General features: G+C 38.2%; 2 protein-coding genes, 2 non-coding genes and 1 pseudogene across 4 annotated transcripts; 1 reads left to right on the top strand and 4 right to left on the bottom strand.

Moving 5' to 3' along the window:
- The first annotated feature begins 12,604 nt into the window (after window positions 1–12,604).
- Window positions 12,605–12,675, top strand: TRNAG-GCC (transfer RNA glycine (anticodon GCC)). The gene has a single exon. It is a non-coding gene; the product is annotated as a tRNA-Gly (tRNA).
- A 133-nt stretch (window positions 12,676–12,808) lies between these two features.
- On the bottom strand, window positions 12,809–12,880 carry TRNAP-CGG (transfer RNA proline (anticodon CGG)). The gene has a single exon. It is a non-coding gene; the product is annotated as a tRNA-Pro (tRNA).
- Window positions 12,881–15,656: 2,776 nt separating this feature from the next.
- On the bottom strand, window positions 15,657–44,231 carry LOC104607537 (protein DETOXIFICATION 46, chloroplastic). Its single transcript, XM_010273199.3, has 14 exons — window positions 43,430–44,231; window positions 43,215–43,309; window positions 33,241–33,349; window positions 33,023–33,078; window positions 32,730–32,785; window positions 22,661–22,799; window positions 22,406–22,543; window positions 22,254–22,322; window positions 22,026–22,136; window positions 21,626–21,754; window positions 20,250–20,327; window positions 17,139–17,210; window positions 16,181–16,243; window positions 15,657–16,102 (listed from the first exon to the last, which is right to left on the bottom strand). Exons 1-14 carry the CDS (start codon window positions 43,902–43,904, stop codon window positions 16,001–16,003), a joined length of 1,692 nt encoding a protein of 563 aa, XP_010271501.1. The 5' UTR covers window positions 43,905–44,231; the 3' UTR covers window positions 15,657–16,000.
- LOC104607536 (SUMO-conjugating enzyme SCE1 pseudogene) lies at window positions 31,216–31,907 on the bottom strand (annotated as a pseudogene).
- A 4,821-nt stretch (window positions 44,232–49,052) lies between the features above and the next one.
- On the bottom strand, window positions 49,053–65,306 carry LOC104607535 (SH3 domain-containing protein 2-like). Its single transcript, XM_010273198.3, has 10 exons — window positions 64,924–65,306; window positions 63,170–63,292; window positions 63,023–63,092; window positions 62,782–62,933; window positions 56,633–56,734; window positions 56,069–56,269; window positions 55,888–55,950; window positions 55,522–55,674; window positions 55,331–55,405; window positions 49,053–49,509 (listed from the first exon to the last, which is right to left on the bottom strand). The coding sequence occupies exons 1-10, from the start codon at window positions 64,981–64,983 to the stop codon at window positions 49,393–49,395; spliced, it is 1,116 nt and encodes a 371-aa protein (XP_010271500.1). The 5' UTR covers window positions 64,984–65,306; the 3' UTR covers window positions 49,053–49,392.
- Between the last annotated feature and the right edge of the window lie 6,783 nt (window positions 65,307–72,089).

Below are 72,089 nucleotides of genomic sequence, written 5' to 3'. Positions count from 1 at the left end.
CAAAATTCATGGGTGGGTTTTGATTTGTCAAGACTCTTCCCATACCATATCTTTTCTGCATCATAGATTTTTCCTATTATTATATTGAAAAATAAATTTAAATTAATGTAATATTAATTTAATAACCAGTTTAAACTGTTACTAATAGGCATGAATCAGTTCAACCCCAATTAATAAGTGGTTAATTAAGGGGCTGTTTGGCAAGTCTTTTTTTTAGAAAATCTTCTAGTAGACACAATCAAAAGGCGATATGAGTTTTTTGCATTAAGATCTTAGCAGCTTGAAGACCATTTAGTTAAGGTGTGTCTTTACGCGTGAAGATGAATTGAAAAAAAAAGTGAAAATTCTATTTGGAGCTTCCCGAAAATAACCCAAAATGGGAAATGACAAAAACACGAGCTGCCAGGCTTCTAAAAAGTCAACAGCCCACGTGAAAAGATATGTCAAACGGGACCACAGTTCAATACCCTGCTTCCTGCTAATAGCATTTTTTCTCTCTTGAACCTTTTGACATTGTTGCATCTACATCCCTTCATTATCTTGAGCTGACGAAAGTGGCAAAATATCCAATGTTGATCATTTGAATGGTAAGTTGGCTTCAAAACTTGCCATTCCCTATTCCATTAATCATAAAGTTCATAAAACTTATGTTTTTTTTTTCTATAATTGCTGTATAGTTTATTGAAATTTATATATGATAATATCCGACAAGGTTTGGGCTTGAGCTAGGCTTATCTTGAAAGCCCGAGCCTGAGCATGTTGGCCTAAAATTTTGTCTAAGCCTGATAAAAAAATAGACCAGCTGGGCCAGCCCATCAGGCTACCAGCCAATTAACATATTACCGCCCAAGTTTCACAAACATATATTTCTTTGGCAAATAAAAATTCATTAAGACTGTTTGGTTTGAAGGAAAAAGTAGGGAAAGGAAGAAAAAGGTAGAAAAACCTTTACAAATCTTATATAGGTTTCCTTACCTTTCCCTTCCTTTCTCTACCTTTTCTTCAAACCAAACATAGCCTAAAGAGCAAAAAGTACAACAGCTAGTCATCTACCGATACATATTTACTCATAGCTCAAAAGTGCCCGTTAATATCTTTGATGCCTTACCTCATTCAAAAACGTGTTTTCGTGCATTAACTCTAATTTATGGCCAATTGATGGTTGGTCGATGTAAACCCAATGTCTTTTCTTCTTCACCCGACATCACATATGGGTTAACCCGAATACATTTAATTATTGTATTACCGGATGCTTCTGGATCAATCATAGCAAACATTAGCCATTTCATCAAATCAAAACTGAGTTTTTACCTCTTTAGACCAACTATTTCCCTAATTCAGGAGTAGCATCTCTTTAGACTTTAACAATCCTGCTTGGCACCGTTACTTCCAAATAAAACACAAACCCTTTTAAACATCAAAATGTAAGAAGAAAACCATTATGAAGTCTGAGAAACTCTATAAAATCAGTAGTATACCTGCAATGCAAAAAACTTTCTTTTGAGAGAAACTACGGGACTATACTCAAAATGACAACTTATCTACAAAAAAATGGAAACTTAAAACTTGAAGCAAAAGTTTCAAACTAATCTTTGTTTAAGGAAAAACTTAGAACTAACCTTAATGAATGGTTTACCCACAACATTCCTATGACCTTATGTGATGGATGATTTCTTTTGTACTTTCTATTGCATTAGTTTCAAGAGATGTTGCACTAAGTTTTTCTTTGTGGAATAATAGGGATGAAAAATACCAAAAGGGGCAAAAAGATGGAGGTTCATGAGTCTTTGTGGTGTTCTAAATTTTTAATCTGTTTAAGGCAAGAAAAACAAAAAGAAGAAGATCCGTCACATTTGTAAGCTGTGAATGAATAGAGAGGGGGGTTATTCTGTGGTGAGTATAATCTAGTAGAGAGAGAGAGAGAGAGAGATTGGTGCCTATAATCAAAGGGATTAGATTTCTTTTAAAAAAAGGGAAGAGGCTGTTTCACAACTGGATAGAGAAGGGGGAGGGGGTATGCTGACTTGGCTCAATAGGAGTGGTGGAAAGGGGGAGGGAGAGAGAATTAAGGAGAGAGCAGCATGGGGGTTTGGAGCAAGGAGAGGCCCTCTGACTTAGACCACCTTTCTTTCTTTATATATATATATATATATATATATTATAAAATTATCATGAGAAAAAATAACAACCTATTTATCGATGTAAGAGAAAAAATAGGTACACCAATATTCATATGTGTAAACTTTGGTTGTATTTGATATCATTATTGTTTTACCTAAGACAATTTAGGTTGATCAATATAAATTGGTATACAATTGTTATTTGAGTCTATTTTTTATTTAAATGGGCAATACCTTAAAAATGCATGTATGAGAAGTTGTTTTTATAAACATCAAATTGGTGTTTCTCTGGATTGGGTGAAGTCCTAATCATTCTAATTAAAGTAATTTTTAGATGTGACAAAACATTTCTCTCGCCAAATTTTTTATTGATCAACCCAAAACATTTTAAGTAAAAACAACAACGGTGTGCTGCTAATAAAACAAAAGAAAATAATGCTACCAAACACAACCTTAATCAGTTTAGGTATAGAGAACACAACCAAAAACGATTCTGACCCAATTATAATAAGTGGTATACATAACGCAAATCCAAATCCTATATACATTGGGTCACTTTGTTTTGAGCCTGTCCAAGCCATTGAAATCCCTACTTGAATGTTTTAAATAGATAGCAAGTATTTTATCTTTTCTTTATAGCAAATAAATAGTGTTCTTAATCCCTTTCTTCCTTGTTTTATTTATTTTATTCTTTGTCTATGGTTTTCATCTTTGGTCTCCTTTGTCTGCTGCCCCAACTCACGCCATATGGGATGGCAAGTTCATTTTGGGATTTAACACTTACCTATTACCAGGAAATGTTGCGGGAGCCCCAATAGCAAGCATCAAAAATTGCAATACATATTTTATTTATAGGGCAGTTTGTAGCCCAACTTGGGTGGGTCGGGTCGGGTTGAGGTTCAACCCATCCCAATCCTAAAATACGAACTTCAAGCTTGGGCCTGACCCAGCCTATGCTTAGCCCAATACAAGGTTGGGTTGGGCCAACCTCAGGATGGATTCAAGCTACCTAACGCCATAACCCAAGTCCAACCTGAGTTGAGTCAATCCCGATTTGCCTGGTCTTAGGCTTAGCCCAAAGCCTAAAAGTATAGACCCAACATATGGAAGAGCTTAGATTGGATCAGGTCGGACTTGGATTGGGCGCAACCAAATTGCACCCTTAGGTTGGGATTAAACACAAAGTCTAGTGGATTAAGGTCGCTAGACCCATCAACGTCCCTACATGTTACTAGGTGCATATAAGGTTTAAAATTTCAACACAATATGTCCGATAGGAGGTAGGGCAGATTATGGGCCAGGCCCAAGCCGGGTATAACACCAATTATAAGGACTTTAAGTTAAGCTCAGGCCCGGCCTGGCCCGCACCCTGGGCCTAGATTGTAAGCCCAAGCCCGGCCCTACATAGGCCCAGGCCAAGCTTACAGTCTTTTCAGGCCTAACAAGTAAAGACTTTAAGCCCATGAAATCAAATAATAAAATTTAATTTATTTAAAAGTTTAAATTAAATAATATGTAAATGTAATACTTACAAAAAGAAAAATTATACAAGCCAAAGTTAAATTGGGCTTGGTTAGGCTTTAGGCCTATGGCATAAAAAACAAGGCATGAGCCTCACTTAATTGTTAGACTTGAATTGGCTTGGGTTGCCTATCCTTATCCTTTTATAGAAAAAGGCAATGTAGGACTTGGAATAACACTAAATAATTAGTGCAATTTCAGCATGAAATTCATCTTCATCCACAGCCTTGTAACTAATCACACCAGCCTTCATTCTCTTGACTGTTATTTTTGTCCCATCATCTAGTTCCCCCTTATAACTGCCCCAAAACCACCACGTCCTAGCTCATTTTCTAGAGCAAAATTCCAGCCTCAATCACATGAGGTTCTACCATTCCACTATGTAAACTCTGAGAACTACTCTCTGTTAGATTAGATAATCTTGCATTGGTGTTATTAGAGACTACAATCTTAACCATGTTTTTTTGGATCAGATGGGTCTCTGGGGTGCACCGCAAAGGAATTTGGTGCTTGGAAGGCACGTTCCCAAAACCATAAAGGAACAACAAGAACAATCAAGAAGGCGAAAAATGCAAGCGGGGCTACACTAGTTCCAAGCCTTGGGAACCTCTAGTCTCGATTTCAAATTACCTTCACTTGGAGCACCTGAGTTAGATTCTGAGCCCTTGTTCGAGAAGAACTAGATGGAGAATTCGAAGTCCCTGATGAGGATGAATTATTAGTTTATTACTCTCTCTCTCTCCTTCTCTCCCTCTCTCATCTTTGTTTACAAAACGACACATTGCATTGGTATTTGGTAGGGTCGCTTTTACATTACAGAATCAGTTTATGGCAGCAATTGTAGTTTTTCGGCTTCATCTCTTTTTCTTCCCTCATGGCAGCAATTATTATTATTTAAACCATTCGACATCGTAGAAAAAATTAGACTTGTTTATACTTCTTCCCGCCCACTTGGTACCAAGGTTTGTTTCTTTTTTAACTTGATCAGATCTATGTGGACAGCTGGTTTGAAACAGTACAACCAGGAAGTAGAGTACTTTTTTGCTTTGATGCCAGGAGGCCTACGGCATCTAAAATTCTAAATATTAATTTAATGTAACAATACGGTTTGGGTCACACCATCCTCTTAGCTGTGCATTGGGAATATTTTCATATTTGTATCCTTTTATTAGAGAGATATTTTCGATACATGACTGCAAGGGATTGTGAGGACTGTTTTATGAACCAAATCCGATTTCGAGTTGGATGCTCTTAACTCAAGAATGGCAGTTGGGCACCTGAGATTTTCACAACAAAAACTGTTCCAGCATAATACCAACATGATTTGTGTCCTCATATCTCACCATGAGACCGAGACCTATCATATGACTAGGACCCATCATGCATCTTATGTGTAAACATAGATCATGTTGGAATAGAATCGGGATCACCTTTGAACAAATTAGATTCCAAAAATTTGCCAACATGATTTGGCACTGCACGTCTGATACATGATAGGTCCCACTTTTATAAGTCTCAATCTGATGGTGAGATGTGATGTTAAATCAAGTTGGTAGGGTGTTGGAACAAGTTTTATTGGCAAGAAATCCCAACGTGTTGGAACACATTTTTTCTCTTTTTTGAGCAGATCTGGACTGATGTTTTATATAATTTACATTTTTTAACCTATTTGACACCTAGAATACAGGTGTGAGGTGTCTCATCGAGGTTCAGGGTACTCATTTTTTTTGCCATTCAGACTTCAAAGGATTGTTAGGGAATTACTGTATGCCACTTACACTTAAGTTGTTTTTTAGGGTGTTTGGTTCTATGTGTGTTTATTGAAAAAACACCACCACATGAGCACCACATAGTCATTGGCGTTTATTGCATATGAAACCACTGTTTGGTTTCATCGTTTATCAAATAAACACTAAAAAACTGAAACACTTTGCTTTATGTGCATAGGGCATTTGAAGAAACATCAAGTTCTTGTTTCCCCCAATGCCCCAACATTTCTTAAAACAAAATGCTTATATGGCACACTTTTATGGGTTTTTATGGGGTGTTAATTTAAGATAAAAAGTAAAAAAACATTTAAAGTAATGTCCAACCAAACAACAAAACCAAGAAACTCGCTTAAAGTAAAATGTATTTTAATAAAAATATACAAATAAATATTAACATTTAAAGCAATAAATGGATCATCTATAAATGCCCACGGAACCAAATATATACTTAATGGTCTACATAGGGTTAATGTGCCTCCTCTGACTACACCCTTAGAACCCTTTGGGCGTTTAACCTTCAATATTTTAACCCACCTCGATTAATGCCTCAATAGTGCTTGATTAGCCCTTAAAAAAAAACACCTATTATAATGGTTATACCCGAGCCAACTCTTTTAATACATTATACATAATATATTATGTGTTATTTTATGAGAGTTTCATATATAATATATCATGCATTATAAAATAAAATATATAGCCTGCTTTAAAAGTAGTTTTATTTGTATTGGTGCAAATGTATGTGAGTGCAAATTTCTATTTACTTTTGTTCCATTTATTTATTTTGAAACGCAAAGTTGCATTGCTATTTTTTTTTGGCAAAAGTTGCATTGCTAATAAGAGGCAATTTCGGCCAGACATTTAGAGATTTTTACAGTGTATTCTAAAAAATTTGGGCAAGAGTCCCATGTATGAGATGTGTTTTGTGATTGGATTTGCTCCTCACAAAGCTCACCTTACAGCCATGCCATGAGAGCATCTTATGTATGTAGTTGATGTTATTAGGGAAAATTCCCAATTAGTACCCTGTACTTTTGGCCTAGTGCCATTTTGGTTCCCAAACTTTAAAACACGACAATTCAGTATTCAAACTTTCAAAACTTACCAATTTAATATCTATCGTTTATCAATCATTAAGTGGCATTTGAAAAGAGATGAATGTCCTTCGAGTATCATCTAATTTTCTTTATCAACCATCCAAATGTTGACAAAAAATGAACAGTTCCAAATCTTTGCCTCTTCTATTCAAGAAAGTTGGGGTCATCAAAATGCCCACTGAGACATGTCCCCAACTTTCTTGAATAGAAGAGGCAAGGATTTGGACTGTTCATTTTTTGTCAACATTTGGATGGTTGATAAAAAAATTAAATTACACTCAAAGGGCACTCATGTCTTTTCAAATGCCATTTAACGGTTGATTAATGCCAGGTATTGGATTTGCATGTTTTGACAGTTCCGGTACTAAATTATCGTGCTAGGCCTAAAGTATAGAGTACTAATCAAGAATTTTCACATGTTATTATTCATGGGTAGATGTTCCCAATACACAATTGCGATGTACTATGAATTTGATGTGAGGTACGCTCTTCAAGGAGCAAATTTGAATTTTGTATCTTCTAAGAGTGCATGTTTGGCTATAATATAGGCTGGCTGATTGGCTTCCCAATTTATATGATCAACAACTGAAAAAGACTCTGGGTGAGATAAAGAACTTCTCCAATCAGCGATAAGGAGGAAGGGTATCTTCCAACATAAGTTTAATTATGACAATTGCAGGGCCTTCTAAGGGAAGATTCCTGACTCCCAACTCAAGAATGAATTGAACCCTATAGAGAGAGGGAAGCAAGGTCTTTTACAATGGCTCCAATGGTGTACATGGCTCTCACATAGATAAAAATGTGCATGATGGTTGTTTTAGGTTTTTACTTTTTTTTTTTTTTGAAAATTCCCGAAGGATGATCCAATCAACAATCAGTTACATCAGATTCTAGAGAAGGAATTAAGAAAGTAAGTGTTACAGACCAAGTGAGAGATGAAGAATAAGACAAAGCATGTTTAGCAAGTCTATGGGCAGCCCAATTACAAACCTAGAGAGCAAATGTAATTGAGTAGTTTTGAAGGTGAGATAGGAACCTCTTGTAATCCATAAGAAGAGTGTAGATACTCCATGGTGGGGTAAGGGTATCCTCCAACAATATATTAATCAAAAGTTGTGCATCATCTTCAATTATGATAGCAGAAATACCAAGAAAATAGACAAATCGAAGGCTTTCCCAAAGAGTTAAGGCTTCAGTGAAGAGTGCATGTTGAGGTGTTTTGGAATAGCACGTGCAAAAAGAAATGAACCATTATTATCCCGAATAGCGATATCAATGTCAGGTTTATCAGTAGCAATGGCACCACCGAAATTGTTTTTCACACTACCTCTTGATGGTGGGATCCAATGGGTCATTGTAGTTGGGGCCAATGAATTGTTCTCATTAGATACCGCTAAAGGGTTATGAATAACATCAGAATGAAACTACCAGTCCACACAAGCCTTCTCTATGATGATCTCAGGGAATTGGTGTTGATTATTGACAATGAGGACATTTTGGGCAAGCCAAATGTGCCGAAGGATATTGAAGTATTGACTACAAATCAAACCAAAAGATTGACTATTACTCAAATCAAGAAAAATCCATTTTGATAGGCTTCACTCTAGGTATGAATTATGTCTAAAGCTCATAGATGAACCAAACCTCACCAATCTAGAAAATGGGCAGTATAGAAATAAATGGTCCACTCTCTCTGTAGCCGACTCACACAAAGGACATATGTTGTTATAGAAACGAAGAATTTTATGGAGTTTACTTCTAGTGGGTAAAGCATTTTGGAGCAACCTCCTAATGAAAATGAGCAATTTAGGACCAACATTCTCGAGACTCTAGAACTGACAACAAGTAATGTTAGAAGCCAAAAAGTTTTGTTTTGAAGTAGGCTGCATAGAAGTTAAAAGTTTGTAACCTGATGCTGTAGTATAGCATCCATGAGGAATCAGCTTCCAAACTAGTTTGTTTGGCATTGTGTTAGCCTATAAAGGAAGCCGAATGGAGATAATAGACTGAGTAGTAAGTGAATCAAAGGAAATTGCAATCTGATTGCTACGACAAGTCATAGAGGAGTGGTCAATAAACTCTGCAACTTTAATGTTGTGGTTTGGTGTGAGCCATAGTGGAGGGAATAATCCCATTCGGTAGCCAAGGGTCGTACATTGCATCAACAATCCATCCATCCCCAATAAGCCAATGGCAATCTTGATGCAAGGCATCTCTCATCTTTAAAATGCCTCGCCAAATGTACAATCCTGAGGGAGAGGACGGTACAAACTACAAATTTTTAATTCTGACATGTTTTGCCCTCAACCGGCCCTCTGTTCCTTCATGGAGTGAAGCACCTCCTGGGTGATGATAGAATTATCTGTAATATTGTGATCCGGTGTGAAAGCACTCTGACATGGGAATAAGTTGCAGCCTTCGAATGACCATTTTTGCAATTAATTTATATAACACATTGTATAATCCAATGGGCCAGAAATCTTAAGCAGTTTCGACATTGTCAGCTTTTGGTATCAGACATAAATTAGTAGAATTGATTGTAGCAATATCTTAGGGATGTTGAAAAATGTGTTGTACACAAGCTGTAACTTCTGCATTGAATAATGGCCAACCCCACTGTAAAAGCGCAACATGCATACCATCCGGACCTGGGGCTTTCCATGGGCCTATACTGAAAAAAGCATCATGGATTTCAGTTTTCATGGGCCCATACTTTGGCTTCTTTGTTTGTGATGTATATGAAATAAAATACACCCTTCAAACAAAATAAAGCAAAAATCTAATATAAACACTAAACAGAATTTGTACTTTTATTTGCTCTCCCATTATTGGTATTTATACAAATTAAATTGCGTTAAGATGGAAGAAAATAGATTAAACTCTTAGGCCCTGTTCGTTTTTCGGATAAATGAGGGGGACAGTTGGTCAATTCCTGTTGACCAGCAATCTTATGTTCTATTTTTGGTAAATTTTGGGTTCCACATAAATGACTTTTCCCCAGATATCCCAAGCAAGTAAACAGTAATTTTTTCACGTTAACACATGATAGGACAAAATTACCCGATTTTTTATAATAAAATGATGATTGTTTAACTTACCTGCAAAACAAAAAACATGGATAATGCATTTGCACAAATAAGTGTTTCCCACTTACCTAGATAAATGACCGAATGAAGAAAATGAATGGAGCCTTAACCCTTTGATACAACAAGAGAATCAAAGCCAATGAGGGACAATTATAAGTTTTAAATTATTACAAACAAATCACATGCACATAAGAAATACATGCCTTAATGTGAAGAATAAACTATCGGGATATAATTTGGGAAATATCAAAAGAAATTATGGAAGATCATATCTTAATTTTCATAAATTGATATAATCTTTGTTAATATTTATAAATATAAGAAATTTAGTAATCAATTTTAAATACTTATTACAAATGTCCACTAAAAAAAGAAAATTTAAAAGTAAAACTTAAGGTTCATATAACTATGACAAATAACTGGAGCATGGTGTAGTACATGATTTTTTTGTCTTTCGTACCAAAAAATTAATGGTTATAAAAATTGGAAAAGTTAATGCCTTTGATAAGGTCAATTACACAAATTTGAATTTGTCTAGTTACCTGAAATATAGGACATAAGGCTGCATTTGAAAATGATGCAAATGGAGTGTAAATCCCGGTTTAGGGTAAATTTGCACTCTGGTTCACTTTTGCCTGTGTTTGTAAACATTACATCTATGTATTGATAAATGACAGAAAATACATTTTCCAATGCATATTTACCTTGATAATAAGATGGAAAAGTATATCAATAAAAAAGAAGTAAATTTGCATTCAAGTGGACTTTTGATAAAAAAGGGAGAAAAATGGTCAGCCCAGGGTCAGAATTTATAGGCACAAAGTACTGTTGTAGTAGGTGTCAACTCGGAATTGATGCCAATTCACGGGCGGGCGTTGGTCCATAGAGTGTGGATCATTGCCATTTCGAATGTTTATAGCTCTGCAGTGGAAATCAGAAATCTGCATTAGGTTTGTCCGTACTTCTCCGGATAAAAGAAGACATGCTTTATTGGAATTTGTGTTTGCATTACAGCTAAAAGTCTGTTTGGTAAGAAGGTAAATTTGCCAGTGCAAAACTAACCCAACTTTATAATTTATATAGACTGTTTTTCATTTTACATATTTGCATTCACACTTATTTGCATCGTTTCCAAACTCAGCCTAATGTTCGAGAGTTAGATTTAATAATAGAGATTAAGTGTGTAAGACAAATTTAATAATTTTCTAGAGAGAGAGGCGTAATGATAGGAACTGCATAGAGAAATTGATGATAGAGGGTAATCATATGATATGCATGGATACTTTAAACCTTGGGTAAGATGGATTTTGCCTCATTACAAAACATGACTACCTTAGTTCCTTGGGGCAATTAGTTAGAATCTAACACCATTAATATTTCATGAAAAAGAGAAGAATGAACTTTTATTGACAAAGAGAAAAGAGATGGTTATCCGTTTAATAAAACCACGTTTGGAACATATATCTGAAAACAACAACAACAAAAAGCAATTTATCTCTATCGATTTGATCGTCAATAAATTAATTCAGAACGTAGAGACAGGGGTGTCTATTAGTATGTAGGTTTAGTGGTAAACTTGCACTAATCGAACCTTATTCGGGATGAGGTGAACTAGTGCTAAACCCGACAGTTGACATTTGCAACACGGATATAGTTTTTTTTCCCGGTATAATTGATATAATTGTATGCATGGATGGGAGCATCGATAGATTGGGTTTGGGTTGGACTCTATTCAAATCAAAATTATTTTGAACGGAATATTGGACAGTTAATAAGTCCAATAAGACATATTTAACTAGATCAGTCCACACTTAATGGTCCAATTGAATTTATATTGAACTGGGTCTGATTGAACCAATATCCGATTTATTGATAGAAATAAAGAGTAGAGATGTCAATTAGGTTTTGATTGAATCCAATCTGAATTAAAATCAATTTGAACAGGTTAGATGGTCCAATAATACATATTGAATTGGACTAATTAAAATATTTATTGGATTGGGTTGGATTAATATCTAATCCATTAACAATCCCATTCATAGACTTGGTTTAGTACAAGTATACTATATGTGGGATGGGTTTGATTTTCCCTTATTTATTGGTTGGGTTGAATATAGTTTTGTTCAACACAAATCATGTAGAATACCACTCCTAGGTTTTAAAAACCGATCCGGAAACAGAATCGTTCTAACTACCGGTTTCTGGGTCAGCAGTTGACCATCCGGATTGAATGGTTCAGACAATTTGCATTATTAGGGAAAATATTTTATATGAGAAAGGATATGGTTATTGGTTGAGAAAGAAGGAATAAAAGAAGGAAAGAAAGGAAGGAGAGAAAGGAAAAAACAGAAAATGAGAGAAAGGAAGGAGGGAAGGAGGGAAGAAGAAGGAAGAGGAAGAGGCGGATTCAATGCTCAATGGCGATGATAATGGCAATGGTGACGGCAAGGCGTCAGCAACAGAGGTATATCTCAAATCTGAGATTCGAGAACTGAGATCTTAGATCTGAGATTGATTTCTCTCCAACTTCTACAATCTTCTTCTTCTTCTTCTTCTTCTCTCTGTTGGATCATATATCTGAGTTCATGTCTCAGTTTCTCCCCTCTCTATCCTCTACAACTTTCTTAAACTACGAACCACTTTCTGGGTCAAACAAGTTGATGGTTCGACCACTTGGGTCAACGGTTCTTTGACCAAGTTAATGGTTTTTGACCTAGGAATGGGTTAAAGGTGAAACAGAACTGGTTGTCTGGACGGTTTTCGGGCCAAACGGTCCAACTGTCTAGATCAATGACGGTTCGAAAACATTACACATTTGCACCACCTTGTAGGATATAGTTCGTTCATACAATCAATAATAACATAATAGACAACAATCCTACTGTGTAATATGAGCATCTCCTATGAATAATGACATAATACACAAGATGTTACCGGCTGGTACATGCTGTGAGGTCGGTGTGGGGGATGATCGTTTTAAAATATTTAATATGGTTTCCTTAGATATCAACGCACCAGTGGTCTAGTGGTAGAATAGTACCCTGCCACGGTACAGACCCGGGTTCGATTCCCGGCTGGTGCATTGTCTATTTTGGTTTTTTGCAGAGCCTTGGGATGAAAAATTGAAAACAGATCTGCTGACCAAGTAACCAGTGACCACCACTACACAGTATACACGTTGACCTTTACTTGAAAATACATAAAATGCCCAACTTGGGGCGTTGCGAGAATCGAACTCGCGACCTCTCGCACCCGAAGCGAGAATCATACCACTAGACCAAACGCCCTTACATGGCACCAAGATGTAATCCATGATTATTTCATGCTTGGATTCAATCCCATTAAGGTTGATCCGAACCCCACCTGTTTCTATTTGTCAATGTTTATAGAGGAAAACCACTTCTTTTTTTTTTAAAAATAAATTTTATAGAGGAAAACCACCTCTATCCTATAAAATCCAATTTGATTTGATTTAAATATAATGCTTAAAATTGATATTGTTTGAAAATGTTCTAGCGAAACCATGGGTGTAGGGCAAAAGAGTACTTGCATTAATATTCATTTGACCAGAAAAGACAAGCAGGGATGTTCTGTGTGGCATATGCCCAAAAACAGTCCCAACGGCCCAAGCTGATGGTCCTGAGTTCAGATTGGCTCCTCAGAATGTGCCCCACAACACCTCTGAGCATGCATTTAGAACATCTCCCATACTTGTTACGAGGAAATATTGTCAATGCACAGTTGCGATGTTCTGTGTGGCGTGTTCTGTCGGGGAGCCAATGGATATTTGTTAGCTCCTAATAGCCAAAGTTTTCTTCAATTATCCTGTTTTGGTAAGACTTCTATTTGAGTTCACATCTGTGCCCCACAAAGTGGGCACCCCATAATGCCCCACAGCACATCTCCACCTTATATTGGGAACATTTCCCAATGATGTCTCATCATCTTCTGTACTTGTTATCGGGAGATGTTCCCAGTAGAAGGTGGGAATGTGCTGTGGGGCGCCCTCTAGTGGGGCATAGATGTGAACTCTTCAAATTCTTTCTGGTTCCACTTTTGTTGCCCTTAAAATCAGAGAACCTTGCATGATGCTTCACCTCTGATCCTAAGATGAACTGAGATGCAAATTGGTATCTTTGCAAAAGAAAGAATGATGAAGGTTCTTCCACAATCCCTATTGTTAATATATTAACGCATAAAGAAGAAAAGATGGCAGTTGATAGTTGATTGAAAGTAATTGGGTTTATATCAGATAAGGGCAATTTTGGGGCCCTAATATCAATAAAAGTAATATTTTAATAAAATATCAAAAATAGATTAACTTTTTAAAAATAATATCAAATAAGGGCAAAGCAATTGTTCATCTTCTTCTCCTTGCAGAAGAGCCGCCGCCTTAGGCAACGCCTCTGCCTCTGCCCAACACCGCCACCTCCGCCTATTAGGCTATTACTGTAAGCGGTTGTAATTGGATCGCCATTAAAAGGCAAGTATTTCTTCATATGATGTGCATGAGCAAGACAAGACCGGCCGGGATGGAACAACAAGTTACAAGTTGAAGTGGTAGCGGCAATCAATAAATACCGTAAAGAGATTGTGTTCCTTCTATATCGTCTGGGTTCCCACATCAATGTAGGGAAACATGACAGCATCATGCTCAGAGCTGTGCCCAAGCCCAAGCAAGTGGCTGATTTCGTGCACCGCCACGAATGCCGCATCAATCCAATCAGTGCGGATACCATTTGTCCATCACTCCTCCGAATCGAAATGCACTCTTCCATCAGTGGGTGCAAAGGCATGAGCAACTTCTCTGAGTTCGAGCAAAGGCATGATCAAAGAAGTTTTCACAACTCTCAGGCATGAGCAACTTCTCAGGCTCTTATCGACAACTCAAAGAAGTAGTGAATGTCTCAGGCTCTCTCTCCTCCACCTCTTCCATCAATGGGTGCAAAGGCATGCTCTTATCATCCTCCTCATCCTCCCTCTCCTCGTCTTCCCTCTCCTCTCTTTGTTTTTTGTTCTTGCATCAGTTAGAAGGATGCCACAATGGAGATAGAGTAAAAGGTCTCAACCAAGTTAAATGCTATCTCCAGAGATTTGGCTACCTCGACTACCATAATGACGACAATGATTTCGACCATCACTTGGAGTCGGCCATCAAGACAACTCCTCCGAATTGAAGAGAAGTTTTCTATTTGGGCGGAGGTGGCAAAACTAGGCAGAGGTGGGCGAAGGTAGGCAAAGGCATTGCCGGAGGTTGCCGGCGGCGCTTCTACAAGAAGAAGAAGATGAACAGTAATTTTGCCCTTATTTGATATTATTTTTAAAAAGATTACCTATTTTTAAGGCCCAAAAATTGCCCTATCTGCTATAATCCAAAAGTAGTAATTTAGCTGCAGCAAAGCATAACTTGTACGAACCACAACCAGTCCAGGGAAATCAGTAGCATAAGATCTTTATCCTTATTTATGCCGAAGATAAGGATACTGTGGGTTTTCCTCTTTTCAGACATTTTCAATGGTTATAATTCTTCTTCTAGGCAGGTTGTATGGAGAAATGAGAAGTGAAAGTGTTCAAGGAAACACGTGTTTGCTAAGCAGAATCTCAATTCTCCGGAGGTTATTTCAGTTTTGGAGTCGAAGCAAGTTTGCAACCAGTACGACTCCCGGAGTCATTCATTATAACTTGAGTTATGGTTATCAATCTATTGAGACTCGGACCAGGCCAGACGGTCAGACCATCAGAACTGGGTTCTCACAGTCACAGCCAATACGGTTTTTGGGTTACCAGGATATATATATATATATTGAATTGAAATAGTCAAACTGGAGGTTGGACCATTTGACCCGTGAACCGTGATCCAGTCCACATCAGTCCGACTCTGACAATGTTTCCGTATATTTCAAAGGAATACACGGCTCTACGGTATGCTGCTTAATCATTTTTCTTGCTTTCTTGCTTCTTCGGTCAAGGTTCTGGTTATGGAATGCAATTTGAAAAAAAACGGTCGCAATTGTCATTTGCAAAATTGCTTTAGTGGTGATGGAGGTTGCTTGGGACTGTGGCTTAGAGATCAAACAAATGTTTATTTCCATTAACTAATAAAGAACAATGTACTCTCAATTACAACACTGAATGGTCACCAAAACAATGAGCACGCACCGCCAATTTATGGGCATATGACAAATTAATAATAATTATTTTACATTGGCGAAATGAACTTGTATGAATCATGAATTCGTGACTAATAAATACCTCCTCCAGAATATCTTGGTCATCTAAGACATGTAGCTTCTGCATGGCGAATTCAATTAGGCTTGGTTGCTCAATCTTTAAAAGCATGATCATGTATCTCTATGCAACATTCAGTTTCCCCACTTCATGTGTCCTGGTTTCTGTTCTGTTGTTCCCTACGCAGCTTTCAGTTTCTCCAGTTCATGTGTGTTTAGCTCTTCAGAGTAGAGTATTCCATGCGGAGAAGTAAGCCGTCGTAAAGCAATAGAAAAGCGAGCCTAAAGAAGCATGTTGAGTCAGTGATGTTTGAAATAAGAACAGTCTTAACCTCTTAAATCAAGGGATAAAATTTTTACCCATTGAAATCCTGCTAGAGCCCACCAGCAACCTGGCAAACCACACCCTCTGCTGCTAACAAGCTGTTAAATTAAAATCATCAGCACATGGTAGAGACCAAGGTTCGAAGTATCAGTATTGTGAAGAGCATTAGAAAAGCAACCTGTAGATACACTTAAAAAATGAATACAGGGAATGATTAGGATTTGTGTGGGCATTACTAGAAAAAGTCATTTCGGCAAATGCATTGATACCAATAAATCTAGGCATAAATGACTATACATAAGGTCTAAAGACATAATAAGCACATCTTTTAATAGTTCATATGAACTACTAGGATACACTTGGGAGTTGGGAAACACTGAGGAAATGGTGGAAGAATTAATGCATCCAGGTCATTCGTTAAGAACATCAAAATAATATCGATATTTGGTGGACTATTTTATTTTCAGATGGCTTTCAACCGAAATAATCTTAGTAGGGGTGCAACTAGGGTTGGTCTGAGTTAACATTTTACACTAGGCTTGGGCCCTCAGGTCAGGCCCACCCAAATTTTGACAAAAGCCCAATCTGAACCCGTCTAAGTTGCATCCCTAAATCTCAGTATGTTGTAGCATAGTGGTGACTGGTGAGTTGGGTTCCATTTCTAGCAATAGAACAAAAAATATTAACAAATTGATAATTAACAGTATTAACCTAAACAAGAAAATTTATGGAACAAAATATTCGACCATAGGAGACTAGTTGATAGTTAATACACGATATTAAAAAATTGTTTAACATTATTTTTAATTAACAAATAATTGATATTAACATCATTATCTAATAATCAAAATGAACATTACTTAGACTTGTGAAGCTTAATAATTTAAGGAACAACCCTTAGATACTAGATAAGGCAATTCAAATTTTCATTCATGTCCCAGAAAAAGAAAAAGAAAAACTGAAGCTATGGAAACGTGTAAGATGAAAGCATACCATTAGTAGAAGTCCACCCAAAGAAAAGCATCCAGTCATTGATAGACTTAGAAACCGAAGATCCCTGCCAGCCTGCATAAATTAAAAATAACTAATGCAGCTAGAATGTGTTTGCTGTTTCTGATTTTTCTTATTCACATGCAACATAAATGTTCTACACTAGCTTTTTGCCCATCTTGAGCCAGTGACATGTGGTATAAATACAGGTGAGTACCGATATTGCAATAACATGGGGATTGTCATTCTCACTCACAAGTGGTATCTCCAACTTTTCACGAGGGGGTATATATTTAAAGCTTAAAAATGTAGAACTTTTATACTTGGTCAAGAAAATATTAAACCAGTTAATCCATAAGAAGTATGTCAGGCATTTTCTATTTTTTCATTTAAGGAAAACTTTTGTTACACTGGCACTCCCATTGTGAATTAAGCATGATCATACTTTTTTTCAAGGGAAACTTTACTTTTATTTATTTTTGGATCAGCTTCTTTTTGGATTTTGATAGCCTATCTATGAACAACAGATGCACATGATCATACTTTTTGTACATTCCTGTTGTAAAGTATTTTGGTGTACGGATGCTGATCTAACTACATTATCTCATATTAATATAATACTTGAATGTTTCCAAAAGAAAAACTTGTACTATACAGTCTATACCCAAAACTTGCACTAAAGGAAAACAAGTGTTTCAATTTACAACCGTCTCCCATAAGTCAAGTAGTTATTCTTTTCAAGTACTTGTTAGTTTTCAAATAAGTAGTAGTTATGAATCAAAACCTAGTTCATATTTCCTAATTTCCAATATTGTTCTGTCCATGGATAATTATCAGGTTAAAATATAAATAACTAATATAAATAATATCATTATGTGTTCTAAATGTAGAGTTCAGTTTTTTTTTTTTTTTTTTGAGGAAAAAGGTAACGTATTGTACTACTCAATTAACAAGCCAAATCTGCACAAACAAGGAGATGTGCAGTGCCCAAAGATATATGTACATCTTCTAATCTGTATATTCTGTGATACAAAAAGAGCTCCAGAATAAAAAAAAGGAGCTATAAGGCCTATTCCTGAACAATCTGTGTTCCTACCCATGAATACAACCTATCCCAACATCCTTTCAGTAAAATCTCTTCTGTAAGGAACTTGTATTCAAACAGTCTTTTGTTCCTTTTCGTCCAAATTGTCCAAACCACTTAAGCTGGTCCTACTCCCCAAATAAAGGACCTTTCAGCTGCCAAGTGCCAACTCCTTAGAATTGCCAATAAATTTTCTGGAACAACAATGAACTTCAGAACAGCCCCAAAAATCTTGCCCAAAGGTTTCTTGCAACTCTGCAGTGAATTAGCAAATGCTCTGAATCCTCAGAAGCTCCCCCACACGTTACACACCTGCTAGGTAAAACATTCAGACATTTCCTAGCCAAAACATCCACTGTCAAACACTTACCCAGGACTGCCACCCATAATAAAAAAGCAGCTTTTGGAGGGGTTGCAGTATTCTGTATTCCACACTTTGGCTGCAGGGTAGTCCATCATCACCACCTCTGTGTGAGTTTTATTTCTACTTCCCTATATCCTTCTTACTTCTTTCTTTGGTTTAATCACTTCATAGTTGTTGCATTTTAGTAAAAAAAAAAATAGAGAACAGATAGAGTCAGTGCAGTGACATTATCTTTGCAACATGTATTTATTTCTTGACTTCTTGAGTAGAAGAATCTATATGTAATGGATAAGCTAAACTGTTTAAACTGGACTTCTTTGACACAGAGAGCTGAGATTAGGAGTGAGCATTGCAGTTATGTAAGAAAAAAAAAAAAGCTTGATGTACCACCAACATAAATTTTTGATAGATACAATTTTAGAATAATTAATGCAAAGAAGAAAGAATGGCACAAGTTGTGGAGTTCCATTTCTAAAACATAAAATTGGACTACAAGTGAGATCACTCCTTTGATACAGACGGAGCTGAGATTGGGACTAAGCATTGCAGTTGTCCAATGTAAGAAAAAAAAGGTTTGGTGTACCACCGACTTAAATTTTTGATTGATACAATTTTAGAATAATTAGTGCAAAGAAGTACACAAGTTGTGAAATTCCATTTCTAAAACATAAAATTGGACTACAAGTGAGATTAGTCCAGGATAAAGTTAACAAACTGAATGCTCTATTCCTCAAAATGCAATGCACTAGATAGAATTACCTAAAGATTCATCACCCATGGCCAGCCTAAGAGATGGTCACAAAAGAAGGGGACTGCAGAGTGATCCTTAGATGGACTAAAAAAAGAAAGAGGGCCCTTGGGTAGGGGTGTCCACGAAAAACCGAAAAACCGAACCGCGAAATGCGGTTAACCGAACCGATCGGTATATATATTTATATGTATATTTTATATATATTTTTAATATATGTCACAAATTTTCTATATATTATATATAAATATATACATGTATTATATTTATAATAATCTATTTACAAATATATTATATTTTTAAAATATATTATATATCATTTATTATTTATAATATAATATTATACATATATTTAGATAATATATATTATAAATATAAAAAACCAAAACTGGCGGACCGGTTAACCGGTGGTACCAGTTCGGTTTCGGTTTGGAAAAATGAAAAAGCTGGTGGTAGTGGTACCAGTTCGGTTTGTAAAAATTGCCCATGGTTCGGTTAACCGAACCGTGGACACCCCTACCCTTGGGCACTCAGATAGGTGATGCTATGAATTGGCATCCATTTTGAACTGCTCATTCAGATGGACACCTTGATCAGCTGATACAATAGAAGATGCCCTTGGAAGAGATGGAGTAAGAAAGAACCAGCTTCCCTGAAGGATACAAAACATGGGCATTGATGAAAATCTAAATTGGCTTGTACCAGAAATCTGTCAGCTTTGCAGCAGTTTGTATTGCCTTCTCTCTATTCTGTTTGGATACAGAGAAGTTTATCTTTACTTCATAATTAATACAATTCATGGTTAATGACCCAAAAAAAAAAAAGTAAAACATATGGTCACGAGAGGAACTAGTAAAATGAAACAGCAAATTAAGAACCCATTGAAATGCATCTGTAAAGAAGTTTACAGAAATATACCAGTAGTGTTCCTTCAAGGCTATGTGTTGAAGGTGTCACCACTAATGCAGTAAAGTATGCAAATAACACCTTGTGCATCTGGAAAAGAATGCAGGGTAAGAGAATAATAACATCCATGAAAATAAAACATCTTTATGCCACATTTGGTACCCAAGTTTCATTATATCCATCATCTATTAATGACAACATCCATGAAAATAAGAACTAAATAGAGCTCAAGATGTGTAGATCAAATAGCATGTATAGAATCATTTCTATCCCACAATTGATACCCAAATTTAAGTACATCCTTCATCTAAAAAATCAGGACTTGTATTGGAATTCCAATAAAATTTTACATTAGGAAGGAGAATTTTGAAAATGACATACTCCCTACCTATATGAAGCAGACATAAGGAACATGTAAAATTATATGAACCCAAAAGCAGACAAGGATAACAAATGGTGTTGTCTGACCCACAGTTTGCAACATATTTTATATAAACTACAAGCAAAATAGCCTAGTCTTTCCACTTCATTTTGCTTAAGGGCTTTGCAGTTCATAAAGACTAGAGGAATTGGATAGTTATGGACAAAATAATTATTAAACAGTTATTGATATGACCGAATATGACAATAAGTAATCCATCAGGTTTGGATTTTAGAGATGTTCATCTTAAGACATTTTTAACATGATTTGCTTCAGGAAGAAAACCACCAAGTTAAACCTGGACAGAGCTACTATCTCTTATCCAGGGGCTGGCTGTCACTCTGGCAGTTTAGAAAACCTATCAAAAGAATGTCATTCAAGGGGGAGTCTCAGATTGTATAGGATGGATAAAAGACATATCTAGATCTTATGGGATGTTAGGCTACCAGGTTTTAGAGGCAAGGTTCTAGATATCCAAAGTGAAACACCATTTCATTGAATTCTAAGATTGGCATTAACTTAGTAATCTAAAGAGTTTCAAGAAATGAACAATATTGTGGTATACCATTACAGAGCTGATGCTCAAATGCTAATTTTGTATATTTCTTTTGTAATCACATGTTATCTTGCTTTAATACAATTTGCTCACAGCTACCAATAAAAAGAATAATGCTTAATGAGGTAGCTATTGGATTAACAACTAGGGCAGTTTAGTATAACGTATTAATAATAGATCATTGCAGGAAACCCTAACTCAACAGTCCATTTCAGAAGTGAAAATTTAAAACCAAGTAAAACTTGCCACAAAATGCAAATTTGCTTCTAGAGACCAGGAACATTTTGTAACAAGAAAAGAAAAGAAAAACCTAGTTATTAATGGAATCATCAAATCACTCATAATAACACAAATAGCGATACTGGCAAATAGTTGAGACCCAGGGTTAAGGTAATTAGAAGCAAAACTAACCTCTCTAATGATCTCATGGTCATTTGTGAAAAGATAGGGCATCAACCAGGGAACAGATGTTCCAATTATCCCCAATATCAATCCAGTTAATGCTCCAATGATCACAAGTGACTTCAGCAGCATTCTTGCCTGTATGGCATTTATTGTGCATCTTTCAGCATAATTTTGACAAAGGTAAATAATAGATATAAAAATATGCAACACCCAGTTTCTTGAGGAAAAAGCAAGTACACGAGTCATTTTCAGAAACTAGTAATGGATAACTAGAACACCTAAACTGCAGCCAGCAATGTACATAACATTCAGATTTGCATTGCCACAATAACAAATACTGAAACATTAGAACAAAACACATAATACATAGGTAATGTGATATTAGCAAGGAAAGAAAATTATTAACCTTCGCTAGATTCCGATTAACTCCATACATCAACTCAGGCATAAAAGACTGTGCAGTTTGAGAGAGGGGTTCACCCCATACAGTACACATGCAGAACACCTGAATCATAACCTACAACAACATTGATTACAATATATGTTTTATGAGTTCATTACATCCCAGAATGAGTGACATAAGAGATCAAAAGATAAATAAATATGACAAATTGGAGAAGTGAGTAAAACCAACCTGATGTGCTGCAATGGTGATAGTTCCCATGGATGTAGCAAAATATGTAAGAAGGGAATAGAAGGCAACCTGTATATCAATAGGTTAAACCATACTACAAAAACTAAGTATGAGCTATAGACAGGGAGAGACCCATGTAAAATCTTACAAACCTTTGATATCATGGTTACAAAAACTGGAGCAGCAAGTTCAACTATTTGCAGCAGCTCTTTGATTGATGGAACAGATACTGAGAAGGCATTGTAGCCTTTCTTGTTCAGAGTATCAATCATCATATAACCTGCAACAACCTGGAATCATTGCTGGTAAGTCACAAACCTAATAAAAAACAGAAACAAACAAATGCAAATTAAGTAAGAACATCCTATAAAGCATTGTGAATCAGATATGATCATCTGTTAGCATACTTGTGAGACCATCGTTGCCCATGCTGCACCAGCAATACCATAGCCCAAGAAACAGCACAAGACAACATCACCAATGCCATTTATGACACTAGCAACTGCTAAAGCTTTCAAAGGCCCCAGAGAATCTTTCATGCCAAGGCTGGTTACCAAAAGAGAAATATCAGAATAGGTACTGGATAAGAAATAGAAATTTCATTTATTTTCACAAAAAAAGAAATCACTGAAAGACAGATTTTACCTGAGGCATAAACAGATCAAGCTAAATACAAATGCTGATATAAGAATATAGAAGTTGTTTTAGCAAAACAAGGAGCAGATAGCCTCTTATATTTTGGGCAAAGTTGTAATATTATGTAATTTGAGTTTGAAGATGCTTTAATAACTGTACTTATGAATTATTAGTGAAATCTTCTTCCTGATCTCTCTCTCTCTCTCTGTATATATATATATATATATATATAATATTAACTTGGTTAAAGGAGGTGATTTTATTCAGGCTCTAGACACCCTCATTACTATGAACAAAATGACTAATTCTTTGCCAAATTGTGGTTATGTTACCAGATCCAATAATCTCATTACTATGAAAAACCAACTCTCCCATGAATATAAGACTTGCAGGAGAGAGACCTAGCCTAGGTCTGTATTTGGTTAAAATTTTGCTCAGAAGAATCAGTATTTGAAGAATAAGTTTTGACCAAAATATGATTCTTTTTTTAGCTCCAGAGAATCACATCTTAGAATGATTTTTGAGCCAAAAGGACAATTAGTTCCAATGATTTTTGATGAGGGCAGATTTGGCCCTCCAGTGAAATTGCGACACGTGGCACCTCGTGACTAGGCAAGCACCTAGGCAACAACTTACCAAGTTGGTCTCCCCCCCGGGCACCGATCTGGCTGGCCTGGCGCGACCTGCACGCGGCCTGGCGCGCGATCTGGCGCGACCTGCGTGCGGCCTGCGCGACCTGGCCGGATCAGCCTGCCATAGGCGCCAACCTGGCAACCTGGCCCGGACACAGGCGCCGGCATGGACACCGACCCGCCGACTGACACAGGCGCCGACCTGGCAACCTGGCCCGGACACCGACCCGCCGACAGACAGGCGCCGGCCTGGCAACCTGGCCCGGACACCGACCCGCCGATTGACAGGCGCCAACCTGACAACCTGGCCCAGGCGCCGACCTAGCCGCCTGGCACAAGCGCCAGCCTGACAACCTCGAGGAGTTCATCACTGTACCCCGGTTCTGACGGGATATGACGTCTTACCATTTGAAGGCTTTTCACCCACCTAACCCGCGAGGGCACCACTATATAAGGACTCCGACCCCCAAAGCCAGAGGGGAAAAAGAAGGATGGTAACCCCCGCTCTCTAGCTCTCTCATTTCTCTCCAAGCCCTCTGTAATCAGAATGCTAACTTAGGCATCGGAGAGTCCCCGCCGGGAAAATACCCCCGGGTCCTCTGATTCAGTTCTCGCAGGTCCCTCAGCTCCTGCCGTCTACAAAGGAGAGAAAATCACCTCACGCGGAGGGTAGTCGGGTTGCGTTGCACCAGGGAGCTCCACCATCCTCTGAGTTGCAGACCGCCTAGGAGCAAGTCAAGTGACGAGTTCGCCATCAGGCAGTTCACCACCAGGGAGTTCGCCACCAGGTAGCTCACCACCAGGCAGTTCGCCACCAGGGAGCACTACCAGGCAGTTCGCCACCAGGTAGTTCGCCACCAAGCAATTCGCCACCAGGCAGTTCGCCACCAGGCAGCTCGCCACCAGGCAGCTCGCCACCAGGCAGTTCGCCACCAGGTAGTTCGCCACCAGGCAGTTCGCCACCAGACCGCCATCAAGCAGTTCGTCACCAAGTAGTTCTCCCGCAGGGAGTTCGCCACCAAGTAGCTCATCACCAAGGCACGTCACCACTGGGTCAAACAACGAGGTACTTAGCCAAAAAATTTATACATCACAAAAAATGGTACGTGACCAAAAACGGTTACATCAATTGGCGCCGTCTGTGGGAAACGCTACGAAAAGCCAAGTTCTCATCCTACAAAAGCTAAGTTCTCATCTTACCAAAGCTAAGTCCTCAATTTTTTTGAAGCTATCACTTTATAGTTTACATTTTTTATGAACTCAAAAACTATGCAGGGGGCTAACAGACTAAGTAGCTCTACCAACCTTACTTTCAATTCAAATAATGCCTCATCAGTCCTCTCCGCAAGGTCCCCCCTACAAAGATGAGCTCTTTGTGGCTTCCGCGGGAGTTGACGGCCAACAGACTACATAGGCGCCCTTACCAGTCGAGCCTTCCAAGGTTCCCGTGTGAGCTGGCAACCTAAAGTTAGTAGTGCTGCCCCCGAAGGTCGAGCTCCTAGTAGCTTCTTGTAGGAGTGGGTGACCGGCCTTACGAAGCTGATGCAGCTCAATCATAGCTCGACACCTCACAGGCAAAGCCTACGGGCCACATTACTGCTTAAGACCCGGTCGCCTCTCCGGCATGGGCAAAAGTCAAAAAAGTAGACTACGAGTCACTCCCAAAAGCCTACGGGCCACATTACTGCTTAAGACCCGGTCGCCTCTTCGGCACGGGCAAAAGTCAAAAAAGAGTAGACTACGAGTCACTCCCAAAGCCTACGGGCCACATTACTGCTTAAGGCTCGGTCACCTCTCCGGCACGAGCAAAAGTCAAAAAAGAGTAGACTACGAGTCACTCCCAAAGCCTGCGGGCCACACTATTGCTAAATATCCAGTCACTTTCTCAGAAGGAACAAAATCAGCAAAAGTGAACTATAAGTTGCCCCAAAGCCTAAGGGCTACATTACTGAACTGGCGGAGACCCCCTCGTCTTACTGGCAGCTCGCCACATTCAGGCAGCTCCCAAAGCCTAAGGAATTGGATCAAAACTTACTAGCTCGTCGACTTACGGGCCAAAAGAAATCTACTCCCTTCGCTAAGTTACTCTCAGCTCGGGAGTGGGGGGCAATTGATGAGGGCAGATTTGGCCCTCCAGTGAAATTGCAACACGTGGCACCTCGTGACAACTAGGCAAGCACCCAGGCAACAACTTACCAAGTTGGTCTCCCCCCCGGGCACCAGTCTGGCTGGCCTGGCGCAACCTGCACGCGGCCCACGGGCGGCCTGCACGCGGCCTCGCGCGGCCTGCGCGACCTGGCGCGGCCTGTGCGACCTGGCGCGGCCTGGCGTGACCTGCGCGCGAACACCGACCCGCCGACCTGGCAACCTGGCCCGGACACAGGCGCCGACCTGGCAATCTGGCCCAGGCACAGGCGCCGACCTGAAAACCTGACCCGGACCCAAGCGCCAACCTGACAACCTGACCCGGACAAAGGCGCCGGCCTGGCAACCTGGCCCGGACACCGACCCGCCGACTGACACAGGCGTCGACCTGGCAACCTGGCCCGGACACCGACCCGCCGACTGACAGGCGCCGACTTGACAACCTGGCCCAGGCGCCGACCTGGCCGCCTGGCACAAGCGCCAGCCTGACAACCTCGAGGAGTTCATCACCGTACCCCGGTTTTGACGGGATATGACGTCTTACCATTTGAAGGCTTTTCACCCACCTAACCCGCGAGGGCACCACTATATAAGGACTCCGACCCCCAAAGCCAGAGGGGAAAAAGAAGGATGGTAACCCCCGCTCTCTAGCTCTCTCATTTCTCTCCAAGCCCTCTGTAATCAGAATGCTAACTTAGGCATCGGAGAGTCCCCGCCGGGAAAATACCCCCAGGTCCTCTGATTCAGTTCTCGCAAGTCCCTCAGCTCCCGCCGTCTACAAAGGAGAGAAAATCACCTCACGCGGAGGGTAGTCGGGTTGCGCTGCACCAGGGAGCTCCACCATCCTCTGAGTTGCAGACCGCCTAGGAGCAAGTCAAGTGACGAGTTCGCCATCAGGCAGTTCGCCACCAGGGAGTTCGCCATCGGGCAATTCGCCATCAGGCAGTTCGCCACCAGGGAGCACTACCAGGCAGTTCACCACCAGGTAGTTTGCCACCAGGCAGTTCGCCACCAGGCAGTTCACCACCAGGCAGCTCGCCACCGGGCAGCTCGCCACCGGGCAGCTCGCCATCGAGCAGCTCGCCACCGGGCAGCTCGCCATCAGGCAGTTCGCCACCAGGGAGCACTACCAGGCAGTTCGCCACCAGACCGCCATCAAGCAGTTCGTCACCAAGTAGTTCTCCCGCAGGGAGTTCGCCACCAAGTAGCTCATCACCAAGGCACGTCACCACCGGGTCAAACAACGAGGTACTTAGCCAAAAAATTTATACATCACAAAAAATGGTACGTGACCAAAAAAATCATTAGAATTAATTATCTGGAAGCATGCCAAATGCATCTTAGGAGAATCAGCAACTGGAGGAACTATTGGAAATCAACACCAAATAGCTTCTTGATAGAACTGGCACCGTCAAGAATTTTCCATTTGTAAGTACATGTAGCTCGTCATCACCGGAACTGCAATGGAAGCCTTAAACGAAGACTACATAAAAAAATCCCATCCGGAAAGGATTGAGCAATTAAATTAAACAAAGCAATGAGAAACGCTTGAAGCATCAAATTAATTGAGACACCTCTATAATAGCACGATGATGCTTTGTCGAAGTAATATAAACCACCTACACATGCGATGAGCATGAAATCCCTTCTGGGACCTGCGATGAGCACAATTTGCTATCTGAGACCAACGATGGGTACAAAATGATATCGCAACTCTGTGATGAACTTAGTACACTACCAACGTCCTGCAATGAGACATGTGGCTGTGAGTGAACCCATGAATAGGGGTGAGCCAAAAAAAACCGAAAAACCGAACCGCAGTTAATCAATCCACTAGTTAACCAATTAACCGGTTAACCGATTGCATCGGTTTGGATATTTAAAATACCGATCAGGTCGGTTCAGTTGGAAAAAATATCCCACGGTTCGGTTAACCGAACTGTGAGCACCCCTACCCATGAAGGGGTGTAGCCAACATGTGCTATGTGAGAATCCTTAGGGAAAGGAAACTCTATCCCTAGAGAGTCTCGCTAGACACGTGACAAAACCTTAGTGGAGTTCGCTTGATGGTTGACGTGAGGATAAAGATCCCCTTCCCTAATAAGGAAAGGCCTCTTTTGAGATCTTCTCCTAATAGCCTTAGTATCTCGTCTATAAAAGGAGAGCAACTCCCCCCCCCCCCACGTCGGACACGACCATATAACGCTAGCCCTAGGATTCTTAGGGGATCTCACCCTCTTCTCCCTCCTCTCCTCTCTTCCCCTCTCTTCCTTGTCATTCTCTTTAGAGGCTTGACCAGCCACCTATTGAAGTCGATGGTGATTACACCATTAAAACCAAACAAAACAAAGGCAAAGGCAAAGGCAAATTTTTATTTCAATTCTTATTCTCTTTTAAAGCAATAACATAGACTAAATATACATTGATTTCCCCGTTCTATAGTTGGAATGACTTCAAAACTGACTAGAACTCCTAAAAAGCCTTCTACAAAACTTTGACTATTTGACCATGGTTTCAAATGTCGCTAATGTCGCCCGACATATGTCGATGTCGAGGCTCACTAACATGAAAGTGGATGGTAATATAAAAATTACATTATGTCGGCCAACATTTCCCATATTTCGGAAATGTCGACCAAATCGGTCCAAATAACCAAAAAAAATACAGTTTTTCCTATTATGTCGATATGTCGACAGGATGTCAACTAATGTACATTAAAAATATAATATATTAGTATATTATATTAATATAATACAGTATATTAATATAGATTATTCCATTAATAATTTCTATTTAATATTTCAAATAAAATATTTATAAAAAGAATTAACAAAATATAAAAACAAAAGAATAAATTAATTACTTTATAATATAAAACATAAAATATTTTTCAAGTAATAAAATATTAACTAGTTAGTATTTTTTAAAATATTTATTAAAATCAGAAAATGTTTATTAAATTTTATAATAAACCATATTCTACATTTAGTATAAAAAATCAGAATAAATTTAATAAATTTTATGCTAAATCATAATTTGTTATAAATTTAGTATTAAAAATCATAATAAATTCATTAAATTTTATAAGAAATCAGAATTTATCATAACCTTAATACTACAAAAAGGAGAATCAGTTTATTAAATTTATAATAAAATATAATGTATTATAACTTTAATATTTAAAAAATCAGAATAAAAGTATTTCTATTTACTAGTGTGAAATAAATATATTAGAATTTATAATAAATCAGAATTAAAAATAAGAAAAGAAAATATCAGATAACCTTGTAATAACATCAAAATGCATAATAAATCAGTAAATCGTCATTTACTAATTTGTTATTGATCTTAGTTTCTTAGCTTTATATAATGGTTGGGAAAAAGATAATAGTCTAGAAATATGTATTAATGCTTCTTTTATCATTTTACAAAATCTCTTTGCATATTTCCACATATTTCATAATATTTCCACAATGTCTCTAATTTTTACAATATTTCCCCTCGACATTTCCGACATTTCCGACATATGTCCTATATTTTGGTAAGCGACATTTCCAAAGCAACTTGTTGAACCAAAACCTATAACACTAAATCTTAAAACTATTAGCACCCTAACTCAAAGCCACAAAAAAAAAAAGAAAAAAAAAACTAATTACAGATTCATCATCTGTCCACATGTTGATCATAACTTGCTCAATTCATGTCCAAGTTGCATGATCTTGGACTTGTTGGAGAGATAATTGGATGAACTTTCAAACGATACCAAAATCAGGGCAATTGATCACATTATAACACCCAAAATACTGGATGCATGTAGATTTACATGGGATGCTTTCTCTCTAATTTCTATTTCAAGTCCAAGCAATTCATCTTTAACTTTTAATGTGAGATCCTTTGGAACCTACATCAATTAGACTAAATTTGTTTTAGGATTGGGATCAAGTGTGTACCCCCCAAAACCCAATCAATGAATTATTTTTTTTATGAGAGTTTTGGGTGATGAATTGTAATTTCTTAACAAAATTTTATGGTAATCACCCACTGGAAGTAAATTTAGGGTTTAAATTATAATATAATATTCAATTATCTTCTTTAATAATAATACCATGAAAGACATAAAGGAAAAAGAACGCAATATGTTATTATATTAAAAAGTTACAGTATTGTACTTTGCTTTTACTATTACATTATGGCATGGGGAATTTAAATTTTTCTGGAGTAAGATGGAAAGGGGTGTGAAATGTGCTAATGCTGCCTATGTAAGTCATGACTTCCATCTTTTCTACATCCATGTCACTTGCAAACCAATGAACAACAACCTCTGTAACATAGCTTTGCTATAAGCCATTCCCTACAATAAGATTCCAAGCTTGCTATCTTATCTCCAAATATGCACAATGACATAAAGTGTGGTTAACATTTGAGAGATACCGAGAAAATATAACATACTACTAGATTTTCCATTAACTTTTTGAGAAGATATCTAAAAGAAAACATTTTGATGAAACAACTTCAATTGATGCAAGATCACTCCCTTCTTTGTTCACATTTTATTTTTTAGAGGATTGCTGATCTTCTAGTTCACCTGGCCTGCACCCCAAGCTCCTGAGATAAAGACATAATTTCCCTTACGTGTGCTGCCTGAAAGACCAAGTACCCAGGCTTCCTGTTTGCAACCAGCCGATCACCAGCTGTTGCAGTCCCCATTGTGTAGCTAATCTAAGGCCTTGGAGTAAAGCTGGCACTTCTGCCCTTAGAGAATCTCCTACCCTTAGAGAATCTCCTACCCCAATTGGGCCCAAAAAGAGGGCCACCTCTCTTCCTTCCTCATCTCTAAAAACACCCCCAATTCTGGAAGGACCTGGGTTCCCTACAGAGCTCCCATCAAAGTTCAATTTCACCCTACAATGTAAAGGAGGGGGGCAAGATTCATGCATAGAGGGAGAAGAAAATGAAGAAACAGCTACTGTACTCCAACCTCTAATCAAGTCGTCTGAAGAGAAGTCCTTGAAGAGATCTAGAGATTTCAGCCAGTGAATGACCTTGATGGTAATGCCTTCTATAAATTCTTTTGTTTTTTTCTCTCCCTTGGAAAATCCTGTTATTTCTTTCTTCCCAAACTGACCAGAGGATTGCTGCTCTTGTTATTCTCCATATCACCATACCCCTCTTCTAGTCCATTGAAATATTGCCTTCAATAAGCAGCTTACTATTATTCAGGAACCTCCTTTTTTTAGGCCACAAACCATAATAACACTATTTCACAGCCAGACCACATACATCAGATCCATCAGGTGAAAGGAGAGTTAACAAACCATAATAACCATTGCAAGGACAATGAGAACTCTCTACTAAAATGAATAGCAATCAAGCATCCTTTTTCCCATTTATTCTGTTAAGTTTATCTATTGTCAATAAAGTTTGTCCACTATCATAAGCATTTCACATACCCCAAAAAAAACACATATCATGCAGTCTTTAAACACATAAGAAAGACCAACAAATGTACCAATTATCTTTACCAGCATAGGTCAGCAGCAACATTAGACAAGAGGTGGACATTGCTTCGCCTGCTGTCAGACCCTTCTCTTAATACTCAGCTGGTTCCTGAATGAAAAGTTTATATCCATCTTAGACAAGAGGTGGATATTGCTTCGCCTGCTGTCAGACCCTTCTCTTAATACTCAGCTGGTTCCTGAATGAAAAGTTGATATCCATCTGTTTGTGCAGGATCTGCGGGATTTGGCTGGTCCAGCAAATCCTGTATGCCCACAAGAATTTGCTTCACTGTGATAGCCGATCTCCACCCACTGTCTTCATTGAGAATTGATAGACACAGTTCCTGAGGGGTAGACATTGGGGTGAAAGAAGCCTTGAGGGAACTTGCACTTCGGTGGTTTACTAGGGTAGTCTTCACTGAGATGGAGTGTAATCAGGAAGTAGCCACCCTCCCAGCCAGTCCCAGGCTTACCAGGGATTGTACAGTGCCACACCATCAAATTAACAGAACCATCTGGCTTAGCAACGAAACCATGAGGATGATTCTTATGCCAGGCTTTTTGCTCCTCGGTGAGACATCCACGAGCTATACCTCCCGACATGTTGTTTTCTTGTCACTCTTGCAGTCTCGCTCGCTATTCAGGAACCTCCTTCCTCAATGACATCCGTAAGGCTGTGTTTGGTTTGAAAGAAAAGGTAGGGAAACCTGTACAAACAAACCTTGTACAGGTTTCCCTGCCTTTTCTTTCAAACCAAATATAGCCTAAAGTTTAGTGGCTTTGCCCAACTTAAGCCTCTTATGGACAGAAAACAGCTCTGCCCTTAGTGAGTCTCCTTGGTATATGGGTCCTATATACAAAGCCAAGATTGTACCATTACAATCTCTAAAGATCCCACCAAGGCCTGAATTCCCTAGATTTCCCAAACTGCTTCCATCAAAATTCAGTTTTATTTTGTGATAGGGGGTGGAGTTATCCAGAAGGCATAGTAAGCCATCCTTCTTGTTGAGGAATCTGCCATGTGAGACCATCCTCTTATATTATTCACTAAATTCTCCATTGCAGCCTCTTTATTGTGGAATTCTTCCTTGAATATCCACTCATACCTCATTTCCCATACTGTCCATAATACTGCCACCCTAGCATGTATCTTCCCTCTTCATTCTGTAGGCTTCAAAAATGAGTCTTCAAAGACTCTTCACGCAATCAACAGGATTCAATCTATAACCACAAAAGTTAAAGATATACTCCCAAATGCTAGAAGTGTAAGGGCAAGAGATTAGAAAATGAGAGGTACTCTCACTACTTGATTCACATAAGAGACAAATGCAAGGCAAGAGACAACTGCTAGGCCTCTTTTTTTATATGAGTTGCTAGGGCTTCTTTTTTACAAAACTCCACAATTATTAATCTTCAAGTAAATCGCCTCCCAACAAAATGTTTTGATTTTAGGTGGAATAGGGACCTAGATTCATGCATTCATACCAAAACAAAATGATGTGGGGAGATACCAACATGGAAAATAGTTACCACATGATAATAAGAAAATAACCTGACATCCATACCTTGCACTTTGAGCAACCCATCCAACAAGAAGTGCAGGCCATGCTAAACCTCGAATCTACCAAAAGAATAAGAGCCGTTAATCAAGAAATGACTGGATTAGTTGAGAACAAAAAAAAAAAAACGTAGATGGTAGAAGCCTAGCTGACTATTTAAGCTTGATTGTTCTTTTAAGTTGGTTTGTTTTCTCTTTGTTAACATGGCTTATCAAAAGGAAAAAAAAATGTAATTAGCACATGAAAAGAAAGAAACATTGTCTGCATTATTGAAAGAGTTAACATGATAGTAAATAAACCTGAACATATGTGTTTGCAGCAGGTACTATGTGCAAATTCTTTGGACCAGTAAAAGCTGAACCAACAACAGAGAAACATATACATTAATCATGAAACAAGATTCTCTTTGTATCCTTTCCTCTATCTGGCTTAGTTTTATGGGGGAAAAAGAAGTTCAGATAACTTAAATCCAGTGTTCCATCATGAAGACATAATCAAAAAGCCCACATCTTCTTACTAGTTAATAACCATGAACCAAAGAACTTTGTAAAGAAAAGCATTCCCATGCCACAAGTGAAACCAACAAAGAGTAAGATAGATATTCGATGTTGTACTTCATTTTTGTCCTGCAAAAAAAAATATATATTCATATAGTCAAGCAAAACAATATTACATGCAAAATTTTTAACCAACAAAGGACTAAAGGATCATACTAGCACGTAACTTATAATTTTCAATAAATATAGTGAAAAAATTCAGGGAATAACATTTTTTTAGTGTTTTAAAAGTAAGAAAATCTAAATTCTGAAGGAAAAAAACGTTTTCTAATGTGAACAGGTATCGGAGTGAGCAGAGCAAATTGATTATTTTCACTTCATGAATCAAGTATTTATAAATACTTGCTAACTGTCTCAACAGACTGAACAAGTGGCAAGATAAGTGGGCCAACTGGACAATCAGTCCAAGAATTCTAGAATGCTTGATTAGTTCAAGAATTCTAGAACGCTTTGTTATACACCAATACCCCCCCCCCCCCTTCAAGTTGGAGCATAGAGAACTGAGATGCCCAACTTGGAGAGAAGATGGTGAAATTTGTCTGAACTCAAGGCCTTAGTGAGAAGATCTGCTGGCTGACAGTTGTTGGAGAGGTGAAATGTCTGGAGTGAACCATTTTGAATATGCTCCCTAATGAAGTGGCAATCAATGTCAATATGTTTGGTGTGCTCATGAAACACCAGGTTGGCAGCAATGTGCAAGGCAGCTTTACCATCACAATGTAGTTGAGTGGAGACGAGAGAATGATGGTCAAATCAGTCAAGAGACGTTGAAGCCGCACAAGTTCTGTTGTAGTGCTAGCCATGGCACGATACTCAGCTTCTGCAGAGGAGTGGGATACGGTTGGTTGGTTGTTTCTTTGTCTTCCAAGATAGTGGGGAAGAGCCCAACATTGTGAGATAGCCAGTGGTGGATCAGCAAGTGATGGGACAACTGGCCCAATCTGAATCACTGAATCCTCATAGAATGAGGTCACTATTGGAAGGGAGAAAATTTCCATGGAGAGGTGTGCCTTTGAGGTACCGTACTACCCGCAGAGCTGCATCAAAATGTTCTTTGTGTGGTTGTGGTACATGCTGGCTGAGGATGTTGACGGCAAAGGATATATTAGGCCGAGTAACTATGAGATAAACTAAATGGCCCACTAACCGTCTGTACTGAGTTGAGTCATCAAGCAATGGGCTGCTGGGATCATTGAAATGCTGATGGGGCCTCCATTGGTGTAGGTGATGATGCCTTGCAGCCCTGTGTTGGATTGAAGTCTTTGTATGTATGAGTATTCGGCTGATAAGAGTTCTTATTAGCCTATACTTAAGTTTAAGTTGTCCTGTACTGGGCCTTTGTTAATGGGCCTAATGTTTAATGTTTTAAGTTGTCTGGGTGTCCCATCACTAATCAGGGGCATTCTAGTAACTTCCTGTATCATTGTACTACACCATAATATAAATAATAGTACTGTCGACTGAGCAGGTGAGTTCGACATTCCTGCATCTCTTCTTCTTCTTCTTCTCTTTTCTGTTACTTCGGCTACAGTAATTTAGCTTTCATGGTATCAGAGCATTAGCTTCTTCCTGGTTTCAGCCGGCACACACTCTCTTCTCTTGTTGTCTTTTCATCTTCTCTCTTCCTTTTCTGGGTTGCTGTAGTGAAGACCTAGGGGTGTAAGAGAGTAAAGCAAGTTCGAACCTAGGGTTTCTCTTGGTTGTAGGACTCAAGGGAAGTAAGACCCAGAAGTAGATGTCCTACTAGGTTATTTCCAGCAAATAGTAGCTATTTGGCTACTAAGAGAGGTCTGTGTAGGACAGACCTAGTTGAGGACTGATTTCAGCAGTCCTAGCACTAGCCAAAAGGGGCTTAGCTACTTCTACAGTTACAGCTTCGGTGCTCCAGCAAGACTCGCACAGACTTAGCTTCTTCTACAGAGCCACTGTTCACTTGCTACTGTTGCAGCCTCGAACTGTTCACTCACTACTGTACCCGAACTGTTGCAGTTTTTTGGTTCAGCCCAAGTGAAGTCTATCTAGTGTTCTACCAGCACTGTGAACACTTCTACCATCATAGCAATGTGGCAAACAGCTCCAAGTTCAGGGTGGTTATCAGTCCGAAACCCCTCACCACTGCTATGAGATTACCTAGGGAGCTGCCAGCTCCAGATTGTTCAGCACTGTGAACCCTAGTTGAGGACTGATGTCAGCAGTCCTAGTATTGGCCGCAAGGAAGGGCACTCTCTTTACAGTTGCAGTACTCAAAGTTCAAGTGGAGTCTGCATAGCACAATAGTTGAGAACCCTTAGCTTTAGGTCGGTTACCAGCCCAGAACTCCTTGCTTGCTGTTGTAACTGAACTGTTTCAGAACTGTGACAGTCTCGGCAAGTCTGAAACTGTGTCGAGTGCTGTCAGAACCTGCTGTGATCATTTCAGCTAATCAGATCTGCTCCAGAACTGGTTCAGAACCTTCAGAACTGCTTCGGCTAGTCTTAATCAGTGTCACCTACACAGTGGCTGCAGTCAAGATGTCTTCAATACCCAGAGATGTTTCTTCTAGAGATAACAGGCCTGCGGCAAGTGGGAATTTTGTCGCCAGCAACAATGATGACAACTCACAAAATACACCAACAGTGTCTTCTTCTCCTATGGGACAGGTTGTTGATTCCTCTGGAACTGGTACATTGGGCTTCACTGCTAGTGAGGTTGAGATCCTTAGTAGGGCATTAGCCCGTCTAAGAAATAATTCTTTTGCTTCTACATCTCTTGCTAGATCAGGTACAGCCTCTGCCTTCAGTGCCACTGGCCCTATTGACTCTACTTCTTGGGTTATTGATTCCGGTGCTACTGACCATATGACACATATGTCTTCCCTATTCTCTTCATATCATTTGTTGTCTGGTCAGGATAAGATGAGAGTTGCTGACGGGTCTTTCTCCACTATCTCTGGAAAGGGAATTGTTGACCTAAGCAAGGACCTCTCTCTTAAATCAGTTTTACATGTTCCCAGTCTTACCTCAAATCTCGTCTGTTTCAAAACTTACCAAAAATTTGAACTGTAGTATAACCTTTTTTCCTACTCATTGTGTCTTCCAGGACAGATTGACAAGGAGAACGATTGGGTGCGGTCATGAGTGTGGAGGCCTCTACTACCTTGATGCAGACATCGGCTCAGCCTTACAAGCATCTGCTGCTAGTAATCCGGAAAGTGTGGAGTCAATAGCTAAGCTGCATCTTTGGCATGCTAGGCTAGGTCATGTGTCTTTCTCCTCATTAGAGTCTAACCTGTGAAGTATGTCAAATGTCAAAACAATGTAGAGCTGTGTATCCAATTTCCAGCAATGAAATTTGTGCTCCTTTTGATTTGGTTCATTCTGATGTCTGGGGCCCTTCACCCATTGTTTCCTTTGATGGCTTCCGGTACTTTATCAGTTTTATTGACCACTACTCTCGTTGTACATGGATCTACCTGTTAAAAGGACGGGATGAAGTACCACGGATAACCATGGCATTTTGCAAGATGATTGAAACACAATTTAATAAGAAGATTAAGCAATTCAGGTCAGACAATGCTGCTGAATACTTTGAAAAATCCTTGAACTTATTCCTGGAAGATGCTGGCATACTACATCAGTCATCCTGTGCTTATACTCCTCAGCAGAATGGAGTTGTTGAGCGCAAGAATAGACATCTATTGGAGACAGCTCGAGCCTTACTATTCCAACACAAAGTCCCCAAGCAATACTGGTCTCAAGCTGTACTTTCTGCATCATATCTGATAAACCGGATGCCATCTAAGGTGTTGGGTATGAAAACCCCTTTCTCTGTTTTGTGTCCCACTCTTCCAGACTTTCCCCTTCCTCCTCGGGTATATGTTTCATACATGTGAAGGATCCAAAGAAGACTAAGCTAGATCCTAAGGCTACAAAGGGAATATTCTTGGGGTACTCTCCTACACAAAAGGGTTACAAGTGTTATGACCCTTTCTCCAAGAGAAAGTATGTCACCAGAGATGTGGTGTTCTTTGAGTCTCAACCCTATTTTCAGTCTTCTCAGAATCCTCTTCAGGGGGAGACTAGTGGGATGGAAGAGGATTCTCATTCTCCCTCCTTTTTTGTTCCCCTATCTGCCTCGGGTCTTCCATCCTCTCCTCCTACTCCTTGTTGTGACATTCTGGGTCAACCCATTGAGGCTCCCACTGTGCCGATTACCTCTCCTGATGCTGCAGATGTTCTTGAAGGCTCCAGTAGGCAACAAAAAGAGATACTTACATACAACAGAAGAAAAAGGGGTCCTCAACCTCATGACAGCAACCAGTTGGACTCGGATCAATCTGTCTCTACAATCCAAGGTAATTTCAACTCTCATACTTCTGATTTGGATCTTCCTATTGCTCTCCCTAAGCCTATCCGCTCTTGCACCACCCGGCACCCCATTGCTGATTTTGTTTCTTACTCACATTTATCTCCTGCCTATCACTCCTTTGTGTCTGCTCTTTCCTCTGTGCGTGTTCCTTCTAGGTACTCAGAGGCCGTGTCTGATCCAAGGTGGAAAGAAGCTATGAATGAAGAGATGAAAGCCCTAATGAAAGCAAGAACTTGGGAATTAGTGGATCTACCAGAGGGGAAGACCACTGTTGGGTGCAAGTGGGTGTTTACTGTAAAGCACAGGGAGGACGGGTCCATTGAAAGGTACAAGGCCAGACTTGTGGCAAAGGGGTTTACTCAGAAAGAAGGGATTGACTACAAAGAAACCTTTGCCCCAGTAGCAAAGCTCAACACAATTCGGGTTCTATTGTCACTAGCAGCAAATTTTTCATGGGAACTTCATCAGCTGGATGTGAAGAATGCCTTCTTAAATGGTGACCTTCATGAAGAGGTATTTATGGAACCTCCACCAGGCTATGACTTTAGTAGAAAGGTGTGCAAACTGAGGAAAGCATTATATGGGTTGAAGCAATCTCCCCGTGCATGGTTTGAGAGGCTCTGTGGGGCCATGAAGAAAGTGGGGTACACTCAGAGTGGTGCAGACCATACCTTGTTCATAAGGAGACAGGATAGCAAACTTACTGCACTCATTGTTTATGTGGATGATATGGTAATTACCGGGAATGACTTGGAAGAGATAAAAAGACTAAAGGAGTTTCTAGCTTCTAAATTTGAGATCAAAGACTTGGGTCATTTGAGATATTTTCTTGGGATTGAAGTTGCCAGGTCAAGAGAGGGAATCTACATATGTCAGCGGAAGTATGTTCTTGACCTCCTAGAGGAAACAGGCATGATGGGGTGCAGGCCAGCAGATACTCCAATGGAACAGAACCATGGCCTGCAGGAATCAGTAGGGGAGGACTACTATGATAAAGAGAGATACCAAAAATTGGTAGGGAAGCTGATATACTTATGCCTCACTCGGCCAGATATTGCTTATGCTGTGCATGTTGTCAGTCAATTCATGCACTCTCCAAAGATTCCTCATATGAAAGCAGTTGAAAGGATTCTCAGGTACTTGAAGACTTGCCCAGGGAAGGGAATTCTCTTCAGGAAAAACAATAGAATTGAAATTGAAGCCTACACTGATGCAGATTGGGCTGGGTCTGTTGGAGACAGAAAGTCAACCTCGGGTTACTGTACATTTGTGGGAGGAAACCTGGTCACATGGCGCAGTAAGAAGCAGAATGTAGTGGCTAGATCAAGTGCAGAAGCAGAGTATCGAGCTATGGCCCATGGGGTTGTTGAACTCTTATGGCTCAGAACTCTTCTTAATGAACTTGGCATTAAGGCTGAAGGTCCTCTCAGGCTGTATTGTGACAATAAAGCTGCCATCAACATTGCCAACAATCCCGTGCAGCATGACAGGACAAAACATATTGAGATTGATCGGCACTTTGTTAGAGAAAGAATTGTCTCGGGTGAACTCTGTGTGCCTTATACTCCATCTGAGATACAAATTGCGGATGTACTGACTAAAGGGCTGGCAGCAGCAAAGTTTAGGGACATGCTTGGCAAGCTAAACATGATTGATATCCATGCTTAGCTTGAGGGGGAGTGTTGGATTGAAGTCTTTGTATGTATGAGTATTCGGCTGATAAGAGTTCTTATTAGCCTATACTTAAGTTTAAGTTGTCCTGTACTGGGCCTTTGTTAATGGGCCTAATGTTTAATGTTTTAAGTTGTCTGGGTGTCCCATCACTAATCAGGGGCATTCTAGTAACTTCTTGTATCATTGTACTACACCATAATATAAATAATAGTACTGTCGACTGAGCAGGTGAGTTCGACATTCCTGCATCTCTTCTTCTTCTTCTTCTCTTTTCTGTTACTTCGGCTACAGTAATTTAGCTTTCAGCATCCAAGTATCTGTAAGGATGTCATTGATGTACTTTTGTTGACCCAAAAATATGCCATTTGATGAGTGGGTTACTTCAAGGCCCAAGAAGTATTTGGGAGGCCCAAGATCTTTAATGCAAAATTGATCATCGATATATTTCTTCAATGGAATAATATGAGTCGAGTCGTTGCCATAGATTAGGGCAGCAACAAAAGAATTTCCAGAGGACCATGTAAAAAGAGAGTAATCAGCAGAAGATTGATAGAATTCCATGGTGAGAAGGGCCTCTGTAAATTTTTGAAACCACATGCAAGAAGCTTGCTTGAGGCCATATAGTGATTTTTACAACTTACAAACACGATGATCACCATTGGAAGCAAAACCTGGAGGAATCATCATATACACTTCCTCATGAAGCTCTCCATGCAAGAAAGCATTGCTGACATCAAATTGGTGGAGTTCCCAATTTTTTACGGCAACAACGGCAAGAAGGCAACCAATTTTGCTACTAGAGCAAAGGTATCATGGTAGTTCAATCCTTTAATTTGTGTGTAGCCTTTGGCTACTAGACGGGCTTTAAACCGTTCAATGGAGCCATCGGCTTTCCGTTTGATCTTGTACACCCATTTGGAGCCAATGGCTCTTTTACCGAGAGGGAAATCAACAATTGTCCAAGTGTAATTTCTTTCCAATGCAACGATTCATCAGCCATGACCTAACACCATCGTGGGTCTTTGCCAGCTTGGGCATATGTCATGGGTTCAAAATCAGATAAGGAGGTGGCAGCATGAGTACTAGAGGAGTGCAGGAAGGGTGGTAGGTCATAAACATAGTCATGAAGTCGAGCTGGAGTTTTAATGGTCGGACAGGTTCTTGTGTTCTCAATGTGTTGGGTATGGACAACCTCAAGTTGAATAGGAGATGGAGGTAGTATGTGTGGCTGTGTTGGGTTTGTGTCAACAATGTTATCATCAAGTATAAGTGTTGGTGGTGGTGGAAAGATAGGTGAAGGGACTGGTTCTGAGGTAGATGTGGAGGAGGGTTGGTAGGGGAATTCAAACTCATAAAAAGTGATGTCTCGGGCTGTGAATATGTAGCGAGTGTGGATGTCGTACAAACAGTATCCTTTTTGACCAAAAGGATATCCTACAAATACACAACAGACTGCTTGACTGGAAAATTTGTTAGATGGTGGGGGCCTTATCTGAGCATAACATAGACACCCAAAAACCCGTAAATGATCATATGCAAAAATGGAACCTTTGTGGGTAGCAAAAATGGTGCTGCCATTTGGCAAGTGTATAGGTTTTGGCTTGTCAAGAAGAGCAACATCATCATAAAATGAGAGTGAAGAAATCATGTGGTCTGAGGCACCACTATCAATTATCCCGGTGGGGATTGAGTTCATTGCAGTCTTAATAGAAACATTTGCTGCAATAGTCTCAGAGGAGTCTTTGTTTAAGAGGGACATCAGTTGGGCATACTGCTGGAGAGAGAGTCCAGGGATTGGAGAATTAGTGTCGTTTTCACAAGAATCTGTTGCTGCATTTGAGCTTGAACTATCTGTATTCATTGGAATTTTCTCTTGGCAACAATTTGAACGTGACTTGTCCCAGTTGGGTGGGTAACCCACCAATTCATAGCATTTGTCTTTCATGTGTCCATTACATTTGCAATGGTCACAACAATACTTTGATCATGATTTCTGGTTAGTTGTGGTGGCATTGCGCTGGTTTTGTCGTGAAGACACGTTTAGCACTGTTGCTTCAAGTGAGGTTGGACCTCGAAGGGAAGATATCGACTAATGTCGTTCTTCTTGAAGGATCAAGGCATAGACTTTGTTGATCAACGACAATGGCTCATGACTCAGGATGTTTTACCTTACTGTGTTGTAAGATTCATTAAGCCCCATCAAGAACTGATGTACTCGTTCTTCAATGAAGAATTTCATGCCACATGTGCATTCAGGTAGCTGGGTCACTGCCGCCAATTTGTCCTACAGGGTCTTTAATTTTGTGAAGTAAGCCATTGTAATTAGTTCTCCAGATCTTTCTTGAGTTGGTGGATGTGAGGTATATCACCTTGAGAAAATTGATCTTCAAGCTCCTTTGTCCTTCTATATTTCAAAGGCCGATTCAACAAAAGCTACACTGCCATATATATCTTTTGGCAGTGAATTATATATCCAAAATGCAACCATGGCGTTGCATTTTAACCAGAGATTCTCTTCTGTTGAAGCCATCACCGGTCGGGGTAATGATCCGTCGATGAAGCAGATTTTATTTTTTGCTCAGAGGGCGATTCTCATAGCTCATTGCCACCACAAGTAATTTTCTTCGTTGAGCAGGATCGAAACCAGAGCCATTACCGCTCTGATCAGGACAGACTTACAGTGGTGGTGAACACAACAGGATCTGTTACCGCTCTGATACCATGTGAACAGGTATCAAAGTGAGCAGAGCAAATTGATTATTTTCACTTCATTAATCAAGTATTTATAAATATATGCTAACTGTCTCAACAGACTGAACAAGTGGCAAGATAAGTGGGCCAACTGGACAATCGGTCCAAGAATTCTAGAATGCTCGATTAGTTCAAGAATTCTAGAATGCTTTGTTATACACTAACATCTAAGAAAATGGTGACGCAACAGTATGTTGTTTTCTCAGAAAACGGAAATGTTCTTTGTTTGGTTCCATTGCTGTCACCTAAGTGTTTTTCATCACCACATCAGCTAACTGTTGCTAGTAATGGTATGAAAATGAGAAAACACCCTTTTTGGCATTTTCTCAGACCACGCCTTCCTGGTTTCCTTCCTAGGCTTAGTTGTTTTTTCAGTGTTATTTGGGAAAACACCAACCAAACAGAGAGCGTGTCTTCAAACCATGAAACACCATCGTGGCACTGATGTGTTGCCATTTTTTAGGAAAACAGCATTGGTTCCAAACACCTCCTTTATATGTATTGCACTTCATAGTCTGCAAAAAATAAGAAGAAGAAGAAGAAGGCTTTCCATCTGCTTGCCATCATGCCATGACAAATTCATTGCCCAACTCCCCTAAGGGTTAATAAATGGAAGATTTAGAAGGCTTTCCACAAGAGGTTCAAAAGGTTGCATCTTTTGTTATAGAAAGCTCTTAGACCAACATATTAGGGAAGGGCCTTTATGTCGAGGATTGCATTCTCACGTATTATAGCTGCAACAGACAAATGACAGCTGATTTTAACGATATATTAAGAGCAGGTGTCTCTTTGTTATATATAATCCATATCATGAATCATGACCATTTGATTTACTTAATCTACACAAATAACAAACGCAAGTGAGCCTATTTTCCAACCCAGTAGCTTCTCTCCTTAGCCTTCAGGTAACAGTCTGAAGCAACAAAAACTAATTCCACATCCATAAAATTGCATTAACCCTGTAAGCAAATTCAGACGTCTAAACAAATTTAAAAAAAAAAGAAAGAAAAACTTGATGGTAAATTCCTAAGAGAACTAATTCCTTTTTTTTTTTGTGTGTGTGTGGTAGAAGAGAACTAATTCTAATTAATGGTAAGGAAAAAAAAAAGTTAAGAGCAGTTAAAACGGGACTCTAAAGTAAGAATATTAATAAAAAGCTGACCTTTTTCGCAAGAGAGGTGGCGACCATATTGGAAGTAGCAATAGAAAGGAACATGAACACATAACCCAGATAATCACAAACAACCGTGCCAGGCCCTGCCAATGAAACCCACGATTTGTCCAAACAAAGAGTAAGCAAAATGCACGCAGCACATATTAAAGAAATTGAGAACTATAAAATGCGAGCTGGCAACCCCAAAATGCTAGTGCTACTACCTAAGGCAGCAAGCTCCACAGAGCTGCCTTGGCCGATGACTGCCGTATCAATGAGACTCATCAGGGGCCCACATACCCATAGCCCGGTCGCCGGCCCTGCAAACATGGCAATCTCCTTCATTTGTCTCCAAATGCTGTCGTTAGCACCAAATTCCTCGTGCCCCCTATGAACAACTTCCATGCTTTCCTCTTCCACCGGAGTAATCGGAACGACGCTTTGGACATCATCAGTCGCCCAATTTGGTTTCTCCTTGACATCTCCCTGACCATGGCTAATGCAAGCAACTCGGAACCAACGACGGTTCGTTCTGGATGACGAAGCACTTACAAGCCGGTGAAGGAGAGGAAAAGAAGGGGGAGAACATAAAGAAGAAACAAATGGATTGAAAAGCGTAGAAGGAGAGGAGAATCGTCTATTAAGAGGACCTCGAAGGGAAGGGAAATGAGGAGGGAGAGCTAGGGTTTTCAAGTCCATTTGCGAATTATAGGGATACAGAAGAGAACAGAGTAGGCAGCATCAGCAGCGAGAGAGGGAGGAGCAAATGGGATAGATGGAAAGCAAAGAGTCGGAAGCACGAGCGAGTTTCGTCGTCGGTATGCTTTGGTGTTTCGTTAATGGTGTGTGCAGCGTGGTCGTTAACTCGTTATGGAGGCTGGAGATGAACGTGTGATGAGCAACAATTCCATGAACATGGATGTCGATGTAGGCCCCGTTTAGAAGGAGGAGAAGGAGGAGGGAGAAGCTTCCAAGGCACAACGCCACAACCTTCACCCTTCAGTCGTTTTTTGTCTTGCTCGTCCCGGTCTCCAGTCCTCGACCGTTCGTTGCTTGAGTTCTCAACATCTGCGCCCCACATACACATCTCAGCGTGCATTAGGACATGTTCCCAATAAACGGTTGGGATGTGCAATGCGGCGCAGATGTGTATTCCCGTTGCTTGCCTGATTTTGTAACTCAACTTCCGTGTTCCTCTAATTTAGGAATGTTTATGATAGGACCACGATGTATTACCCGTCCGTCGGGAGCGTTTTTTTTTTTCAGGCCCACTGGGCTCCCCAACCTAGCAAGCCCAGGAATAACGACATGAAGGCTGAATCACACAAACAGCAGAAGCACAGATGTATATATATGGCCCATGCCACGTCGTGCCGTGTTAGTCCGTGGACCTGAAGGTGGCATAGCTTACACTGTCCGATCGTTGTACCATACCAGCTTGGCCCCTGAAACCCTAAGTTCGGCATGGCTTGATATATACCTCTACATTTATACATATAAATCTATTTTTTTAGAAAAACAGATTGTATACAAATATATAAATAAAATACATAATGTGAACTAATATTATAATATTTATATATAAAATGACATATTATACAAATAATATATAACATATTAACTACCGCCGGGGAGCGGGCTTGGGGCAAGGTGGACAAATACCATCCCACCCCGTCTCTGCTTATTGAGTTTCGGGTTCCCTAAACCTGGTCAATGGTCCAAAACAACTACTCTGACCGACGCAGTGTGGGTTAGAGCCCTGGTGGGGGCCAGTCACCCTGGCAATCCTTGACGTTTCCTAAAGACTTGAATATGAGACCAAATCAGCCCCCACAAGATTGTTTCCTATAACATTCTACAGTACATTCCTGCTGTGTATTGGGAATATCTCCCGATGATAATCTCAGAAATGGTGATGTTATCACGGAGAGATGCTCTCAATACATAGCGGAAATGTGTTGTGGGATATTGTGGGGGGCAACTTCGTGGGGTGCTGATTCAAACTCTTTGAATATATCATGAGATTTTCAAATGAAATTAAAGACAATTCTGTCATTTCTGGGATTATCATCGGGAGATGTTCTCAATACACAGCGGGAATGTATTATGGAATGTTGTAGGAAGCAATCAACCTCGTAGGGTGCTGATTCGAACTCTTTGAATATATCATGAGATTTTCAAATGAAATAAAAGACAATTCTGTCATTCATTAAGGCATGAAACAGGACCACCACCTTCGAACATCACCTTGCAAATCTTACTGTCCTTAAAAATAAAATTGGTGGGAAGGTATATTTAATTTAAGCCGGTTTGACTTGTCTAAAGCAGAGGAAAAATTTGCAAGCAGGGTTGTCATGGGACCTATTATATTAGTTCTAATTCTTGCTTGTTTCAAACCGATTATTGAGCTAATAATATATAAAGGTGTTCTAATTTTCTTGTATTTTTATTATATTTATGTCAGGATATTTGATAGATAATATATAAGATAATTTGGTTAAGGGGCAGAGCTAGGATTTTTATTAGGGGAGACCAAAGTATAATAAGCATGGATAGGGAGGCCAAAAGATAGGAAACATGGGTAGGAGAGGAAAAATATATGTGGAATTTAAATAGCTATTATGGGGATTTTCAAGGCATGGGGGTGGCATGGCTCCCCTCTGCCACCCCCTAGCTCCACCCCTATATAAACAATGTATTATTTTGTCGTCTTTTGTTTAATGTTGTATTATCAAAAATGAAGTTATAAACCATTATTAACATAAATAATTATAGATATCAGTACAATCAAAAGGGTTTTGATCTGTGATTTTGTCCCAAATAATAATAATAAATGAGTCCCATAGCAGTCCCAAACTAGAGCCAACTCGTCGGCAGCCCTATTTACAAGTGCAATAACATAACTAGTTGAGGTTAAATTGATATATGGCTATCTAATACAAAAATTGTTACTATTCATTACCCAATCCACACCACACCACCATCTATATTTATTCTGAATTATGGATAGAATTGCATGGACAGAAACTATCCACACCCACAGATTGTTATGCACCACACTTGTTGATTCTATACATCTCATATATAGTTTGTGAAATACATGATTGATCATGAATAGCAAAACATAATTTAATCCAAAAATAATTTAAAATAATAATAGAAAAATAAAACACCAATGCATAATTACCAATAAATATAAAATAAATATATTTTCCATTTATGTCAATTATTAGAAGAAAAAATGTATATAATATGAATTTATGTAATTGTACAAAACCATTTTAATGAACAAAAAATTATAATAAAAATAATTAAAATTGGTTTAATGTTAAGAAAAATCATTATAATATTATCTTTAGCAATAAATAATTTAAAAATGAATTTAATTATAAATGAAAATATGTTAAAAGATTAACAAAAACGAGGGTAATTAGGCCGATGTTAACACATGTGTATTACACTGAATCCTTCCTACAAACTGTCTACACCATGGTGTAGTCTATCCACGGTAAAATGTTGTTATGAATAAATTTGAGTTATGAATTGTCCCTATCCGTACTATTTTGTGGATGGGACCAAAAAAAAAAAAACGGTCTCATCCACAATATATTCACAGTATACGCTTTTGGACTTGATAACTTCACCTATTCGATTGTAGAATTAAAATCAGGGAATAAGGTGGTATAATAAAGTTCTGCAATCAACATCAAAGATTCAAAACTTATAATGAAACACTGAAGAAGCAGAATTAAGTACAAGGAGAGTTTGGTTGGAGAAGTGAGGAGCCTCCATACGGTACTAAGAATTTTTCTATTGTGTTTGGGTAAATGATAATTGATTATCATGACCATGATCTTCAATGGTCACCATCCAATTATTTGGTGCACACATTACACTGTTATCCCACTTGGGGGTAAGGATGACAATTTTCCTTGTAAAACTGGGACCCGTCTCTCCTCAGACAAGGCAGGTTTTTCCTGATCTTAAACAAGGACGAGATGTGCATGGAAAAATAATTTTGCCCTGAATTGGGGGGCGAGAACAGGATTTACATATAAGTCCCCAAACCCGATGATAAATTAATAAAATACCATAAATTTAATATTGATTTTTAAAATATTTTCAAGTTTTTCTTAAATTCTTAAAATCCTAAAATTCTATAATTTCATTTCTAAAGTACCCCTAAACTATTATAATTCAATTTCTAAAATACCTCTAAATTTTCATAATCCTATTTATAAAATATCCGCCAACTGGATTATTTTTAGATGATTGCCTCGAAATGGGAAAAATTCAGGCATCCCTGATAGGGAGTGGGTGCCCTGCCCCGCCGCCACCAGAGAGGGGGCTGAGATAAGGCAGATCATCTTGACTACAGGAAAGGGGTGCCCCACCCTGTTGCCATTCCTACTTGGGGGAGGGATTTTCTGAATTGACCCCATTCGGACAGTTCCTTGGTCAACTGTGTTCTTCCAACTCAGGTTCAATTTACACTAGTTATCGGCTATTAGCAGGACATCAAAGGGCAAAACAGGGTTTTAATAAATTTTAATGGGTCAAGTGATGTCACATATTAGCAGGTTTTAATGTTTTAATAATGGAGGGCATGTTTAATTCTTTTATGTCTTTTACCCCACTACATTTAAATAGGTCTTATTTTAAGATCTAAACAATCCAGTCAAGATGTTCACCAGTCGGGTTGGGTCGGTTTAGTAGTGATTTTTCAACCGACTCAACCTGATCGGGTTACCTATAAATCAAACCGAAACCGACCCTCTATTAAGTAAAACCAACATAATTGATTTGAATCGGTTTGAGTCAGTTTGGGTTTCAACCAACTCCAAACTTGCACAATGCACATGAAGTCAAAGTGCTAATATTATATATAATATTTTAGAATATATTTTCTGAAAATATATATTTAAAACCAAAACATATATACAAATATATCGAAATATATATTTTCTAATTTCTGGAAATATATATCTGATATATTTAAGAATATATATTTTTTCATATATATATATATATATATATATATATATATATTTATTATTTAAAAGTTAAAACTAAAATATCTATATTTAACAGATATTTTTTCAGAATATATATTTTTTCACATAACTCGATTCGGTTTCAGTTTTCACATATGAAAACCAAAACCGAACTAAATTATCGATTTGTTCATTTTTGCAACCCAAAACCGACCAGTAGTAAAAAAAAAAACCAGCCAACTCGAGTTGGGTCAGGCCTGATTGGTCGGTTTGGATTTATTTGTGAACAACCCTAATTATAATTTCATTTCTGCTAGATTTGCAATATGATTTGTATAATGACTTGTCAATCAAATCACCAGGACTTGTTTCTATATTAAATTGTTCAATTTGAATGGCATTGATTTAGTTGGTGTAAGTTATCAATCTTTTACTAGGCTAATTTGCTACTTTCATCAACTTGACATGTAGACAACACAAGTCTAATTTATTCTTGTTAGTTATGAAAATAAAAGGAAGAGAAATTTTAAAGCAAAGTGATTCATAAGAGATATAAGGAAAGTGAACAGTGGAAAATAGTGAAACGTGACCTAGTACACTATAGACCATCTCCGTACTTGGTAGCAGTGTCAACTGTCAACGCACCGTGGAGAATCAAATTCAAGAGAACCTTCCTGAGATTAAAATGAATTTTGCATGCATAAATTAGTCGATCCAAACCATACCCACAAACAAAATGACCATTCTCTAAGCAAGCAATTGACTGTTACTTCCCTTTTAAAATTTTAAAACCGTTTCTGCTTTTCCTTGTTTGTGACAGATGAAAATATATAGTAATAAGTGCAGACCGCAGTTCCAGAATATCAATTTTCTTATAATTAAAGTGATACACAAAGCACCGGAAATGATGCAACGAGCGGGAAGAAAACAACCAAATATATGTTCCTTCACTCATTGATCCATCATTTGTATAAGGAGGTAAGAGTGGAGTTCTCTCGTTAACAAAGGGTGAGCATATGAAAAAAATTCATAAGAGTAAACCGAATATTATACACTCTCATACCACATGCCAAAAGTAGGTTTCCCATTCTCTCTGCAAGAGTGAAAGAAGCTCTACTCTTGAGTATGTCAAATGCAACAAATACACTCCTACAATGCTTCACCTGCGTTCAAAACCCAACTTGGCAATATTTCTAAAACACTTCAGCAACCTTGCTTGCAAGAACACGTTCCCGTCTTTCAATGTATCCAAATGGGAACCAACCAGCTTTACCCTTGCATTCACCTTCAGCCCAACCATTGTTTGACACCTGTCAAAATAACAGGGTGAGATCCATAACCAGTTATACACATTCATGACATGTGCTACAATTGACCAAAACAAATCCAAAGATGGTAGCCTCCAATCTAGGTAAGTACGAAATTGAAGTAATTGGCTTTAGGTTTATCATGATTCATTAGTGTAAAACTAGAATTTGACAAAGGCACAGCTTGTCAGATTTGCAAATTGCAATTATCTGAACATGGCATTTCAACATAGATACAAAGTTTGGTTCTAGCAAATGCCAGAAGTCTAGAAACATGGACATGGAGCGTTGAAGTAATAAACATGGGACGTTAATGAACATGTGCATGCACTAACCGGCTAACATAGATGGCTGTTAATAAACATGTTTCTTAAACAATTTTTGCAAGCAAATCAAGAGTATATTCAGATTTTAAGATACCACCACTACTTGAACTCTTCTTCTTCTTCTTCTTCTTCTTCTTCTTCTTCTTCTCTCTCTCTCTCTCTTGATCAGTCTACTTGAACTTTTCATCAGTTGGATCAACATAACCTCTCTAGCACTCTTGGCAAGGCCATGGTGGTAATAAAACAACCAAGTCCCATAACATAGTTTATATACTTGGCAGTAATTGAGTACTGTTAAAAAATAATTCGTTTCAGCATATCAGTAAGGACTATATTGGCTTGCAGAGTTGGATGTCATTATTTTTGTCAAATACCTATAGATTAATATAAATAAATGTAAAAAGTGTTCTTATATTTGGCACCTAAAAATTCTACTGCATTATAGACATAAATTCATCTCATGCAAGTAAATGGGTGTGGGGTGCTTGTAGAGATCATGCTGCACTACAAGCATGACACCAACTACAAATTTTGGGAATAGTTGGGGACTCAGGAGTAATTGATTTAGAAGAGTTCATGAAACATGAGAAAATTATATAAACCCACCACCCATCCCTCAAGCTAATTCTGGTCCATCAAACAATTTGCTTATTACACAGAAAAGAATTGTAATAGAAGAAAGAAATACTTCTAGGCATTGAAGAATGAATTCTAGGTTGTTTTTAATGCTTCAAGGATAACTTTTTGCACTGTTTTAGAGGACGTAACTTAAGAAATGAAAGAACTAAAGAAAAATTATTCATTTCTGATTATTTTATTAATTCATTTATGATGTTTATGACATGAGCAGGATGGTGAGACAATTCAAGTCTAGCCTGGAATTAGACCTGTTCATTGAAAGCTGGCACCCATGAACATTTTACACTGCTTTAGGCTTGCACTTTGGGCTGGGCCCATTCAGATTTTGAAAAAAGCTCAACCCGAGACAGGCCCATGAACAGGTCTATGTGGAATATAGGAACTAAAGTCACAAATGAGAACTTATGGCCAGTTTGTTTCACAATCAGTTGTCGATAACAGAGCTCTTTTTATTTTTTTCTTTGATTGGTAACTGTGAACGTTTATTTATATTAAGAAGAATGAATATGTACAGAATGCCAAGCATCCCCGAAGATTGAGTGTTATTCACTCTTTTAAGGCAATTTCCCTCACCTTACATTTAGTTTCTTACAATCTTACAACAGATTACCTCAGAAAATCTAGCCACTGCATTGGCTAGCCCATTTGCTGATCCATAAAGGCATAAATCTAAGTGAAGCTTGCATTTACTTCAGTTGCTGAGTTTCTCAGCTCCTTCAAGTGATACCAATATTGCTGAGGGCCTTGCTTGTTTTGTGCAGTCATTGCACTACCACCTTTGAGTCCCCCTCTACTATAATACTCCTCAACTTTAGAGTCATTGCCATTCTTAGGCCATGCAAAACTGCCAACAGCTCAGCCCTAATTCAATTTTCTATTCCTACAATGCCTGAAAATGGTGCCATGATGCCCCCATTGTGATCTCTAATGGCACCACCTATTCAAGATACTCCTGGGTTACCCGAGCTGCATCTATCAAAGTATAATTTAACTCCATCAGATGCTGGAGGGGACCAATGCAAAGAGATTGCATCACTTTGGAGGGGAGTGACTGCTATTACACCTCAACTTAGCAAAGTATAAATTGAAAATTCTCCAAAGCCTGAATGTTTTTATGCAATGCACAGCCTTGATTTGTATATTTTTCTTCATCGCTTCCAAAGGTTCTGTTTTTATGTTTGAATAACCTGTTGTTCCTTTCCTCCCCTATCACCATCAGGATTGCTGCCCTGAAAGTATCTTCACATCACCCTGGCTCTCCCAGCGATCATTGGGAAGAAAGAGCTCTTAAAGAGGGACTCAACATCTATTGGCTCTCTCCACCCAAGTCCGAAGGTCAATATCCACTCCCAAACACCAGCCACAAACTACCAGGAGAAGAATTGAGGGTGTATAGATTCCCCACTTGCATAACATAAATTTGTAAAGAGCAGACATGAAGAGATAAGCACCAGTGAGGTCTTTTTTCTTGCAACATATATTAAGTGTTTATTTTTTGGTGATACTGCCAACAAAAAGCCCTACTTTTGGGTGGTATAGGTTTAACCCAAATTTCCTTTACAGAAAAGGTGTGAGAACATGGTTGAGGATATGGAAGAAGGAAGCACAAGAGAACACACAGGAAGAGAAAAAGTCTCTAGAGCTAACAAAATCCATAGCAGCAGGCACTTCAAGATCTCTAAGCCCCCTCCTAAAACCGAAATCCCAATAAAGGCCAACTGGAAAGGGGAGACAAGAAAAGAGATGGGTCTACCTTTGAATGAGGAGATAGAATAAAGATCATGGTAGCTTTCTTTTAAGGATCCATCTCCCTACCAAGTATGTTCCCAAAACTTGACCTTATTCCCAGAGTAAAAAACTGAGTATGATTTAGGAATCAAGGGAGTAAATCAACACTAATATCCAAGGAGAAGCAGATGACTTTGCATCTAAATCAGCATCCCAACTGTTAGTATGTCTCTCATGAATGCTTGCCACCATGTTATGCCAAAGCTTGTCCAAGTCTATCTGAAACTTCTATAACCATTTCCTTGAAAGTGTTGAATTCCTATCCCTCAATCTCCCCATGCCTAGATCCCCCTTTATCTTCTTATTACACAGATTTCCAGTCTAATAGCCTTTTGGAGTCTCTTGGGTTCAAAAACAACAGGTCTTGATGCTAGATAAAGTACATCATCATGGAATGAAATGCTTGTAATTTGGTTCCTCTAAAACTGTTTTTATTTTTTAATAAAGATCAATTTTTTTATCAATTTACTATGATCATGCTATAATACATTCCTTCTAAATTGCCCTTCCATGAATGTTCAAAATGAACAGATTGGATTGCTATGTCATGATAGAGAAGGCAGTGGAAACTGAGAAAACAACCAATGAAAGAGAACAAGATCCAAGACAAGTATTGGCATTGATGTCATGACAAGTTAATCATGCTGGTATGAAAGAGCTATAGATGTTAGAGTTCCCTCACATTAGTTCAGTCTTCCATGATATCACCAGATTTATAGAAACAAACTGGCATCTAAAGATGTGCATTGAAAAAGTTTTCTCCTATACGGGATGCTACAAATCGACAATCATGCTTAAAATATTTGTTAACATAGAAGGTCCCCAGTGTATTAACATCACTTTTCTCCAAAACCCTAATTTTACCACAAGTCCACTGTCCACGACACTCATCACAGTCAAAGTGCCATGGTGCAGATATGAAGAATGGCGGGCTCATGAGGCTTAAAAGAGTCAAGAGTGAGGCATTATTAAGCATACCCTTGAAGTGGGAAAACACCTCTAAATGACTGAAACAAATTAGATGTCAGAATTTCATGAGAATGTCATATAGCTTTAAGGAAAATATGAAAATAAAAAATATATGCATATTCAAATTTCTTTTTTTTTTGGTTAAGTCAAATAAGGATTACTAATGTAAGTAAACCCTGGTAGGTTCAATAACTAACAAAAAATACCAACTAAAACATAACAAAAAGAACAGTTACCATATTAATGAAAATCAACATATACATACAAATACAATACAATCAACCCTTGGAGAGGAGCGAGGTGCAGCCTCTGACAAGGACTTCGAAACAGATTACAATTGAGCCCAATACAAAGATTCCCTATAAACCACTTGCTTTGCTAAATTATCAGCGATCCCATGCTAAAGCCATTTCTTCTATTAAAGAATGAGAAAAAATATATATTTTTTGATTGGAGAGAAAGAAAATAATTTCTCAAAACTTAACCTAATGCCAGTTGGTTTGAGGTAGGGATACAAACGGATCAGATCGGATTCGAATCGGGGTATATCCGAATCCAATCCAATACTATGAACAGCAGGATCCGATCCGATCAAATCTTACAAACATTGATTTGAATTCGAATCCGATGAGTAAGTCGGATACTCGGATCTGATCCAATCCAGTTTAATTTTTTTAAAAAATTAATAAATTATTAAAAAATAAAATATAACAATTTAAATAAAGAAAAACAAAAAATACAAGTATCTTTTCAACTATTTTCATCATGAATATACATGTTTTTTGTAAAAAAAAATAAAGAATATAACAAATTTACAAAAATGCAATATAAATAACATATATATGTGTTATATGTATTTATATAAATAAATAAATAACATATATCGGATAGGATCCTCTCAGATCAGATAGGGGTGATCCGAATTCAATCCAATTTCTAATCAGATCCTATTAACCGATCCAAAGATCCAAAATGGGGATATCCGAATATGACAAAATAGGATCAGACTTCGAATCAGATCAGATCATGATGCGATCCATTTGCACCCCTAGTTTGAGGGAAGGTTTTGGTGGGATGGGCTAAGATAGGGAAAATGGAAGGAACCATGGAAACTTTTCATGATCCATTGTTTGGTTGCAAAAGGAAAAATAGTGGAAAAATCAACCCAATAACGATAATTAATTAATTAATTAATATTATTTTTATTATTTTGTGTTTTATTATTAATTAATCATTAATCATTAGGAATTAATTTATAACTTTTAATTTGTATTATTAATTGCTGTTAATTAATTAACATTTTTATATTTTATTTATTAAATAAATTAATAATTAAATAATTTTTAATTACTTAATAATTTTGTTTTTATTTAATACTTTATTATTAATTGTTAAATTGTTTTTAATTGATTAATTATTTCTTTTTATTTATTTGTTACATAATTTTCATTAAATTATTCTATTAATATTACTAAATAATTAATAATTTATTAATGAGTTATTGGTCAAGTATTAACTCTTAAAAATACTAAAAGAAAGGCGTTTTTGTGTTAGACAAGTTTCCCCCTCCTTTCCCACTTGTTTCACACTAAAATGGTGGGACTCCACTTCTCAAGAATTGATAATTGTAATCCCACCTTTTCTCCCATCCCATCTCATGACAATAGTGACATGCCACAAACCAAACATGGGAAGGGAAGAATATTCGAATATATATATTGTCTATTGCTGATTAATAAAATTATTTCAATTATCAAAAAAAAAAAGGGAAGAATATTCGAAAATGTTCCTTTTCTTCTCTCTTCCCATCCCACAAACCAAACGGAGCCTAAGTTCCCTTTGTCCTGCTCATTCTTTTGGTGCTTTGAACTTGAACCGAAATTTCCTGCAGTATTAAAGTTACAAGGCAATAGCACAACACTCCTGAAGCACATACACACTTTATTCAACCAGCTTGTGTTTTTGTGAGGTTTATATTCCATTCATCATGTGAACAAAACACCTTGCCTCATAGTTTAGAATTTCAAACCACTGGGTTAATAAAGCATATGCATTTGAAGATATATCAAATAGAATAATGATGAAAAGGAGGAATGAAAAACCTTTCGGACAACAACATAGTCACCAACTGACAAAGTCAACTCCACATCTGATTCAGCTTGGTATGAATGCACAACCTAGGATAAAATGACAAAGGAAACAGAAGTTAGAAGAAAATAGACATCAACTAACCATTATAAAGCCTACAAAGAATTTTTTGCAGTAACTAATGCACAAAATAAAGAGAAGTTACCTCTCCTAAAAAGTATCCCATGCTGTCTGTTGAACCATCATATGTTTGAGAAGCAAACACACCATTAACTTCTTCATATGATGGAGGTGGTGGCATGGAATTGTCCATAGTTGGGTTAGGAGAAGCTTCGATTCGTTGGCGTTCTGATACCATCTGCCAGTTGCAGCACATCATAGTAAATTTTCTCATTTATTGAAGCATTTTTTTTTCTTTTCTGAATGTGTGTTGTGAACGCACAAAGTTAAATCCATATACATGTGTATGTATGTGTATGTATGTGTATATGTATTTGTATAGATTTAGCCACAATAGAAAAGATGTATGTATTGTTGGAGGGCTTCTTAATGAGGACCTGAGGTCCCATACCTCTCCTTCAAGTTGATCAAGTATCTGCAGGACTCTCTGATGGTAAGTACGTTCTGCTTCCACCTTCAGTGCAGAATAAAAATAGGAAAAATAATGAACTTATAAACCAAATTTACTACAAATCTTGAAATGAAAAATGTGCATAGTGCACTGATAGAGAAAAAAAAATCAAATGCATTACCATGGCAATTAACCGCTGGAGCGTTAACCTTTGTTGTTGGGCTTCAACTGCAGCCATTGCAACTGCAGCTTCCTTTCCCAATATTGACATGTTTGATTTCAATTCTTGCAGCTTGGTTTCAGCAGCTTCCAGCTTTGAGGCAATATCAGGATTCCCTCCAGATTCTCTTAATTTCACTTGACGTTTGGAGACTTCAATAGCCTATAGAAGTTCAACATCAGAAGAAAACAAGGAGCTTGTAGCAGGGAATGAACCATGAATTATGTTAAGCCATTCAAACTAAAATAAATTCAAGATGCAGCCAACTTTCTTTTCTCTTCCTTTGTTTGTTTGTTCATTCCTTTGTTTTAAATATTAGGTAGAGAGACAGAGTTAAAGAAGAATTATAAGTTGCAGCAGAATATTGCAAGATGAATCGCATGTAGAATACCAAGTCAAAAGAAACTATGAAAGTTAGATCAAAGCATAAAAAACGAAAGCTTTATCAATCCAATAGGTCAAAATATCATAGACGACCAGATAGATCCTGTCAACCAAAAGGAAAACAGACACATCTAATATAACCTGAGCTTCAGCTTCCTGTCGCATTCTGTCATATCGTTGAGCAAGATGCCGAGCATCCTCCAGTGGAGCACCCATTACCATTGCTCTTAATGGTTCTGCAACCTGAGCAATCCAATGGTTGAAAAATACATGAATCAGTTATGAGAATCAAGAATAGTAATAGCTATGCCAAAGATCAGAAACTCCATCAGAATACCAAATAAGAACTTGCTAGTACCTATGTGCTTCCGTCTGTATTAGCCACAGAAGCACCTTGGATAGGGTTGTCACCTCTTGGGTGATATTTAACAGAGAATGGAAACAACAAATGGGAATAAAATGGATAGTCAACTGAGAATAGATGCAACATCTGGTCTAAACAATTTTACATGTATTAATGTTTAATGTTGGTTCGGCTGTTTTTTAGTGTTTATATCAGTCATATTTGTGTCTTAAGTTCTTAGTTATTGGGCTTAAACTTGTTTAATGTTTTATTTGTCTAGGTGTCCCATCACTAATCAGGGGCATTCTAGTCCAGTCATGTAATATTATTTTATAATCATCTATATAAGATTGTAGGGCCGGCTGAAGAGTTTATGCCACCTTCCTAAAATCTTCTTCTCTTCTTCTTCTTCTTCTTCGGCTGCTGTATTCCAGCAAACATGGTATCAGAGCACTAATCCGTCTGTCTGATTACAGCCGCCGCCCTTTTCTGCTCTTCCCTATTCCTTTCTTTCTCCTCTCTCTCTCCTATCTTGGTCGCTGTGAAGAAACCCTAGGGCTGACCGTAGAACACAACAAGGTCTGTATCTAGGGTTTCCCTTGGTTGTAGGGCCCAAGGGGAGTTTGTTCCAGCAACCGATGCCCTACAAGACACCTTGCAGCAGGTAGTAGCCATTTGGCTGCTAAGAGAGATCTGTGTGGAACAGATCTAGGTGGAAGGACTGACTTCGACAGTCCTAGTACAGATCGTACGGGTGATCACAGTCTACTACAGCAGAAGTCAAAACCCAGTCTAGTCCAGAAGAGTTAGCACAGTACAGAGGTGGATTGTCCTTGGTTTCAGACCTGTTACAAGGGGTTCTCAGACCTGCAACAGCTTCGGTAAGTCTGGAATAGTGTTCTTTGTACCAAGTTTTTTCAATTGTGATCACTGTAAGAGGAAGGAGATGTCTTCAATATCGGGAGAAGTGTCTTCTAGGGATCATAGAACTGGTGGGAGGTCTCCTAATCTGGAAAATCCAAATCTGCACAGCTTGCAGATCACCAGTGTATTGTTGGATGAATACAATTTCAGAGAATGGTCTGTTTCATCCATGCTCTTCATTACTTCCCGGGAACTTGCGAGTTATCTAGATGGACAGAAGAAGGAACTTGTAGTGAGTAGTGTGGAGTATGCACTATGGCGTAAGGAAAATGCTACTGTTATGTCCTGGCTGCTTGCTTCGATGACTTCAAGAGTGGCCAGGACTGTTCAACACTTTCCTACTGCTGCCAAGATTTGGGAGAAAGTCTCTAAAACTTATGAACAGAGAAAGAACAATGCCAGAATTTATAGGCTGAACCAAGACATTGCTGCATTGAGACAATGAGATATGACAGTTGCCACGTATTTTGCAACCCTAGAAGGACTATGGGAAGAACTTGATCATCATCTTATTCTTGATTGGGAGAATGCAAAAGACAAGGAGAGGCATGATAAACAAATTGAAGAGGGTAGAGCCTTTAAGTTCTTGGCTGGATTAGACCTAATGTTTGAGAGCATAAGGTCTCAAATTTTGGGAAGGGATGAAATGCCAGATTTACATCATGTCTATTACCTAGTAAGGAATGAAGAGGTTAGGAGGAAAGAGATGCAAGTTGACACTCAAACACAACCAGCCGAACAGCCTGTTGAACATTCAGCCCTGATTTCTTCAAACCAAAAGGGGAGCAAGCATTCAGACAAAAGACATCTTAAATGCTCTCATTGTGGTAGTGAAAGGCATGTAAAAGAGACTTGTTGGGTTCTTTATCCTCATCTGAAACCAGCTGCGTTAAGGAAAGGCAAGAAGCCCCAGAAAAATCAAACAGCAAGCGGGAATCATGTTACTAGTCACAGTGGTGATAGCTCGAAGAACACATCTACAGTTGCATCTTCTCCCATGGGACAGACTGCTAATTCCTTCACATCCGGATCCTTGGAATTCACTGCTGATGAGATAGAGGTCCTTAGCCGGGCCTTAACCCGTCTAAGGACTAATTCCCTTGCTTCCACCTCTCTTGCCAGATCAGGTATTGTCTCTGCTTATAATACAACTAGTTCTATAGACTCTACTTCTTGGATTATTAATTCCGGTGCAACTGACCACATGACACACATGTCCTCTTTATTTTCTTCTTACCAATTGATGTCTGGCCAAGATAAGATGAGAGTTGCTAACGGTTCCCTTTCCACCATCTTTGGGAAAGGGGGAATTGACCTAAGCAATAACCTCTCTCTTAAGTATGTTCTACATGTTCCCAATCTTACTTCCAATCTCTTATCTGTTTCGAAGCTTACCAAGAATTTAAACTGTAGCATAACTTTCTTTCCTACTCATTGTGTCTTTCAGGACAGATTGACGAAGAGAACGATTGGGAGCGGTCATGAGTGTGAAGGCCTCTACTATTTTGATGCAGACATAAATTCGTCCTTACAATCATCTGCTATCAGTAGTCAGAATAACGAGGAGTCAATAGCTAGGTTACACTTGTGGCATGCTAGACTAGGTCATTTACCTTTTTCATCATTGCAAGGGTTGTTTCCTGAATTATTCAAGGGTATTTCAAGTCAAAGTTTAGTTTGTGAAGTGTGTCAGTTGTCAAAACAATGTAGAACTCTTTATCCAATTTCTAGTAATGAAATTCAAGCTCATTTTGATTTGGTCCATTCTGTCTCCCCTTGTTTCTGTGGATGGTTTTCGTTACTTTATCAGTTTTATTGATCACTACTCACGATGCACATGAATCTACTTGTTAAAAGGACGTGATGAAGTGCCACGGATAACCATGGCATTTTGTAAAATGATTGAAACTCAATTTGACAAGAAGGTTAAGCAATTCCGTTCAGACAATGCTACAGAATATTTTGAAAGATCCTTGAACCTATTCATGGAGGATGCTGGCATGATACATCAGTCATCTTGTGCTAGTACCCCTCAATAGAATGGGGTTGCTGAGCGCAAAAATAGACACTTATTGGAGACCGCTCGAGCTTTATTATTTCAGCACAAGGTTCCCAAGCACTACTGGTCTCAAGCCGTCCTTACCGCATCATATCTGATAAATCGGATGCCATCCAAGGTGTTGGGTATGAAAACTCCTTTCTCTGTCCTCTGCCCTAATCTTCCAGATTTTCCTCTTCCACCTAGAGTCTTTGGTTGTGTGTGTTTTGTACATGTAAAGGATCCAAAGAAGACCAAGTTGGATCCTAGGGCTACGAAAGGGATCTTTCTAGGGTACTCTCCTACACAGAAAGGTTACAACTGTTATGATCTTGTCACCAAGAAGAAATATGTCACCAAAGATGTGGTATTTTTTTAGTCTCACTCCTATTTTCATTCCTCCCAGAATCCTCTTCAGGGGGAGACTAGTGGGATGGAAGAGGATTCTTCTTCCCCCTCCTTTTTTGTGCCTCTTTCTGCCTCGGGCCCTCCATCTTCTCCTCCTGATCCTCCTAGTTGTAGCATCCCGGATGAACCTAGTGAGGCTCCCATTGCACCTGTTACCACTCTTGATGCTGCAGATGTTACTGAGGACACCAATAAGCAACAGAGAGATATTAGAATCACCTACAACAGAAGGAAAAAAGACCCTCTAACTCATGGCAACAATCAATCAGACTCGGATCAATCTGCCTCAGCAACTCCAGGTAATCCTATCACTCATACTTCTGATTTGGATCTCCCCATTGCTCTTCGTAAATCTACCCGTTCTTGTACTATCCGACACCCCATTGCTGAATTTGTTTCTTACGCACGTTTATCTCCTCGTTATTATTCCTTTGTGTCTACTCTCTCCTCTGTGCATGTTCCTACTAGGTACTCAAAGGCAGTGTCTGATCCAAGATGGAAAGAGGCTATGAATGAAGAAATGAAAGCCTTAATGAAAGCAAGGACTTGAGAATTAGTGGATCTACCAGAAGGGAAGAGCACTATGGGATGCAAGTGGATGTTCACTGTAAAGCATAGGGAGGACGGGTCCATTGAAAGATACAAGGACAGACTTGTGGCAAAGGGGTTTACTCAAAAGGAAGGGATTGACTACAAAGAGACCTTTGCTCCAGTCGCAAAGCTCAACACAATCTGGGTCTTATTGTCATTAGCTGCAAATTTCTCATGGGAGCTAAAATGCTTTTCCAAATGGTGATCTACGTGAAGAGGTGTTTATGGATCCTCCACCAGGTTATGGCTCTGATGAGAAAGTATGTAAACTGAGGAAAGCATTATATGGCCTTAAATAGTCTCCTCGGGCTTGGTTTGAGAGACTTTGTGGGACCATGAAGAGAGTGGGATACACTCAAAGTGGTGCAGATCATACTTTGTTCATAAGGAAACAGAATACCGACTTACGGTACTAATCGTCTATGTGGATGATATGGTGATTACAGGGGATGATCTGGAAGAGATAAAAAGATTAAAGGAGTTCTTGGCTTCTGAGTTTGACATCAAAGACTTGGGCCATCTGAGATACTTCCTTGGAATTGAAGTTGCTAGGTCACAAGAGGGCATCTATATATGTCAGCGGAAGTATGTCCTTGACCTTCTAGGAGAGACAGGTATGATGGGGTGTAGACTAGCAGATACTCCAATAGAACAGAACCATGGTCTACAGGAACCTGTTGGAGAGGACTACCTTGATAGAGAAAGATACCAAAAACTGGTAGGGAAGTTGATATATTTGTCTCTCACTCGACCAGATATTGCTTATGTTGTACATGTTGTTAGCCAGTTCATGCACTCTCCAAAGATTCCTCATAAGAGAGCAGTGGAAAGAATTCTTAGGTACTTGAAGACTTGCCCAGGAAAAGGAATTATGTTCAAAAAACACAATAAAATTGAAATTGAAGCATATACTGATGCAGATTGGGTTGGCTCTGTTGGAGACAGGAAGTCTACTTCTGGGTATTGCATGTTTGTTGGAGGAAATCTGGTTACATGGCGAAGTAAAAAGCAGAATGTGGTTGTTAGATCAAGTGCAGAGGCTGAATGTCGAGCTATGGCTCATGGTGTTGCTAAACTGTTGTGGCTTAGGACCCTTCTTGGTGAGCTCAGGATAAAGGTCGAGTGTCCTCTCAGGCTATACTGTGACAACAAGGCTACCATCAACATTGCAAATAACCCAATGCAACATGATAGGACGAAGCACATTGAGATTGACCGACACTTCGTTAGAGAGAGAATTGTCTCAGGAGAACTCTGCATTCCTTATACTCCTTCCGAGATGCAAATTGCAGATGTATTAACTAAAGGACTAGCTTCAACGAAGTTCTCAGACTTACTTGGCAAGCTAAACATGACTGACATCCATGCTTAGCTTGAGAGGGAGTGTTGGTTCGGCTGTTTTTTAGTGTTTATGTTAGTCATATTTGTGTCTTAAGTTCTTACTTATTGGGCCTTAGTTATTGGGCCTAAACTTGTTTAATGTTTTATTTGATTTATTTGTCTAGGTGTCCCACCACTAATCAGGGGCATTCTAATCCAGTCATGTAATATTATTTTATAATCATCTATATAAGATTGTAGGGCCGATTGAAGAGTTTATGCCGCCTTCCTAAAATCTTCTTCTCTTCTTCTTCTTCTTCTTCGTCTGCTGTATTCCAGCAAACATTTAACATATAGAGGTAAAGGATCTCTATAATCTCAGTTTCTTCTGTTATACATCTTGTAAGGTTTTCAGTTTGAGCTATAGGAGTTATAAGTCATTAAGCAAATAATTTGTACAACTTTCCAAGTTTATATATGTAGCAAGCACTTGGAAGTCTAGTTTCTAGGACAATTTAAAATCTTAGTCCCATAAATGGGTAAGAGATATGAAAGCTTGAAAATAGAACTTTCCTCCATTTAGAAGTTAAAGAGGCTGATATATCAAAGGATCATGATTTCAATTTTTAGTATGATGGAACCATGGAAACATAAAATTGAGCTAACCTGTGTGCCAAGGGATTTCAGTAAATTTCCACGTTCTTTTTCCATTTGAGAACGAGCCCGTGCACAACCCAATGCAGCCTTTGATAATGTACTGCCACTGGTACAAGTATTTTCAACACCATATTTCCTGCTATCTTCTGACAACTTTGTACCTGTTGAAACGTTTTAAGTTTATGTACAACACAACATTGATAAATGAAAATGGATAAACAATAAATTGACATCAAAACTTCATTCTAACCTATTTCAACTTGTTTGGATCCAGTGACAATATAACCTTCTACACCACGAACAATATCCCTTTGGAAATGCTGATAAAAAGAAAAGAGGAAGTTATAGGTTGACAAAGAAAAAGATGAAATCATACAGCCATGTATGGGTGGACAACCTTCCCTGCACGAGTTGATATGTAAAGCTTCTCAAGCTTTTGATGCTGCTGCAGTTCTGCCTCATCAGTAACTACACTATCTGAACCTCCATATCCCCCACCACCAAACTGCTTGAAGACAGCCTGGAGCAGAATTCAACAGAAGAAATATACATAATTTCAGCAAGGCCAAAAGAAATCTGAATTTAAAACTTAATGTCAGAACCAAAGAATGGACATCCCATCTGAAAGGTGTGTGTTTTCCTCCGGTAGATGGAGCAGAAGAGCACAGGTTCCTAGAAATTGAAGTGTAAAGGATAGGTAAACTGCATTGTCAACTGCCAACAACCCAATTGAACTGGACTCTTTATCTTTAAGTCATAAGTAGCATTTTTCATTTGCAAAATGCAAGGAATCAACTTCAATTTTTAGTCTCCGTTTTCCCTTCTAAGATTGAAGTAGGAAAGGGGTATAACTAACACCCAACCCTCCCCAAGCCAACAGAATAAAAATTGTCTGACATTATGCTGACCAATGTTCAGAATTGACATTTTTTTAGTATTCAAAAAAGTTATAGTGATTGCAAGGAACTGGAAGCATGGTTTTTTGTCCTAAGCAAGAAATATGACACATAGATGATTAAATTTGCAAAGTTGGTTTATAATTCATATAGGATTCAGTGAACATATTATGGTATGAAGAGTGTTCATTAGGTAATATACAACCAGCATGTAGTTTGACTTGCCACCATGTAGTTTAGCCCATGCACACAAAAGATGTGCAAACTCTCAGTTTCTGCATTTATATAGAAGGTATTAACTCACATTTAGTCATTCAATTCAGAACCCATAGCACACATTCTGGTCTCATGTTCTCAAAACAATGGCCTAAGGTGTGCTTATGATGGGGTAGAATACATGGAAAGGGTTGTCAAGTTGAAATTACTGTTCTTCTTTAACCGTTGCTGAATCAGTGTGCATGACACAGGATTTGGGCAAATGTTGGCACAAAACCGAACCTTCCTATTTTACAAAAGCTGGTTTAACAATGCACCCGTGTAATCCTTAAATGCAGAAGAACAAGGAGGCCAAAATGAGTTCTTAGTTAACATAACCACGTTGCTTTAATCATGTGGATGGAGCCAAATCACGTTTATCCACTGCTCCATTTTGTACATTTTTCAACCTATTACAACTTAAATACCCAAAATGCGATTAGACTAACCTACGAGTGCAGTCACATTTTTTCTCCTGTTTTCTGCTCACATGCCAGAAATAAGAAACATGCTTTAGTTTTTCAAACGCAACCTTCGCATACAATTGATTCAACATATCAACTAGTTCCGATATTTACAGATAAATACCATAAACTATCTAAATCAATGGGCAAAGTCACCACCCTCATCCCCTTCAATCAAACTCAGAACATATAAGAAGAGGAAAAGAACAAGTCGCATTATATGGTCAATACAACTCGATAACAAGAACGAAATAATCACAAGCCTTTAAACATCGAATCAATACCGTTGATCAGACAATCTCTAGCCCTACATAAAAGAAGCGCCACATAATTTATCTGATCAACCCCCACTAATAACCAGGCACAAGGGATCGATTCGATAAGATAGAAACATGGAGGGCAGAAAAGAAAACAGATTAGGAATATTCTGCAGAGAAATCTCGAGGAATATGCAAATCTCTCTTAGATCCTTAAGAATGAAAACTACGCGCCATAAAAACTGAAACTTCTCGAAGAATGAAATTAGGGTTTCGCACCTGTTGTTGCTTGGCGACCTGTTCCCTAAGCCTGGTGGCCTGTTTCCTGATTGCGTCCATCCACGAATGGCTTGAGAGTCTCGAGTTTCGGTATCAGACAGAGAGAGAGAGATCTATGGGAATGTGTTTGGATGTATAAAGTGAAAAAATAAAAAGGGGGGGGGGAGGGTTTTGAATTGAAATGGAAATTCCTTTAAAGAGCAAACAAATTGAAATGGAAGTTGGAGGAAGGCAGCTGCTTGCTTCACTTCTGGTTGTCTAAACGTTACATACACCAACAGAATCACAAAAAATGAGAAGAAATCGATCACATCAAAAGAGCTGCCTTGTTTGCTTTCATGTTCCTCTTCCTCGTTTTCAAAATCACTGGCTATGATTGCAATGGGTCCATTCCCCTGTCCTTTTACAGATTATCACCCTTTTTCTTTCTCCTAATGCCAGCCAACTCCCCTTTGTTTTTTTCTTTTATACGGTTATACCTAACATTTTATATAATTATGTTTTATTTTATTTTATTTTTTTTTGTGAAAAAGAGAGACTCGGGCTACACAAGCCTGGCCCTGCCCTGGCCCTGGGATAGCCCTTCCCCAATAATCAGTTAATCATTTAGGTGTTTGGCACGATAGTGTTTCGTTTTCCAGATTTACTTATAGGATCCAAACGGATTGGATCAGATTCGAATAAGGATATATTCGACACTGCTCATGTCGGATCTGATATGACTCGATTTGAATTTGAATCCTATTGGTAAGTTGGACCTTCGGATCTGATCTGATTTGATCGGACTTGTTTTCTTTAAAAATTAATGAATTATTAAAATAAAAATAAAATATACTAAATTAAAAAATATAAGTATTTTTTAATAATTTTCATCATATATATACATGTTTTTTATAAAAATGAATACATAATATAACAAATTTATAAAAATATAATATAAAAAATATATTTATAAATAAATAGATAACATATATATGTATTATATATATTTATATTTATAAGTATATAATATATATCGGATCGGGTTGGGGGTGATCTGAATCTGATCCAATTTTCGATCTGATCCTAATATCCGATCTGATTCCAAGAGGGGGTGATCCGAATTTAACCAAATAGGATCGGATCTCGAATTGGATCGGGTCATGATCTTATCCATTTGCACTCCCTACTTATAAGTGTTTTGTTTCATCTATTTTTCTTAACACAAAAAAAAAAATTGTATTTGGTAGAGGTGCAAGCTGATTAAGCATTTAAAATGATTTGGCATATAATATACCTATAATAACAAGGGAAATTTCTTGATCAATACCCGGTACTTTGGCTCAAGTGACAATTTGGTCCCTGGACTTTAAAATGCAACAATCCAATACCCAAACTATCGAAACGAGACAATCTAGTACCTATCGTTAATGAACCGTCAATTATGTATATCACATGACATCATGTGCAATTTAAGACTTTTGAAAATGTCAAAATTACCCTTAGAAATAAAACACATTGTTCATCATCTTCTTCCACGAGAAGATGAAACAGGACCCAAGTTCTCTGTCACAACGACCAAAACCCTTGCAATACCCAAGCTCTCTGTCACAAACACTTGCAATGACTTTGCCTTTCTCACAAAGTTGCTTGAAGTCTTTGCTAAGAACAAAAAAAAATTCCAAGTTTTATACAACTTATTTTTATATTTTTAACTTAACACATTAATATTTTAGTCCTACAAGTAAAAGAGAGGAGAAGAAATGGAAGCTTTATCTTGATATTTGAGAGAGAGGGAGAGGAAGAGAGAGATCAGTGATGGTGGCTGAAGACTTTTATCTTTTTCCACTTTTTCATATAAGATAATTGCAGTAGTTGAAGGAAGACTTTTCTCCAAAAAATTGATTTGTTATGGTCTGAAGATGATGGAATATTTAGAGGAGAAGAAAGACAAAAGTGTTGTCGTAGGGATGAAAATTTTAGCGGTCGGTACTAGATTGTCGCGTTTCGAAAGTTCAAGTACCGAATTATTGCATTTTAAAGTTTGAGGACCAAATTGTCACCCGAGCCAAAGTATAGGGTATTGGTCGGGAATTTTCCCTAAAAACAATTCAGAAAAGAAGTCAACTTTTTCAAATTTCAATGTGCCATATCACCTCAGTGGTTCAAGATCATCAAGGTGATTCAAGGATCGTCAATTTAATGATTCAAGAAATCCCTCATTTCTTGAATCCTAGAACTAATCATTGCAAAAACTTTTTTTTCCTTTTGAAAAATAGATTGCAAAATGTGATTTTCTCCCCCAATTCCATTTAATTGCTGATGTGGCATAAATGATACATCAACAAAAACGGAATACTTGTAAAATGCTCTTATGCCAAACACCTACTTAAACAAATAATCTGAAAAGAGTCATCTAACACCGCCCTCGACAGCTCCAAACCCATATGGGCTACACTAACAACTCTATCAGCAACTTCTCAATAGGAATGAAAGTATTGAATATTCAGCCCATGTATTAAACATATTTCATGACAGTTCTCAACAAAAACTGTGAGGTTATTGGGAAGGGAGATAAATCCCTTTAAATTATCTACTACCATATTCGAATCTCCATCAATAATAATCTTTCTATCTGCAAACTTTGTAGCCAACTTGACTTTCAAGAGTTGCCTAAATTTCTTTACATTAATAGAAACTCGATTCGCGTACCCTAAAAGCGTCTACATTTAAGTGTTTGGAAGCATGGGCGCTTTTTGGAACCGATTTTCAAGAAAAAATGCCCATACTTCAATACCCGTTTTTCACAAAAAAACACTTCTGCCACGTAGGTAGTGAATAACACTATGTTGTTTGGTAAGGTGATTTTCATCACCTTTTTTTCATCTATGTGCTGACAGGTAAGCACCACATAGGATACGCATCAGTCAGCCGTGGGGGAAACGGTTCACCGATGCATGAAACGCCAAGGTGGGGTCCCAATTTTTTAGGCATGCCCGATTTTTTAATAATCGGCTGAACCAAATAATGAGATACATGGGTGTTTGTTGAAACACCTATGTGGATCTGACGTGGCACCATTTTTTTGAAAAACGGCCACAGTTCCAAACATCCCCTAAAATAAACCCGCCAACTGTACACTCTCCATTACAATTGGCATCAAATTTTATCTTGATGACTATGTTTGTTGGGAGCTTTCCAAAAAACATTGACCCAATTTGTATCTCTAAAGGAAATGAAATGCTGCTCAATTGAATTTGAATTATCCTTATATTCATTATATAGTCAGAGCTCTTTGATGAATGATAACTGGAGAGCTAAATTTCTTATTGAAGACCATACTATTTCTATATTTCCAGATGCAGCATAAAATCATTGCCATCTCATCAGAGAGAAGTTCCCATTTGAAACTTGGTCAGTATAAGAGCAAATACAATTCCACCACTCAATCATTCCAATATTCTGAACCTTTGGTCTTTCAATTTATTGCTCCATTACAATCCAAAATTGCTTAACAAGATTATAGTTGCAGAAGATATGCCCTTTTATCTAGGAATGTAAGTAGATCGGATCAGATCTGACTTAGGGTATATTTGAATCCAATCTGACATTGTTACTTGCAGATCCGATTGGATGTGATAAACATGGATCTGAATTCGAATCTGATGAGGAAGTTGGATTTTTGGATCTAATCCGATCCGTTTGGATTTAAAAATAAAAATAAAAAATCATTAAAATAAAAATAAAATATAACAATTTAAATAAAGAAAAACAAAAACTATAAGTATCTCTTTAACTATTTTCATCATATATGTACATGTTTTTATAAAAAAAAATAATATAACAGATTTACAAAAATACAATATAAATATTATATTTTATAAATAAATAAATAGCATATATACAAGTATATATATATATATATATATATATTATATAAATAAATAAATAACATTTATCGGATCGGATAGGGGTGATCCGAATTCAATCCGATGTCTAATTGGATTCTATCATCCGATTCGATCCATTCCAAAGATCCGAAATAGGCTTATCCAAATATAAGAATATAAGATCAAACTTTGGATCGGATCCATTTGCAGTCCTACCTCTATCTCTCAGAACGCTCACAATTAGGATAATTAATATCAAGATCCCTATGCTTTAGAAGTAAAGCTTATTCCATAGCAAAAGATTGAAAAAAAGTTATACTGTGGGGGTCCAATTTCGTTAAAATGAGGTGGGAGGAGAATAAGATTGAGCACTCTCCATAACCACTAGTTTAGGCAGAACATGTGGTGTAAGGTTCAAAATTTCGATACGTATCAGGCCGTATTAGCCGATATGTATCATATCAAGGCCTTCTTGATACGCCTCTATAGGAGGTGTTTCAGGCCAACGAGTAGTTGAGGGCATAGACCAGCCTTAAATTGGTCCCTCTAAACCAGATTAAAAAAATAAAAAAAGTACCAAACCAGGCCAATACGTCCTACCAAAGTATCGCCCTATATAACGTACCTGTATCAATATTTTGAACCTTGTGGTGGTGAAAACACCTTTAGGATTTAGCCTAGGAATGGCAACGGAGCGAGGTGGGGACGGGGAGCAGCCTCTCCCCATCCCCACGAGGACCCTCATCCCCGCGAAGATCTTCATTCGTGATTTTTTATAATGTTAACCATTTTGTTTTTGTTTTTTATTTATTTAAAAACATAAAAATAAAATAATTAAAATTTATGATCCTATTAGAAAATATTCAAACATATTCAACCATATTTTTAAAAATACTAATATATAGATGTATGTGTACATATATACATATATATTAGTGGGGATCCCACGGGGCGGGGATGGGGGTCCCTACGGGGTGGGGAGTGCTCTCCCCGTCCCCGACGGGGATGAAAATTTCTCCATCCCCGTCCCCGGGGGGGTGGAATTCATCCCCATCCCTACCCCCACCCCATTCGGGGTGGATCCCCACGGGGATCGGGAAAATGAGGGAAATTGCCATCCCTAAATTTTAGCCTTCAAACAATTCGATCATTCTAACCATTGAAATTACAATTGTTCTAAAATTGTCCCAAATTTGATTGAGGACCAAACCTTGACTTTTGTTCTCATATTCCACGATTTGGAGTTTTGATTAATGACACCCGCAACCAAAAAAAATTCTCATATCTTCGAGTGTCAGGGCTGACAACTTGGTTTGAAAGGCTTGTCGCCCACCCACGACCCAAACATCATGCTGAACACCCTGATTTATATTTCCAATCCTATCCCCTCCCTGATTTCAAATTTCCAATCCTATCCCCTCTTAAAATGATGCTGATTTTATATTTCTAATCCTACCCCTCCCTGATTTCATTTTTCCAATCCTATCCCCTCCTAAAACGTCTGAAATTTTATTTGTATTTGTACCATTTATAAAAATAGTACTTTCCATTTTTACCCTTTATCATGTTTTTTATTTTAAATCTTGATTTTCACTTTTTGTTTTTACCCTTTATTATGTTTTTTATTTTTCCAATTTTATTTAAATAATAGTTAACACTTGTAATTGGATAATCTCTGCATCTCATCATTTTTCATTTATAAAAATGAGGGTGGTGACAATGTTTTGTCAAAAAGCCAAATCTTCATGTTCCATTTTTACCCTTTATCATGTTTTTTGTTTCAAACCTTTATTTTCACTTTCCATTTTTACCCTTTGTTATGTTTTTTATTTTTTCAATTTTATTTAATTAACGGTTAACACTTGTAATTGGATAAAACAAATAAAATAACAATAAGACTACTGTGGAACCTATTCCTTGCTTTAACTGATCTTCTCCCAAAGCACTTACTTAACGAACCTCTTCATTGATTAGAGCCGACACGTGTCAAGTATCGGATGGTTTGCCCAAATCACAAATTTGAATTGAAGGGAAGAATGGATTTTTTCAACCTCCCTCTTTTCATCAGGGAACAATCAAATGATTAAATGAAGTTTTTTTCCCTTTTTTTTTTCAATTGTCGTTGTTAACATAATAAGTTGTATTGGACCAATCCGGTATTCTGATTGATTCATTATATTGATTCATTTTAGGTGTTTTTTCTCAATGACCATCGGGCCAATCCGGTAATCTGACACCCTACCAACATAATATCGTAGGGATTGTACTTGGTAGGGCCATAGGGGTTTGGAATGCATTTTATTGGCAGGAAATCCAGATTCTTTTATATAAATCGAATGGATGTTCGATTCGAATCTAAATATAAATAAATCAGGATTAACCTATATCCTAATGCTAGCCATTAAATATGCAAATAACAGCCCCACCATTGACGAGTAGAACGGCAAGAGGCAAAAGGCCAAATGTCACATTCACACATGAAGAGAAGACATAAATCCTAAACCCCAATTCTCTCCTTTAAACCCTTCTCTACATATTATAAATCTTATCCACTCCCCCTACTTTACAGTAGGAAGGAGGAAGGAGGAAGGAGGAAGGAGGAAGCAGAAATGACATCTCTCTTATCCTACGCACCTTTCTCCTCAAAATGAAGAAAACAATATAAATTATAGAAAAAACAAAGAAATGCGCAAAAAAATTTACAAAAATATAGAAAATCATAAAAATTTCTATACCATACTAAAAATGAGAATGTTGTTTGTACCATTTATAAAAATGAGGATGGTGACAATGTTTCGTGAAAAAGCCTAATTTTTGCTTTCCATTTTTACCCTTTTTTAGTTTTCTAATTTTATTTAATTAACGGTTAACACTTGTAATTGGATAAAGCAAATAAAATAATAATAGTTTTTTATTTTCCAATTTTATTTAATTAACGATTCACGCTTGTAACAAATAAAATAATAATAAAATCGCTATGGAACCTACTTTCTCCTCTTAGGCCTTATCTAATCTTCTCCCCAATAGGGTTGCAATCGGATCGGATTCTAATTGGATGTAGCAAAATCCGCATCCGATCTGAACATTAAGAACCTACATTCAAATTTGATCGGAATTTTGATTGGATTTAAAGACTTAGATTCGAATTCAAATCCTAACAAACTCATATCGATTTGGGTTTAATCCGACTCAACTTTAAATTCTCTAAAATACCAATAAAGTTAAAAATTTATTTATTTTTCAACTTTTATATATAATAAATTAATATAGATATAACATACTAAATTATATATATAT

Source organism: Nelumbo nucifera, chromosome 5, assembly GCF_055504915.1.
Source record: "Nelumbo nucifera cultivar China Antique chromosome 5, China Antique-T2T, whole genome shotgun sequence".
In the NCBI taxonomy this organism is placed as follows: Eukaryota; Viridiplantae; Streptophyta; class Magnoliopsida; order Proteales; family Nelumbonaceae; genus Nelumbo; species Nelumbo nucifera.
The sequence above is the reverse complement of the archived record's forward strand: the minus strand, read 5'-3'. Positions and strand labels throughout refer to the sequence as shown.

Coding starts and splice junctions, on each gene's coding strand:
- LOC104607535 (XM_010273198.3), bottom strand. CDS start 64,983: ATGGACGCAATCAGGAAACAGGCCACCAGGCTTAGGGAACAGGTCGCC. Junction 56,270..56,632: donor GACAGGAAGCTGAAGCTCAG/GTTATATTAGAT, acceptor GAACTTCTATAG/GCTATTGAAGTCTCCAAACG. Junction 55,675..55,887: donor TTGATCAACTTGAAGGAGAG/GTATGGGACCTC, acceptor TGCAACTGGCAG/ATGGTATCAGAACGCCAACG.
- LOC104607537 (XM_010273199.3), bottom strand. CDS start 43,904: ATGGACTTGAAAACCCTAGCTCTCCCTCCTCATTTCCCTTCCCTTCGA. Junction 22,800..32,729: donor TGGGTTGCTCAAAGTGCAAG/GTATGGATGTCA, acceptor TTTGGTAACCAG/CCTTGGCATGAAAGATTCTC. Junction 16,103..16,180: donor CTCTAGCAGGATTTCAATGG/GTAAAAATTTTA, acceptor ATGCTTCTTTAG/GCTCGCTTTTCTATTGCTTT.